The following is a 72089-nucleotide window of genomic DNA, read 5'->3' as shown; positions in this document are numbered from 1 at the left end:
GAGTGATGTTGAGCATCTTTCATGTGTGTGTTGGCCATCTGTATGTCTTCTTTGGAAAAATGTCTATTCAGGTCCTCTGCCCATTTTTGCTTTCAGTTGAACTATTTGGGTGTTTGGTGTTGATTTGTATGCATTCTTTATGTGTTTGGGATAGTAACACCTTTTTGAATATACTATTTGCAAATATCTTCTCTGATTCAGCAGGTTGCCTTTTCCTTTTAGGAATGGTTGCCTTCACCAAGCAAAAGCTTTTCTGTTTGATGTAGTTTGTTTATTTTGGCTTTTGTTTCCTTTGCCTGGGCAGATGTATCCATAAAAATATTGCTAGGGCTGATGTCCAAGAGATTACTGCCTCTGTTTTTGTTTAGAGGTTTTAAGGTTTCAGATGTTACATGTAGGTCCTTAATCCATTTTGAATTTGATTTTATATATGGTGTAAGAAAGCCACCCAGTTCCATCCTTTTGCATGTAGCTGTCCAGTTTAGCCATCACCATGTGTTGAAGATACTGTCTTTTCCCCATTGTGTATTCTTGCCTGCTGTGTCAGAGATTAATTGACCATATAAGCGTGGGTTTATCTGGGCTCTCTGTTCTGTTCCACTGAACTATGATCTATTTTTGTGCTAATGCCATACTGTTTTGATCACTGTAGATTTGTCAGATAGCTTGAGTTCCAGGATTGTGATTCCTCAAGCTTTGTCCTCATTTGAGAAGATGGCTTTGGCTGTTTAGAGTCTGTTTTAGCTCCATACACATTTCAGGGTTCTTTTGTCTTCTTTCTCTGAAAAATGCCATTGGAATTTGGAAAGGGATTGCATTGAATCTGGTTATTACTTTGGGTAGTATGGACTTTTTAACATTATTAATTCCTCTAATCCATGAGCATGGCATATCTTTTATTTGTGTTATCTTCAGTTTCTTTCAGCAATGTCCTATTTTTCAGAGTACAAATTTTTCACTTCCTTAGTTAAATTTATTCCTAGGTATTTTATTATGTTTGGTGTAATTTTCATTGGGATTGTTGTCTTAATTTCCCTTTATGATAGTTTGTCATTAGTGTATGAATACACAACAGATTTCTGTATATTGATTTTTGTGTCCTGTGACTTCACTGGATTTATTTATTCTAATAGGTTTTTGGTGGGGTCTTTAGGATTTTCTATATGTATTATAATGTCAAGTGCAAATAAGACAGTTTTACTTCTTCCTTATCCATTTGGATGCCTTTTATTTCTTTTTGTTGTCTGATTGCTGTGGCTAGGACTTCCAGTACTATGTTGAATAAAAGCGGCGACAGTAGCCATTCCTGTCTTGTTCCTGATTTTTTTTTTTTAAGATTTTATTTATTTATTTGACAGAGAGAGACACAGTGAGAGAGGGAACACAAGCGGGGAGTGGGAGAGGGAGAAGCAGGCTTCCCGCAGAGCAGGGAGCCCGATGTGAGGAGCCCGATGCAGGGAGCCTGATGCCAGGACCCTGGGATCATGACGTGAGCCGAAGGCAGATGCTTAACGACTGAGCTACCCAGGCACCCCTCTTGTTCCTGATCTTAAAGGAAAAACTTTTAGCTTTTCACCATTGACTATGATATTTGTTGTGGGTTTGTTTCTATGGCCTTTGTTATGTAGAAGTATGTTTCCTCTATACCCACTTTTCTGAGAATTTTTATCATGAATGGATATTAAATTTTGTCAGATACTTTTTCTGTATCTATTGAGATGATCACAATAATTTTTATCCTTCATTTTGTTAATGTGTACTACCTTGATTGATTTGTGGATAATAAAACACACTTGCATCCCTGGAATAATGATTGAGGTGAATTATTTTTTAATGTATTTTTAAATTCAGTTTGCTAATATTTTGTCAACAATTTTTGCATCTATGTCCATCTATTCATCAGGGATATTGGTCTGTAATTTTGTTTTTTACTTTCTTTTTTTTTTTTTTTGTAGTGTCTTTATCTGGTTTTAGAGTCAGACTAATGCTGACCTCGTAGAATAAATTTGAAAGTATAACTGTCTTCTCTATTTTTTTGGAATAGTTTGAGAAGGATAGATATTAACTATTCTTTAAATGTTTGGTAAAATTTATCTGTGAAGCCATCTGGTTCTAGATTTTGTTTGTTGGGATTTTTTTGATTACTGATTCAATTTCATTACTAGTAATTGGTCAATTCAGATTTTCTCTTTCTTCTTAATTCAATCCTGGAAGATTGTCTGTATTTATTACTTTATAGAGTCTGTATTTATAGAGTTTATTTCTGCAAGGTGGTTTAATTTGTTGGTATATAATTTTTCAGTCATCCCTTGTAATCCTTTGTATTTCTAGAGTGTTGTAATTTCTCTTTCATTTCTGCTTTTGAGTTCTTTTTCTTGATGAGTCTAATGGTTTATTTTATTAATTATTATTTGAAATTATTAATTTCAAAAAACCAGCACTTAGTTTTATTGATCTTTTTTACAGTTTGGGTTTTTATTTATTTATTTTTATTTTTTTGGTTTCTATTTCATTTACTTCCTTTCTGATCTTTATTATCTCCTTCATTCTACTAACTTTGGCCTTTGTTTTTTACTAGTTTAAGTGTAAGGTAATATTGTTCATTTCAGATTTTTCTTGTTTCTCAAGGTAGGCCTCTATACTTCCCTCTTTGGCTTTCATTGCATCCCAAAATTTGGAACCATTGTGTTTCCATTTTCATTTGTTTCTGGATATTATTTATTCTCTGATTTCTCCATTGATCCATCGGTTGTTTAGTAGTATGTTGTCTAGCCTCCATATGTTTGTGATTTTTTTCCAATTTTTTTTCTTGTAATTGATTTCTAAAGTCATAGCATTATGGTCAGAAAAGATGCTTGATATGATTTCAATCTTCTTAAATTTATTGAGACTTAATTTGTGGCCTAACATGTGATCTATCCTGAAAAATGTTCCATATGCACTTGAAAAGAAAGTATATACTGCTCTTTTTGGATAGAATGTTCTGTATATATCTGTGAAGTCCATCTGGTCTAATGTCTTACAAAGCCACTGTCTCCTTATTAATTTTCTGTCTGCATGATCTATCCATTGATGTAAGGGCGTATTAAGTCCCTGCTAGTATTCTTATTACTGTCAATCTCTTCCTATAGGTCTGTTATTATTTGCTTTATATATTTCAGTGCCCCAAGCGCATAGATATTTATAATTGTTATGTACCCGTTGGATTGAACCTGTTATCATTATAGAATGGCCTTCTTTGTCTCTCATTACAGTCTTTGTCTTAAGGCCTATTTTGTCTGATATAAGTTATACCCCAGCTTTTTTTTTTTTTTTTTTTGCTTCCTTTTGCAACATTTATTTTTTCCATCCCTTCACTTTTAGTGTGTATGTGTCCTTAGGTGTGAAGTGAGTCTCTTGGAGGAAGCATGTAGATGAATCTTGTTTTTCTATCCATTCAGTTACCCTATGTCTTTTGATGGGAGCATTTAGTCCATTTATGTTTGAAGTAATTATTGATAGGTATGAGCTTATTGTTGTTTTGTTGATTTCTGGCTGCTTTTATAGTTGTTCTCTGTTCTTTTCTCCTCTTGCTTTCCTCCCTTGGGACCTGATGACTTTTTTTAGTGTTATGCTTTGATTTATTTCTCTTAATTTTTTGTGTATCCATTACAAGTTTTTGGTTTGTGGTTATCATGAAGGGTACATGTTGGGGGAGTAGGCAGGAGCTGTGGCTGCATAGTCCATGGGAAAATCAGCTGGATAACCAATTCCTTTGGCATTTGCATAGGGAACTCCAGAAGAACCAGGGCTATAAACAGGATTCATGATTTCAAGAACAGGCCATGTTGGAGGTGGTCTGGGGCTCAGTGACCAGCATATGCCAGCCCAGAGTGGGCTCAGGAAGGGGAAAATGCCTTGGAGGCTTACTCCAATGGGCAGCTGAGCTGCGAGACCCCCTGTCTCTGCCACCACCTCCCCCTACTGTGCTTCCAGTCACTCCATTCTGCCCAGCCCACCTCTCCTGGCCTACAACGTTCCTGCTGAAAAATCATTTGATGACCTTACAGTGTTTTCTCTCTTTTTTTTTTTTTTTTAAAGATTTTATTTATTTATTTGACAGAGAGAGAGAGAGCACAAGCAGGGGTGTGGCAGGCAGAGGCAGAGGGAGAAGCAGGCTCCCCGCAGAGCAGGGGGAGCCTGATGTGGGATTCGATCCCAGGACCCTGGGATCATGACCTGAGCTGAAGGCAGTCGCTTAACCAACTGAGCCACCCAGGCGCCCCAGTGTTTTCTCTTGAATGTAACAGTTTGCTTTTCTTTTGCTTGCTGCTCTTAATGATTCTCTTTACTTTTTGCCATTTTAATTATTATGAGTATTGGTGTGGACATCCTTGGGTTCATCTTGTTTGGGGCTGCATTTTGGCAGAAATTTTAGGGTCCTCTGTGTGTAGAGTGTATTATCTCCTGTGAATAGTGACGGTTTTCTTCTCCCTACTACTGTTCCTTCTTTTACTCACCTAAACGCTATGGCTAGGACTTCCATCATTACGTTGAATAAAAGTGGCAAGAATGTGGGCATCATGGTCCTGTTCCTTCTCTTACAGGAAAAACATTCCACTTTGTACTTTTGAGTATGATGTAATCACTGGCATTGTGAGGTGTGGCCTTTATTGGAGTACATTCCCTCTCCCAATTGGTTGAGAGATTTGGCTATAACCAGATGTGGAGGTTTGCTTTCAAATGTTTTTTTCTGAATCTGTTGAGAGGAACATATGATTTTTATGCTTTGTTTTATTAATGTGGTGTATCACATTTGCTGATTTATGGATGTTCAACCATCCCTGCATCACAGAAGAAATCCCCATGGATCATGGTGTACAACTATTGTATGTATTGTTGAATTCGCTTTGCCAATATTTTGTTGATGATTGTTACAGCTCTGTTTGCTGGGGACCTTGGCCTCTATTTTTCTCTCTAGGGGTGCCCCGGTTTCGCTATCAGTGTGATGCTGGCCTTGTAAAGTAAGTTTAAAAGTGTCCTCACATCTTCTCTGTTTGGCGACAAGTGTGAGAAGTTGTTTTCTTCAGTAGAATTGGCCAGTGAAGCTGTCTGGTCCTGGATTTTTGTTGGGGGTCTTCTGATTACTGACTCAAGCTGGTACTGGTACTCTGTCTATTCTCATTTTCTATTTCTTGAGGATTTGGTCTTGGGAGGTTATAAATTTCCAGGAACTCATCCATTTCCATGGTGTTCCCTATTTTCTGAATTATAGGAGTCTCTTGTGATCCCTTGTGTTTCTGTGATACAGTTGGAATGTCTTCCCTTTCATTTCTGAGTTTCAGGCCCCTCTCTTTTTTTTTCTTGGTGGGTCTAGCTAAAGGATGTGTCAATTTTGTTTCTGTTTTCAAAGAACCAGCTTTTAGTTTTATTGATCTTTCCTATTGCCTTGTTAGACTCCGTTTCATTTATTTCCATGGGGATTTTTGTTATTTCCTTCCTTTGCCTGACTTTGGGATTCATTTTTGTTCTCTTTCTGGTTCCTTGAGGTGTTGTAAACTTTGGATGTTTATTTGAGATCTTCCTGGTTTCCTATGGTAGGCACATATTGCTATGAACTTCCCTCCTAGAACTGCCTCATCTACACCCCATCAGTTTCAGTATGATGCCAATCCATTCTCACTTGTCTCAGGGTTTGTATTGCTTTGTTTAGTTTTTCCTCTTGATTTCTTCCTTGATCCATTGGTTACTCAGGATCATGCAGTTTAATCTCTACGTAGTTGTGAATTTCCCAGTTTCCTTCTTGCACTTCATTTTGAGTGTCCTGGGATCGTGGTTGGAAAACATGCTTGACATGATTTCAGTCTTCTTAAGTGTATTGAGGATTGTGGTGTGAGCCAACATAGGTCTATATTGGAGGATATTCATTGTGCTTATGAGCAAAAGTGTACTCAGCTGCTTTGAGATGGGGTGGTCTGCACATATCCACAGAGTCCATCTGACTTATGTGTCATTTAAGGCCGATGTGTTTCCCTATTGATTTTCTGATGGATGACCTATCCCTTGATGTAGGTGGGGTACTAGTGTCCCCTGTGGCTGTTCTATCACTCTGTTTCTCCCTTTGGCCCTTTTAATATTGACTTAACATATGTAGGTGCCCCTTTATTGGGTGCACGAATATTTATAAACATCATCATGTCTTCTTGTGGGATTGACCCCTTTATTTTTATATAATGCGCTTTGTTGTTTCTTGTTACAGCCTTCCCTTTCAGGTCTATTTTGTCTGATAGAAGTATAGCTCCTTCAGGTTTCTTTTGGTTTCCATTTGCATGGAATATATTTCTGCATACATTCACATTCAGTCTGTGTGTGTCCTTATATCTGATGTGAGTCTCTTTTAGGCCACAGACAGATGGGTCTAATTTTGCCAATCATTCAGCCACTCTGTCTTGTCATTGGAGCATTTGGTCCATTTACATTTCAAGGAATTATCAAGAGGTATGTGCTTATTGTCATTTTGTTATTGACTATTTTCTGGCTGTTTCTGTAATGCCTCTCTGTTCCTTTCTTTCTCCCTTGCTCTGTTCCTTTGTGGTTTGATGACTTTCTTTAGTGTTGTGCTGATACAGTGGATCCTTAACACAAGTTTGAACTGTGTGGGTTTACTTATACTTGGATTTTTGTGTTTTTTTTTGTGAATACAGTACTCTGTATTTTCTCCTCCTGATGATTTCCTTTTTTTAAATTAAAGTACAGTTAATGTACAGTGTTATATTTTTTGCAGATGTGCAATGTGATAATCGAACAGTCCTACACATTTTACTGTGCTCCTCAAGATAAGTGTACTCTTAATCCTTTTCATCTCTTTCACCCATCCTCTCTCCCTCACCCCCACCCCCCATCCCTGCCACCTCCATCTGGCAACTATCAGTCCATTCTCTGTATTTAAGAGTCTGTGTTTTTGTGTTTTGTGTGTTTGTCTCTTTTTTCTTTGTATGTTCCTCTATTTTGTCTTAAATGCCACATTTGAGTGAAATATGGTATTTGTCTTTCTCTGGTTAACTATTTCATTTGGCCTTATACCCTCTAGGTCCATCCATGTCGTTGCAAATGGCAAGATTTCATTCCTTTTTGTGGCTGCACACTATTCTATTGTCCATAGATACCACATCTTCTCTATCCATTCATCTGTGATTGGACATTTGGGTTGCTGCCATATCTGGGCTGTTGTAAATAATCCTGCAAGAAACATATGGGTACCTATATCTCTTGGTGTTAGTATTTTCATTTCATCTCCTTTGGGTCAATACCCAGCAGTTGAGTTACTGGAGCCTACAATAATTACATTTTTAAGTTTCTGAGAAACCTCCACAGCATTTCCTGCAGTGGCTCCCCCACTTGGCATTGCCACCAACAGTGCATGAAACTTCATCTCCACATCCCAACACTTGTTATTTCCTGTGCTTTTTAAGTTTAGCCATTCTGACAGGTATGAAGTTGACATGTCTTGTGGTTTTAATTGGCATTTCCCGGGCGCCTGGGTGGCTCAGTTGGTTAAGTGACTGCCTTCGGCTCAGGTCATGATCCTGGAGTTCCAGGATCGAGTCCCACATCAGGCTCCCTGCTCAGCAGGGAGTCTGCTTCTCCCTCTGACTATCCTCCCTCTCATGCTCTCTCTCATTCTCTCTCTCGCAAATAAATAAAATCTTAAAAAAAATTAAAAAAAAAAATAATTGGCATTTCCCTGATGATTAGTGATGTTGAGCATCTTTTCATGTGTCTGTTGGCCATCTGGATGTCTTCTTTGGAAAAATGCCTATTCAGGTCCCCTGCCCATTTTTGTTTTCATTTGAGCTATTCGGGTGTTTGGTGTTGAGTTGTATGCTTTCTTTATCTATTTTGAATTTTAACCTCCTTGGCCTTCAGAATCAGGTGACAAATAGCATATTCTGGTCTTAGCCATAAAAACTGATGCCCTCATCAGGTTTGTGCAAATCTCTCCCTCAGGATATACTGACTGTGTTGATAGTGGCAGAAGCAGATCATGAAGATGACACTTCCTAAGATAAAAAGATAAAAAATAAACTGGCTCTTACTAGTTCCTTTGTTCTCAGAGTATCTCAACACGTCTCTGCCCCTACCAATTATGCTTTAAGATTAGCCAATAAATCTTTTTCACATAATAATGTCTGAGGACCCTTCAAATGGCTGCTTTTGTGCTGAGCTTTGGGATGAGTAATTCATGTGTTAGCCCTTTCAAAGGCATTTCTCTGCTGTCTCCTTTGGGTCTCATCAACATACGTGCTGTTGGTTTTTAAAGCCAGATATTTTGAGGGGTCATCCTCATGTGTAGGTGATGAAAGTTTGGATGCCTGATGTAGGGTACAAATTCTTCACTCCTCAGGGAGATGTTCCTCATTTGTGCTTTTCCTCCCAGTTGCGGGATGCTGCACCAGGGTTGGGGTTATGGTGAGACCACGTCTCAGCCTCTAATACCCACCTTGATGTGGTCCCCTCTTCTTGTTTGCCAATGTGAATGAGGTGCTCAGCTAGCTTTCCAGTCTTTTTCAGAGCAAATTTTTTCATATGTAGGTGTAGATTCAATGTGTATATGGGAGGAGGTGGGTGTAAGACCTTCCTTCATTGCCGTCTTGGACCACCCTCTCTCTTTTTTAAGTAATAGCATTCATTACCTTTTCTTGCTTTGTTTCATTTTTTTTTTTTTTAAAAACCTCCAAGACAATGCTATATTATAATGTTGTTAATTTAGTACCTGGCTCTAGCTCAAATTTGTTTTAATGTTTCACCATTTAGGATACTATTTGTTATCATTTCTGATAACTACTCCATAGCTCCATAGTTTTACCATTTTAGTTTTCTAGTATCATGATTTATGCTTATATAGTTTAAATATTGAATCATCCTAGCAGTCTCAAAATTTGCTGTAAAATGTTCTCAAAGTGCATCCCTCCCACCCCCTTTGGAAAAGCTCAACTAGTTGGCAATGGGAGTAATTTAAGGAAAATCCATAAGTGAACTATATTAAGCTCCTATAGCCGTTCATTTATGAACAAATGTAATTTTCAAAATATATTTGAGTGCTAAATATGTACTATAGTCTATGGTGTGGGTGGGTGTGTATGTGTGTGTGTTAACCTTCTTAACAATCTTTTGAGGCTGGTCTATATAACTCTATTTTACTGATGAAGAAACAGACCTAAGGACATTAATAATTTGGCCAAAGTCCCACAACTAAGTAGTGGTAGAATCAGATTTGAACTCAGGTTTACAGCCTGAGCTTTTAACAACTGTTATAATGTTTCTCATTAATGCATTAGAAAAGAACAAGAAATAATAGAAGCTGCAAGATGGCAGACAAATGTCATATAGTATTTAATCAGTTTCAGAATTCTACTGAAATGACAGCAAACATTTGTAAAATATAAATCCAAACAATATAGAGAGCAAAAGAGAACGTCCAAGTATTTCAGCAACTCTGGCAAATTTCTAGAAGACAGAAAGCAGGGGGCATCAGAATAAAGGAAGTCACAAACCAGACAAAACAGGAATCCTTTTAGGCCAGCCAAGCCCCAGAGAGGACTCCAAGCTGTGAGACATTAGGTGGAGTGGGCCGGAGAAACTGGCAGTATTCAGTTTTACATAAAGGCCTATCTGCGAACAGTTGTTTCAGTCGGCTCTTCCCTTTACCCTCCCCTACTCAGCAATCATAGGCATTGGCACAAGGAATAGCAGTACTCTGTGTCAACAGGTGCTTTTTAAAGAAACTGGACTATATTACATGTATAAAAATGGGACAGGCTCCAAACATGGGAGTTGGCCCCTAGATTATGCCCTCCTTGTCACTTGGCAGGAAGGAAAACATCCTGGAGTCCTTGACTCAACCTACAAGATAGCATCCAGCCATATAAAGGGAAGAAAAAAACCAAGATATTCCAGTCAAAGGCATATTTTAAACCTGAGCAAAGGTATGAAGGTAAGGAACAACATGGTGGCTCAGGAAAATATTTCTTGCTGGAGATAAAGTTCAGTCCTAGATGTGACAGATACTAACGCTAGAGGGGCAGACAGTGGCCAGATCTGGAGATTGTACTTGCCCTGGAGGCAAAAGGGAACAACTGAAGGATGTACCGCAAGGAAGCGAAATGGTCAAGACCATTGTTTTGGCAACTGTGTAGAAAAAGGGAGTTGGGAATGAAGGCTTTCTGGGTATCTTAATATAGTCATTCCCAAAGTGTGGCCTGGGAACTTATGAGAAATACAAATTATTGGGCCCACACCCACCTACTGGACCTGAACCTCTGGAGGCAAGGCCCAGCAATCAGTTTTAATAAGCCCTCCCGGTGACTGTGATTCATCCTCATTTGAAACCACTCTTCTAAGGAACACCTCTTGAGGTAAGAGGTGTTCCTTACTTCATCTTGTCCATGAAACTTTTCCACCCCACCCATGTAGAATGGATCATACCCATCGTTATCATCCCCTCTGTCTCCTACACCTACTTCTGCAGTAGAATTTTATGGTGATGCTTTAGGTCAGTTTTGTTGTGGTAACCAGCACACTTCTTTATATCAGGTACTATCTCTCGCCTGCCTTTGCAGGTCAGCAGGACCTAGCAAAGCACTTAATAAATTAGTTTGCTGAATGAATGAACAGAAAATACTTATTAGGAGGTATTTGCAGTAGTCCAATCAATAGACAAGGAGGAAATGAGGTCTTGAGTCAAAAGTAGTTGGGATGGACCTGAGAAATATTTAGGAAATAAAATGGGCAGGATGCTAATAAGAGCTAACAATTATATAGCACTTACTGTGTAGCAGGCAGTTTTAAGTGCTTTACAAGTATTTCTATTTAATCCTCACAATAATCTTATGAGCTAGCTACTATTTTTATCACCATGTTATAAATGAGGAAACTGAGGCTAAGTAATTTACCCAAGTCAAACTAATATTCAGCTGACATTCAAACCCAGGCGATGTTTGGCAGCAGAATCCTCATTCTTTGCATTATTCTGCCTCCAAACTTGTGCTGAGATTTTGAGTGATTGGGTTGGGTAAATGGAGTGCTTTCAGCAAAGACATAAAGACAGGAAAAACCAGGGGAAAATGCTAAGTTCAGCTTTAGATATGCTGTGTTTGAGATACCTTTACAAGGTGTCTAGCAATGGTTTGATGTAATAGTTTGAAATATAGGGGCATGGACTGGGCTAGGTATACGGATTTTTTAAGATTTTATTTATTTGAGAGCGTGAGCGAGAGAGAGAGCGCACGCGCCCGCTAGCGCGCACAGGTGAGGGGGTAGGAGCAGAGGGAGGAGAAGCAGACTCCCTGCTGAGCAGGGAGCTCAAGGGAGGCTCCATCCCAAGACTCTGGGATTTTGACGTGAGCTGGAGGCAGATGCTTAACCAACCGACTGAGCCACCCAAGTGCCCCTAAGGTATGCGGATTTTAAAATCAACATGCAAACAATGAAAAATGGATGGGATGACCTAGGAGGTATTTGTTACAAGTATCCCTACTTTTCAAAAGTTCATGTTACCCCACTGCGCTTTTAGGAAAGACCTACATTAGTACCTGTTTTCACTAACCAAAAGAAACCCTAAGAGGATTTTTGCATTTGCGGAAAAGCAAAAATAGCCTCTGTGGTCGTTTGGCAGCAAGCCGTTATAGGGGCAGTGAGCACTGCCAGTGGTGAGCCGCGCTGACTCCATTCCTGTAACCACACTCAGCATCTGTGTCAGGCTGCCACAGCTTCGAACAGTCTGTGGGCATCTGTGCTTTCTCTCCATTTGTTTTGTGTAACTGTTAGCAAGATGCGTCCTAAGGTGTTAGAAAAGCCTAAGAGGTTATTTTTGGGTCTGGGGATGCTCACAAATGTTTCCATACAAATTCACGAGAGTTGCATCTTCATTTTACCCCGTTCTGACTTATGAAAGGTTTCATAGGAAGCTCTACTTTCAGATAGCAGGGGAAACCTGTGTATATGAGACCTGTGGGCTGAAAGCCCTGGTGAATGATACTTGAGGGAATCTACGATGCAATGGCCTCAAGAGGTATAAGGAGATTCCAGGAGACAGTAGAGTCCCAGAAGCCAAGGTAACAGGTAGCCTCATGAAGGGAGTGATGAACAGTACTAGTATCAATTAATTCAAGTAAGAAAAAGACTGAAGGCCATTTTGGCAACTAAGACGTCACTAAAATTGGCTTGCTATGATCACCAACAGAGGGATGAAAGCCAGGTTAGAATATGGTAAGTGAAAAGACAGCAAGAAATGGGGAAAGCAAATCTCTGTCCCTGTAGATACAGGACATCTTGTGGAAGATGCAATAAAAATAAGTTTTTTAGATGAGACCTCAGTGTACTTTTGAGTGGAGCAGATGGAACCACTGGAAGTGGTATTGAGAATAAAGGGAAGAAATGAAGAACCAACTTAACGAACCAAAAACCTGGGAGAGGTTTGTCCTGAGCTATAGGGTGGCAACTCAATCTCTGAGATGAGGACATGAGTGAAGACAGGAATGGATGTGAGAATTTTAGGTGGAGGGACAACCTTAATTTTACTGATAAAATGAGATTAATGGCAGTCCACTGGGTATGGAAAAGAAAGCTAAGTGTAAAACTTAAAGGAAGATTTAGGGAATGGAAGAGTAAGCATCCTTCAATGCAGTAAGAGGACAAGTAATTTTATAAATAAGCCCTTTCTAAAACCAACCAGGAGGTCAATGCTAGGTGGAAAACTGAAGGCTAGGATGGACTGAGAAAATGTGGTGGGAAATACAGACTGCAGGACTCTATGAAGTCAAAGATCAGGTTAGGGCCAGTGAGCACAGAATTTGGACAGGAAGTTGTAGTTAGAGTAGGTTGTTACCAAAGGTTAAGTTCAAGTAGCTCTGAATTGAAACAGCTAAGTTGTAGCCCTCAGAGTGGTTGGTTGAAATAAACTTGATAAAAGCAAGAATCATAGGGTTGGAATATTGAGTAAGAGTAGCTACGAATATATGTTAGAAGACACCAACATAGCTGGCACTTTTAGGGTGTAGTTTTGTTTGCAAAAATACACTTGAAATGGCGGAGTGGGGGTAGGGACTTGAGGTAGGTGATCTATTTCTCATTGGCCTGGGTGCCAGTGTTAAAAGTGGGTAACAAAATCTGTTACTCTGGAAAGGGTGAGGGTAGTTATGGAGGATAAAGAAAAGATGAGAGCAGTCAGGCACTGGCACTGAGCAAAGGAAAAGCTTGAGAGAAATTCAGTGGCAGGGTGATTGAAAACAACTTGTAATAGAGGTAGGGACATCTAATTTTGAGTTGTTTGTGGTGGGGCATGCAAGATGACATACCTCCTCTACCTCCCTTGCCTCTTAAAAAAAAAAATCACAGCTCAGCTGAGCTTACTATTTTCACAAATGCCTTGTGAGTGAATGTTCAGCTATTATTTATGGCCGTGACTTCTTGCCCACCAAAATGTGATCCTTAGTGATGTGTCATTGTCGGGCACAGGCAAGAGGAGAGACTGATTCGTTCACTTTCCCTTTGCCACGGCAATGGACAGCATTCCAAATGGTATCTTGGTCCTGCTGGGTCCCAGTGAGATGGGAAGCCACCTACAATAGACATGTTAACTAATTAACAAGTTGTCCTAAACCCACTTTGGAGAATGTTCATATTGCGGTTTTAGTTGTATATACTTCCGATATCCAATCAATGGCTCTCCTGTCAATTTTATTTCAAACATCTTGACTTCCTCTCCAAACTATAGTTGTTTGGCATAACCTTCCTTCCTACCTGCATTATCCCAATAATGTCCCAATTCATCAACAAATGTCTTACCTTCCTTTTAATCCATTCTCTAAACTGTAGCTAATTTTTCAAAAATACAAATCCGATTACATGACTGCCAAGCTTTTCAATCTATGGATTTAATTTCAGGGATGATGACAAGCCGAACTATTTACAAGGCCCCATGTAATCTGCTCTCCCTAGCCTCTCATTACTCTCTCGCGAACTACAGCCACTCATTTCTAAATACACCATGACCTCTTGTCTGTATGCTTTCGCCAGTTCTGTTCCCACTGGAGTACACAGCTTTCTTGGCTTAGGCTTGTTCTGAACCCCAGACGAAGAACCTCTCTGGTGCAAATCATACAGAACCCTGTATTTCCCCTATTACAACATTATTTCATAGTACTTATGCAGTGTGTCTTCCCCAATATCAATCACATAGTACTGAAGAGTAGGAGGTACTAAGGGAAGGAGGGAAAAAAAAAGGTAATTAGCTTTGCCTTGGATCCATTTACAGAAATGGAAGCATGGTAATAGATAAATCTTGCCTGCAGAACATGTGAGCAGGGGCTACAGATCAGCAGCGGGGCCTCTTATCTGGGCAGCGGCACATGGCCATCTGGTTAAAGCCTGACTGTACTTTAGAGGGCAATCGATGCTGAAACAAATTTCTAAATATTTTAAATGTAAATTTTAAGGACTGAATGATTTTCAAGGTTATTTTGGACTTAAACTGTGAGCCAACCAACCTCATTAGTATTTCAATAATCATGTAAAAAGAAAAGAAACTTTTTTTTTTTTTTTATGTCTGTCAGTTCTCCCAAGTGGTACTGAAATGGTCAAGAAGCTTGACAGACTAGTCGCTCAATGGTCTGCTTTTAGTTTTGTGGTAGTTTTTCTGTCACATGCCTACCATCATCAGTCTTTAAAATCCCATGTGTGGGTATCAAGATTCATACAGAAGCATTTTATTGTCTCCATACACCAACTAATCCTAGAAAAATAGCAAAAATCTGCTATAGTCAGCTTAAGTTTAATAATGGCTTTCAAAGTTCAAATATATAGTTTTGGAATTATACAAAATAGCACTATTTGGCAGGACTTCACATATTATAGCTAAACAGGAAATTACCTGTACTGGGAAACAAGTCAATTGACTACTCTCTTGCAGAGAATATGAGCAATTTTGAAAACCTACATTTTAAGAATTCAAGAAAAATGTACTAGTTGCGCATGGCTACTGTGCCTACATTTTTTATACAGTGCATCGATCCCAAAGCACTCCAACTGCTTCATACTCCCCTACACGGTAGCAGCCCCTTTATACTATTTCTGCCAAGCATGCAGAAAACATTTTATAACCAGAGAAAAACAGTACGTTAAGGGATTTAAGACCATCCATTTCCATCAGAGGAGGTTATACAGTAGAAACCTATTTCCACTAAATCAAGAGTTGTACTTAATGATTAAGAAAATAGGTTCATTAGAAGTGGTACTTAAGATAAATGGACACAAGAATGTCTGAAGTTTTGTCTGTTGGTTATAGCTGCTAGAAAGAAATCTCTGAAAGAGTGGTTCTTAATTGGGGGCCATTTTGCATTAACCTACCACCGACCTCCACTGGGGACATTTGGCAATATCTGAAGACAATTTTGGTTGTTAAAACTGGGGTTGGTGATGGTTCTACTGGTAGTATCTAAGTGGAGAGAGGTGAGGGAATATCTTAACATGCACGGGGCAGCCCTCATGACACAGAATTATCTAGTCCAAAATATCAACTGTGCCAAGGGTAAGAAATCCTGATCTAAAGATGTATTTTTCCACTGAAGTCTAAATTCTGGAGGAAAGATTGGATTTTTATATCTAGAATAAGGAGCCAGTTTTTTCCAGCCCTTTTAGGAAAGCCTTAGTTCACAGACGATAATGATTCCAAACAAAATACACATTTGCATGTCTTCTAAAAATACACTAGGATTATAGTAAGCTACTACCATCATAGTAAGGTAGCTACCCTTACCTAAGGAAGTTCCTAAGTTGGATTTATACTAAACGTGAAATGTCTGTGGAACAAGTAAAATACCTCTTCAGAGTAACAGGGTTAGTACAGGCTATTATAAACATGAGGTTATTATGGTACCATACATCACCCAGTTCTGGAGTATAATTCTTTAGATTTATGTCGGGGAGAGAGAGAGCATTCTAGAAAAAAATCACTCAATGTGCATCAACCATTAGTTATTGATAATGGCTAAATACACACAAATTCCAATATTTCCTAGTCTGGAAAATTTTCAGTTCACAGAATGTAAGCTTTTTCTCCAAGACCTAAGTAAAACAATTTGCCAAAATCATCACTGATAATCATTTAAGATCAGAATTAAAAGGTATGAAGAGGTCAGGATATTAAGATTCCCTCTACTAAAAATTTTATTCTGAAACCTGACACGCATTGACATCACAGGGTCTAACAAGGTAAAATTACTTGCAATATTCCCTCCAGTAGTTTTAATTCCCTCCAGTTGGTTTTTATGATATCCAAAGAAAAACAGATCACAATTTGAATTTAGAACTAACTTTCTAAGAGCACAAACACGTTGCTCATAAATCTTGCCCTAACTTGCAGTAGAGGTGTTCACAAAAATCGTATTTTTCTAGTAATAGGAAAAGCAGTAATTTTCACTGTTTATCTCTTAAGAAAATGGCCTTATGCCACCAAATACTTCTGTGTTCCATTTTTACCACCAAAGGTATCAAAGGAGTTTTATATTTAATTAACTGGAAAAGTCAGTTAAAACCAGAATATCCTTTTTCCAAACAGTAATATGAAGTGTTACTATATTGTCCATTTTCCACTCTACAAAGGATTAAATAAGATTTTAAAAAGATATGAATCTGGGGTGGCAGTGATTTGAAAAATAAGATTCAAGATACAGCTAGAATCCAAAATTTGCTAAAAATTTAAAGCTCCTTAACATCAAAACATTTACTAACCATAATATATGTAGAGAATGGCAGTTAATTTTAACAATTTAAATTTTTGGTAAAATTTAATGTGGGCAGAAAATGTTACTTCAACTTTTTAATTGTGAAGTATTGCCATATACTTTGTCATGTGGCTAAATAAAGCTTACATGGCTTATTAACTGTTTCAATGACCAGGGATTTTGAACATTATTAATGAACTTCGATCATGCCTATGTAACTGTATTATTTGCTGTCCAAGAGTGAGCTATAAAGTATCAAAACATCCCTTAGAACTGGTTAAATTAGATATGCCCCTATTATTTACCATTTGGTTAATTATGGTTACATAAATTTTTTGGTAAATATTCAAACATTTGATGAAGTCATTATACTCCTACCTTTTAAGCATTCTAATTCCCAATGGTTAGGAAGCTTTAGACCTCACTAACGTGAAGACCTGACTATTTTTAAGAATTATCATTCAGTGCTATTGATTTTATATGTAAGTTTTTACATTAGGCCTTGCCATACCAAATTTCCTTTCCGCTTTAGTTTCATAAAATAACCTCAAAATGCAACTCCCCATATTGAACTTTAGAACTACCTGGCTTTTTTTTTTTCCTTAATAGTTGATGTGTCCTCAAGAAAATCAGCAAACAGTTTTTCTATGAACTTGTAGCTCTCCTGAGAAACCCACATATGGAGAACTGCTAAGCAGAACTTCCTAATAATATGTAAGACTGATAAGAGTAGTGTGAGTGGCAGACTATGACTGGACTCCACATCTTGCAACCTCCATTCTAGTATTGACCTGACCACTACAAGTACACAGTTAATCAGTAGGACTCAGCGTTTAAAATTTGCATTTTCTTCTCCGTTACCTAATTTTGTCATGTACATAAATATATATATATGTAAATATATATATATTTTAAAAAGCACTAAAATCATATCTACTACTAGAAAAAAGTGTGATCTATTTTTGTATTAAAAGATAGACTTTCAGCTATGTTAGAAAAATTAGCCATCTTCCAAGACTTAAAAAACCATGCCCTCTTGGAAGTTTAAAAAAAAAAAAAATCCAATACATGAAAAGTATTTGGATTTAACTTTAGACAATTAACTAAGACATTCACACAACATATGCATGTCAGTCTCCTATATGGTCCTAGAGCCTGCAGTATTTTAATTTATTGTGAAACCATGTAACCAAATACTTAAATATATCCACAACATCTATACCACGGTAATGCATAGTACATAATATACTGACATCTCAAAATAAATTTCTATTACAGTTTTATGCAAATTATGGTATAAGATTATCACCTGCCACATTTTTGAAATGGCACCAACTTCATGTAACGTTCTATATTAATGTACTAAAATCCTTACTGGTAATGATGTCTTATGCATTATCATCTGAACATTTGAAATCAAGCTGTTAATCTAATAACCACAGTATGTTATCAATTAAAATCACTGCATATTCAGATGTTAAAGCAGGAAGTTATACAGCAGGAAAAGTATTTCTAATTCACAGTTTCAAAAATAAAGGGTGCAGTTTTCAAATATGATTGCTTAAATTGGTCAATTTAACAACTGCCTCCTTCAATACATGTAAACTATGTTTGCACAGCATTAGGAGATGTCTTTTATTTCAGAAATTAGTTCTTACTGTTACAGGAGCACCACAAATTTGAAGGAAGAGGCTACAGTGTGAAATGAGCTCACTGAAGGGTATGGTAAATAAAATTTTAACTACAATATAAGGTACTGCAAAGCTTTGTTTCCCCCCAGCACAGACCCCTTAATGAGGAAAAGTAGCCAACACTTACCAAATACAATATGTAAATTAGCTCTACAAGAAGGGAGGGGGAAATCTAACCCAACCAAAAGAAAATATTATATTAGCTAACAAACCTGTGATAGTCAGCTTCAGAATTTTCCTAAAAATAAAATTCAAAAGCATACACAGTATTTGTATCCTTCGATAAGGATTGCAGGGATCCAAAGGGAATGAAAGAAACATCTGGTTTTAAAAATTTCTAAGTGGAAACACACACACACAAATGGGTAACTGAGAAAAACTGAGTACTTAAATATTCAAATTTTAAATGTGTAAGAAAATTTATAATAGAAAAAGTGGCAAATTGTTATTGTGACTTGATTTGCTGAAAACATCTGCAAATTCACACTGGCATTAAGAAAACCAAAGTTTCAAAAATTTACTCCTCTCTCTCTCTCTCTCTCTCCAGATATGTTTTCTGTGCAAAAATAAATATCTGAAAATTGCACTAATACAATAATACTTATTTTAACTTTTGTTATTATGAATAATCTGCACATGCTGCTTTACAGACAATACATATTTGTAAACTTGCTCATGCAAAATTAGTGTGCGCAACAGGGATATCATTAATCCCCATACTTAAAAAATGATACCTTATCTTTTTAAACTGCCAAACCCTTTGAAATGTAACAAATCTTACACAGATATTGTCTGCCAGCTAAAAATCAATTTATGTTGCTGAAACAAAAAGTTATACAAGAAAAACATGGTTTTCATCTTGCAGAATTTTTGATTTTTAAAAGAAAATTTATAAAAGAAAGAAATTCATGGTCACAAAATTTTAACATTTTAATCCTAAACATTACAGGGCAAATAGATACTGGACCCTATCTCCATAAATCCTAACTTTTAGTTTCCATTTTTTAAATGTTGCCCTAACCACTAAGACATTAGTGGTTTTACAACCTCTGGAGATTGTGGAAATACATGTTTCTGAAAGAAATGCTACAAAAACAACAATGGAAGAAAGCCAAACTGTCTCTGTGAAGGAAAAAAAAAAAATGGAACATTTTGAAGCCTTAAATACTTCTCTTTCCATGTTTTCTGATTAACCTGTCAATTCAGTGCATCATATGGTCAATATAATGGTCCCCATGTTGAACAAACATCTAACTAGTGTCCATTGATTCCAAGTTAGTAGATGATGAATCTTTTTGGATACTTTCAAAGATGGCCGCCAGCTCAGGGTTAGAACTGATCTGTGACTGGAATTCACTCATCAGTGGACTCTTCTCTGCTTCTGGAATGGTTAGCAGTGCTGCTACTGCTCTCATGGCAGATCGCTTTAGTTCATCTTGCTTTTCAAACTCCTGCTTTACTGAGTTTGCCTTCACCTGTAACATTGAGTAAATTTATACTGTGTGTTACAAAGACAACTCTTGAACAAAATTTAAGCATGTAGAAATTTCTGGTAAATAAAGCAAAGCTATTGTTTTATACGTCCAAAAGGTACATTCTACTCTAAAGTTATTTTAAAACATTTTAGCAGTAACTGTTCTTCCTTTGAGGAAACATTTTATACCAACCCCCTTATAAAACAGAAAATCCAGAGCCATCATGGTTGAAACAAAAAATGGGACCCAGAGCCTTATCTTACCTGGTCATCAAGTCCTACTCCAGCCCCCAAGAACTACTCCTCTAGCTACCCTGTTTAGTCCTTATTCTTTAAGAACATCATGTACTGACCTCTCTGTGCCTTAATATGTATAATCATTTTTACATGAAAAGTCCTGTTTCACCTTCTGAATCTAAAAATAATTCGGACTTTCATTTTCAAGGTCCATTTTAAAAGTCATCATGCTCATAGAAAGCTTTCTCTGACTCCTTCCCCTACCCACCTCCACCAGAATTCATCATTTCCTCTTTTGTGTTCCTATCACACTTTATCCTGTATCAGCACTTCATCATATGTATCATATTATTATAACATTAAATAAAACCTTTTAGGAGTAGCATTTAACAGTGCTAGTAAGTGTTTTTGTTTTTTTGCTAGTAAGTTTTCTAATAGGTTAACTTTTAAAACCAACTGCTACATAGGGTACTAGCATGGTTAAATTTGGAAAACTAGAGTACAGAATCAACTAGGAATCTTGAATATACCCAGTCTGGCCTCAGGTGATGTCAATCAATGATTACCTTAGTTGTACATGTGGCACGTAATGGCTCAACAAGTCGGTCCAACCTCTGTAGTACTGCACTTGGACAAAGGGTGGAGAGTCTCACCAACATTAAAAATGTTAGCATCTATTAGAAATTAAAACAAAAAATTTAGACTTTGCATGATTTTCTAAAGACAGTATTCCAAATTCTGACAAAGTTCTTAAGAGGAATGACTAGTTTCAAACCTTAGCTGAGGAATATTAGTTACAAGCATTAGACAGACCTAACCTATAACGTGGTCCTAGAGTAGAGAACAGTGGTTCTCAAACTTGGCTGCACATTAGCACTGCAGAGCTTTAGAAATATGCCCAATTCCTCAGCCCCTTTCCCAGAGATTTTTACCTAACCTGTCAGGATAGGGCCATAGATGCAGTAAAAAGCTTGTGTGCACCAGAATGGAAAATCACTGAACAAGAAAATAACTGAACTAGGAGAAAATCTTCAAAATAAGTTTCTACTGTCTTAGCAGGTATCAAAAAGACTGGTTATTCAGATTAATCCAGTACCCATAGTCTTTTTTTTCTCTTTAGACTATAAACTGTGGAATGAAACAGGAGGATTCTATTATTTCTTTTGGGGATTTGTTCATTGAATTCTGAGAGGATCAGGTTACTACCACATATGGAAACAGAAGTTGGGATTCTGATAGTATGCTCAATTACTGTTCAGCTGCCACTTTGGCCCTGCTTGACTAAAGGAAGGCCCCGAAGAGCAGAATAGAGACAATGCACTTTTTTTTTTTTTAAATCACCCTTTTATAGTTCATATTTAAAACAGACGTGAGCAAATAAAACAAAGAGCAATTATGAGTAAAGTTCCTGCTCTAAACCTAAAAAGCAGTGTGATTTCTCTCTAGTTGCTTCTACAGATTGCTTTCTATAGAAAACAGTCCTTTTGTGTAAAGGATTATCCTTTAACAAAACTCCTGACATTAAGCCTATAATATCATATTGGAAAGTAAAAATCCCTCATTCCAATAAATAAAATGGTTATCATGTAGAACAGCTCTAAAGACAGTCCAAAGAATTAGCTAAGACAATGATGGAAGACTACTATCCAATATTAAGACAGGACAAAAATATCATACTCTAAACAGCAAAATTTGTCTGGACTCTTAAGTAAGGGAAAGCTGTAGAAACTATGCACTAAAGCAAGCTGGCACAGGGAATTTCTTAGAATTTTCCATCCATAACGTAGACTTGACTTCCTCCTCCAATGAGGTTTCTGGATTTTTCCTGTATGTCAACTGATGTTACATTGCATCACTATTACTTTTGCATATTATAGTTTATAACGCACTTACTAAAATCATGACAAGCAAACCAGTTTTTCTTAATAAGCAAGAGTAAATTACAAGGGTGAAAGTGACTATAGGAAAGTCTTCTTCTAAAACAATCTATAAATAGGCACAAACATCTTACCTTAATATCGTAATGGTCCTTCAAACCATCTTCAACATGATTCAGAAATTCAAAGATATCTAGTCTATCAAGACAACTGTCTAAAAGTGTGTACATACACTCAAAAGCTGCCTTTCTAATATCCAGTCCATCATCAACTGTATGCTTAAATGGACCCATTTCTACCTGTTGAAACAAAACAGAATGTGTGGATATACTTAAAAATAAAAGACAAGCTTAGATAAACAGTAATGTAACTAACTTACCTCTCTTATAAGCTCCTTTCTAACTTTTGTTTCATTATAAAGATGTGGCAGAACAGTATCTAGAAGATCCCTTATTAACGATGGTTTATTATGTGCTGCTGAATTGAATGTGACCAAGGCTACTCTTCTTACATTCAAATCTGGGTCTTCCAATGTTTTTAGGAAATCACCTGAAAATTTTAAGAGAAGCAACATACAGTCATGGTAGGCTTAAAATAAAATACATATGTTTTTCCTATATGGGTAAGTTTATTGTTGATATTATTTCTTCAATGCAGGTCACGGAAGAATATGATGATATAATAAGTGAACCTTAGAGCTGCTTTTAGCAACAGGTAAACTACTGATTAAACATAATTACATTCAGACATGATAACCGACTCTTATAAGCATTCTGTAACGCAGAGGGCATGGAATGAGAGAGCCCAAAAAATTCCCTAATTACTTCTACTGATATATTTTAAAAAAGTAGGTTGCACAGAGAAGTGATGGAGCCAGCAGCTACAAAAATAACATAAATGATTCTACTCAGAGTTCAAAATTAATATTTTCACAAAAAGCAACAAAAACAGAATTAAAAACATTGAGTTCAAAATAAGATAAATAGGATGAGGACTAGATCCATTACTTGATAAACTGATTACTACTAACAAGTATACAATTTATCAGATGATAAAAGAGAAATAAAACATTTCTATCTTTAATAAGAATATATAAATTGGTAAGAGGGTTAAAAATACAAAAGGAGGTAACTGAAACCTAATATAGGACAAAAAGCAGAAATTAAGTCTGGTCTTGCCAATGTGGGGAAGAAATTATAGTGCAAAGATGTTTGGAGTCACACAGATGGTGATCCAAATCACTTCATTTGCCGATTGTATGACTTTTGGCAAGTTACTTTAGGCAAGAGCCTCAGTTTCTCAGTTTACAAAATGAGAACTATAAACCTTCAGGCTACATGAGTAGAATAAATTGCATGTATACTGTTGAATAGAGTCTGGGACATTGCTGGTATTCACATGGAGTTATTGTTCATCATTATGTAATCACAACCTTACAGTCAGCAATGTTTTGGAATACATAAAGAGGTGCTAAGACTTGAATGTATCACAACAGCAATTTGAAAAAACGGGAAGGAAGTAATACTAATATTTTAGACACCATATACTGGTAAATTCAAGTCTGACCACCCAGGAAATTTCGGATTACAAAAAGCGTTCAGGAGGTACCTTGGAATCAAAAAGAATTTAAATATACCAGACTAAACCTTCTTACCCCTCTGTTTGCTTACAATTACTAACACAGTAAATTAGAATAAAGTATTTGCTTTCAGAAAAGCATCTAAAATACTGCTATTACTATGGACAAATGGTGACATGCACTAGGATTACCTATCCCCAACTCTTTGGTTTAGTTATTACAATTTTTAAAAGGCTTCCTAGGTGGTTCTGATGTTCATACAGTCACAAATAATACTAAACTAGATCATAATTCAATGAGAATGACCATCATCTGCTCAAATAACTATACCAATGATACACAATGGTTGACTTGTCAACCTGGAAGTATGTCTCTAGAGATGTGGCACAGGACTCTTCTCCTTTGTCCTATCTTGTACGACACAAAAAATGTCAAATATATCAAAGCGGGGTGCCTGGGTGTCACAGTCAGTTGGGCAGCCGACTCTTTAGTTTCGGCTTGGGTTGTGATCTCAGGGTTGTGGGGTTGAGCCCTATGTCGGGCTATGTGCCCAGGGCAGAGTCTGCTTGGGATTCCCTCTCCTTCTGCCCCTCCCGCTCATGCTGGCTTGCTCTCTAAATAAGTCAAACCAAAAACAGATGAGGAGAACAAAAGGCAAGAATCCTCCAATTCAGACCTTATGTCTAGGTCCCAACAATAGCATCCATTTATCCCTATGTCTCTCTTATTCTGAACTGATAATCCATTTTTGTAATTCTTTTAAATTGTTTTTTTTCCTTTCTGGCCTACTGCAGAATGACACAAAACTACAAAGCTTCTTTGCCATATCCTTCTATCCTCTCTGCAGCTCTGTCTTCAAGAAAACACCAAACTAAGCTCTGAAGGTCTTTAGTATTACCAACTCTAGGAAAACTGATGATGAAAACAACACAGGGAAGTTGTAAAATCAATAAAATAATCCTAAAAGCTAAATCTTGTCCTTGTCGATGTAGAGACAGCCCTAGTCTCTCCTGGCTATCTCTTAGTTCTACTTTTTTTTTTATTCTTACATTGTCTCCACAGATCTCCTTGGGAGCTGGAGGGCTTATAAGAACAGAAAATTGGGGCAATAACAGATCAAGCAAGATTAATTTATATCTGGTCAGATAGACCAAATATGTAGACAACTCTGAAGCCATCCCAGTGTATTTATTTGCATAATTATCTGATAACTTCAAACTAAAGGATGATAAGTATGTAAGGTCACACACTGTCAATTATCTTTTCAATGAAACAATTACCAGACCCTTACAAGCATTTTATTTTAGTTCCTTGGTAATATTTTTAGTTACTGAAATTATTAATCAGTATGTTTATCTGTTTCCACTTACCTATGCAGTTCTTTAACAGGGGATCAATAGGCTGTGGATGATCAGAAATAGTAAACTTCACAGCTGTAACCACTGAGCTTCGGGCATATGATGAGCCTAATTAAAAAGAAATTTTAAGTCTATTGGTATGTAAATACACTAAAATCCATGGATATCTTTATCATTTTCAAACCACTTCAACTGACACCAGTGTCCTCAACTCCCTAAAATTCTCTTTGGTCAGGAGTACCACTCATTGCTCTCAGGGCAGGCAAAGTTTACTCATAAAACATAATCCCATTAGATTTCAAAAGAAATAGTATCTTCTGGGAAGGAGAAGACCTGGGAGAGCAACAGTGGAGAATCTAACCCTCACAAAAGGGAAGTGTTTAAACCCATAAATAGTTTACAAGACCTTCAAGTGTTTTCTTAAAAAAGCAGTTTCTAAAGAAAGCAATGGCTATTATTACCCACTACTTGGTCTAAAGGACTTGACACTGGTAAATGTGAAAACAAAAGTCTTCTAGGATCCTTCATTTGAACTAAGTTCACTAATATTAGTACTGTAATTAGTACTACCAAGTTCCTTAGTATGTATTAATTCAAGAGACATTTGTCTTTTCCACATTTTAAAAGAGTTAACATTAAAATATAATGAACAATAGGAACTACAACAGATTTAACCATGATCTTATTACTCTATCCTTTTTAAACAACAAAATGTCCTTTGAATATAGCTCCGTATTGCAACACAAGGCAACAGGTTCTGCACGTAACACAATACAAAAAGGCTTTAACTTCTGCATTAGGCATCTTTCAAGGTTACCAACTGCTAATAATTTTTTTTTTTTTTTTTAAGTAAGAAAATCTAGGTACCCACCTGATATCAAATACCCCTTAAGCCGTGGAAGGAGAGTTTCTGGATCAATTAGAGTGAGTTTTCCTAGACATTCAGCAACAACATTTCTGGTTCCTTCTTCTGCACACTCACAGTGCTTTAGCAGTAAGGCCCAGATGTTTTCAACATATGGTTTAAGGCCCACTACTGATGCAGAGCTAATAATTTCCTTCAAGGAATGAAGCAGAAGATACTGCCTTTTGGGCTGACTGGTTATTTCTTGTAAGACAAATGGTAGATACTCAGGAAGGTTGCCCACACTAATGCTGCCTAAAGCATAGGAGGCGGCTGATTTAACTTCTTCACTAGGAGATGAGAAGGCTTCTAATATTACAGATTTTAGTTCCAGCTGCCCACTTAAGTCAATATGATGCCCAACCTCTCCAAGAGAAAGCAGAGCTAAGAGACGAATGGAATCTGTAGACCTTGAGTTCTTGACATCTTGAATAAACTGACCTACTACAGCTGGTCCTTCTTTAGGGCATGCTCGAGTAAGGGCAGCTACACATTTGGCAATAGAATAGTAAGACTGCTTGTGAGTAAGAGCGGTGCTCTGAGAATAAACTGGACCAGTCAGCATGCGCAACAAATCCATGTATCCTAGATTATTTGTTCCAGTGACAACCAGAGCTTGGAAAAAGTCTAGCATGGCGCTAAGAGCTCCCCCCTGTAATAAAGGTGATCTCACAAGTCCAATAAGTTCATTGAGAATAGATCCACTTATCTTTGAAAGGGAGGAGGGATACACTTTTGCCAGTGTGGTAAGGAAACTGATAGCCATCTGTGAAACATGCATATCACTTTCACTGATAAGAGGTGGGAGCTCATCTAGAACTGCATCAATCATGGCAGCTGTCAAGCTGTCACTATAGTTTTTAATTAGAATATCTAGGGCAGAAAGGGTACCCAGTTTCAAAGCTCTCTGGTTTTTCCTGAGAAATGAAGCAAGGATAGGAACCCCTTCTCCCAGGACAGGCCTCAAATCTATCTTCAAAGGCGACCCAGCAATCAGTGTCAACGCCTTCACTGTAGTTAAGCGGGTAATTTCATTCTTTAGTCTCTCCAAGAAAATCTGAAGTGTATTAGGCAAATCAGAACCCAAATTGTCTCCAAGGTTGCAAATAATTTGTCCCATACAAGAAATAGCCCTTTCCTTGACCTCCTGATCAATGTCAGCTGCTTTCAACCTCTTAATGGTACAGGTAAATAGATCTTTGATATAAGGAGTTGCATCAAACGAGGAAGGCTGATCTAAAGGACGAATTACTTTGACAAGCTGCTGGGTAACAAGAAGTGCTTCAGATGTAATCTTGTAAAATGGGTCTCCAACACAAGCCACCACCGGAGGGACCAAAGCCTGAACGTGAGGATGGAAGACTTGAGGAGAGTGGTTACAGAGGATTACATATAGACACGACAAAGCATCAATCTTCAAATTTGATGAGCTTGATTTATCATTCAGTGAGAAAATGATTCCTAAAAAGCCAACAAAAAAAGTCCAATAATTTTTATGTATTTCTAAGAAAGAAAAAATTAAAAACTAATCCCTAAAATTTTATCAAAGTTTCTACTTAATCATACTATATCTCTAAAGTAGTAGAAATTCCACAATCTATGATAAATATTAGAGCCAAAAATTTTAAGCTAAGATTTTAACCTTTTTACTTGAAAATTTCTAACTTTAGGTGTTCAAGATGGTTCTATGTGCAAATTAAGTTGTCACAAATGACCTTTTTGAAGGAAACAACTGTTTAAGCTTATCGAAGACTTAATAAAGTCTATAGTAAGTCGCCAAAGTGATTTACTATTTCTTTCATACCTGGCACAAGTACAGGAATGTGTTGCGTTAGGGCCCCAGGTAGTACATTTACCAGTTCAGTTAACATGTTAAAACAACACTGTCGGGTCTTCACACTTTTTTCTTTCATCTGTTTGTGCAGAGCTTTAACAATGTTGGGAACCTGTAATTATCACACACACATTAGTTGGTTCAGCTAGTGGTATTTCCTCAGTACACTTAACACAAATTATCAGGGATGGGAAGAGAGGGAAGAATTTAACAAGATTGTTAGACACAAATTTTGTCGCACCTATTAGATAAGGTCTCTTGGAACTCTATTTGCTCTATACTGATAAGACTATACTTTCAGGGATCATTTCTACAGTTTGTATCATTAGCTCTCTACAGAGCAAGAAAGTCTTCCTTGATTAATTTTAATTATGAAATGCACAAGACTAAATAGAAATCAAACCAAATTTTCAAACAAAATTTTAGGAACATAATTTATAAATGGCTTTTTGAACAAAAATAGCACAGATCTGCATTAAAAGAAAAGGGACAAATTACGGAGAAGAAACCATTAAATGGGTCTTTGACTTTGCTCTCACAATGAAATAGACCTCACTTAAAAATGTAGCTACAAGCAGCAAGGTTATGATTCAAAGACATCTGCTTCTAAACTTTCTAACGTTTTGTTAGTTGGTAAAACCTAAACAAAGTATTTACTAATCTTACAGATATGAGGATACATACAGACACATGCCATATCGAACAGTGATCTGAAAGCTAGAGACAAAAGAAAACCACCTAGTTCATTACATCATCAGAATGTCCCATGTTTTTATCTGACTTCTATACACTTTTTCTCATTTCCTTCTACAATTAATCTTCAGTGTTCACCTTTAAGTTCACCATGATTTTTTTGTTAATTTGTACTACTTGAAAGCAAGACAGATATGTACATCCCCCCTGGGTTATGTGTTCAGTACCTCTCAACATCTGTTTTTGTAATTTATAAAAATGAACAAATATGTATGCCATTGGGCTGCTGTAGGGATTATATATAAGACAGAAAAATGCCTAGCATGCATTAAATATTCAGTAAGTAGGAGCTATATAGTTCTAATCTTTAGATTCTTAGAAAAGATGTCCTACAGTGAAAAATATCTATGCCAGCTGTTATTAGTAAAATAATATGGACTAGGCACCAGACTGTTTACATAAATCACCTCATTTCTCACTACCGTGGGTAGACCATTCTAAGTAAATAAACTGTTCTTACAAATGAGAAAAGTGAGGTTTAATAAAATGACTAACTTGTCCAGGATCACACAGCTAAATGAGGAGTGAAACGAGGTATGAACACAAGTAGTGTGACTCCATAGCTCTAAGATTTCTCTGTTAATATCAAAGATAATTTTACTGAACCTTAAAATTATTTTAATATTATCTAGTAAAATCAAGAATACCTCAAATCAGAATAAACTATTTACAGGTAACATAATATGAATATACATAAACTACTACATAAACATATCCCAGAAGTATGCTTTTCTGAAGATGTTCTGGGACTCAGATTTCCATATAAAAAAAACAATTTTAAAATTTCATATTTAGAAGCATGACTTTCAACCATACTTTTAAACTGACCTGACTCTGAAGCATTGTTAAAGGTGTTTCTCCCTGCTCCATTGCATCAGGGTCACATAGCCAACTTTGGACAGGACGAGTTTGCTTCAAAAGAGAAAGGTATGCATGAAAAACATCTGCCTTTACATTCTCTTCACGCTCTTTAAATCTGGATATCAGTGCAGGAGAGACAGTCTTGTAGAATTCTGGAAGCATTTCATGCCTTGTGCTAACTACAGCATCCAAACACTTAGCAGCTGCACGTCTCACTTTCCAACTCATGTCATCGTCGTCACTGTATTCATCATCGCTCCCTAAAGAGAAGTTTTAATGTGAACAGGCTATTAATCGTAAGAAAAGTTTATCATTTAATACAGAAAGTGAACTGATACTCAAACCCAGTTTTATAACTTTTCACTAACACACAGCAATAGAGAAGTTTTATTTTTTCTTTTTTTTAATAGAGAAGTTTTAAAAGATTAAGTACTTAGACTCTATAAATTTACACATAAATTAACCTCTAAAGAAAATAATCATAACTGTTTTTAACTTGTTAATCATCTTCTCACTTACTGTGGGTAAATGAACAGCTTATCAATCTTTATAATGATTAACACGTGAAACTTCTTTGCAACATAAATATTTGTAAAATCAGCCTTTTAAAACAGTATGAAAAGAAGTTCAAAGGACTCATTTGACACTATAGGAAAATCAATCAATCAATCAAGGAGTTAATAAGATAAACCAGGAAATAAGATTGATGACTATAGATGAGGTGTTAAAAAAAAGCACGGTTACCAATCCCAGGACATGGGGAGAAACAAGAATCCTGACATCAGCTTTCTTTGTGGCTGTAAGGCTTTTTACTAAATTTGTTGATGGGCTATTAGGAAATAATATGTATATTTTCAACCTTTCAACATATTCTCTTAAGGTAGTTTAAAGAAACCGTACTTCCTCAATTACAAGAAAATTCTGGTAACAACAAAGCACCATGTAAAAACAGAACACCATCTTCTCCAAATTCCTGTTACACCTTAAAACAATAGTCCAATGCTATTAACTCCATTTCACTCATGTATACTTCACTGACTTTCATGTGTGTGAAATCTCTGAAAATTATTTCCTTCTAATACTATAAGGCTGAATCAGTTGGGTAACAAAGTCAGGAGGATGGCACAAATACTAGCAGTTCTCAGGACAGTCTAAAATTATCTAACAATAATTTTGTTATTCTTAGATAAGATTATAGCCCTGAAATGCTGATTCCTCACTGGGGGAAAAAGATGTCTCTTCATTGGCTTCTATTCCAATTAGCTTAGTGACAGCTAAATGTAGCTAGCTATGCCTTAGAAAATCCTAGGATTATATAATAAAATCTTCCAATCTCCAGAAGGTTTAATTTCATCATAGCACATTATAGGAAAACCCAACAAAATACTACTAAACCCAAGGCATTTGACTTATTCACCAATACATATGTGAATAAAAATTACAAGGTACTGTATCAAAATGGACTATTTAAAAGCAAATAAATAAATGAAGTTTTTCCCACGGCAACCCAACTATGGGAATTATTTTGCAGAAATACACTTTGTTGAAAAAAGGGTTATTAAAACATTAAATAACCTAATCACTGAAATTATGTTGCTTTTATGTTAAATAACACTATGGTAGAAAGGTAGTTATTAGGTATGATCCATGCAAACAGATAAAACAGCTGAAGGACTTGGTTAGTTATTCAACATAAGTACTTAGCACACTAAAAACCAACAATCAAAAACAGGAGCATATACTGCTACTGCTTTTTTCAAAGGATACTCTCCTGTTACAATCCCCTCAATACAGCACATTTACTGAGTGTCTTCTGTGTGTCAAGCACTATCCTAGGCACTAGAATAAAACAGTCAATAAAGAGGATGAAAAATCTGTCTTCATGAAACTTACATCCTAGTGGGTGGAAATTATTACAATATGTCAAAAGGGATTAGTTATAATAAAGAAAATAAAAACGCTGAGAAGGAAGACTATAAGTAAGGGGAAAGCCCTGAGATGTGAGACTGAATGAAGAGGGTGTGTGAGAGGAAGTAATTAAGTACAACCCCAAAGTTTTTGGCCTGAGAAACTAAGACGAAGGTACCATTCTGAGATAGAAAAGGCTAAATAAACAGGTTAGGCAGGAGATGGGGGAAAGGGAGGGGTAGGGGAGAAGATACTTTAGACACCTAAGCAGTAAATCAATTAAGCAGATGAATATAGAAACTTGAAATTCACAGGAAAAATGTGGAATGCAGGAAAAAATTTGAGTTTTCAGCATATTGTGATATTAAACTCAGTAGACTAGATGAGATTAACAAGAATTAAAGAGTATCACAGAGAAGTCCAAGGCCTAGAATACTCCAAAGTTTAGTGTTCAGGATTATGAAGAGCAACCAGCATAGAGACTGAGAGGGAGTAATCACAAAAATAGGACTAATATCAGTAGAGTGTGGTATCCTGGAAATTAAATAAAGAAATGCTGCGGATCTGAGTAACAGACAAACATCTGAGGTCACTGGTGATCCTGTCCTGAAAGACTGGATTCATGAGAGATGGAGAAAAAGGAACTGGAGAGCATTCTTTTTGAGTTCTGTTGTAAGAGAAACTGGCAATAGCTGCCAGAGTGTAATATCAGGTTAAGAGGGATTTTTTTGTAATTGTTTCTGTTTTCTTTTTAAAAGATAAATGAAATTATAGACTTTGGAGGAACGTAAATTCATTCAAAGAATCAAATTTAAAAGTATGAAAAATATCAGGAAATCCACCAACCCACATACCTTGTAACTTACCCATTTAATTATCTCCATTATGATCTTTTTTTTTTAAGATTTTATTTATTTGACAGAGAGAGACACAGCGAGAGAGGGAACACAAGCAGGGCAAGTGGGAGAGGGAGAAGCAGGCCTCCCGCCGGGCAGGGAGCCCGATGTGGGGCTCGATCCCAGAACCCTGGGATCATGACCCGAGCCGAAGACAGACGCTCAATGACTGAGCCACCCAGGCACCCCTCCACTATGTTTCTTTTAATACTAGCAGAAACAACTAAACATGAGCAACCTCTATGTCCTTGAAAGTGCTATTCCTTTCCAAAGTAAATACTACAAATCATAGCACGATCAATCTTAGGAGCCTCAGAAATGTTTAGATGAAGCAAAAATGAACTTTTGGAACTTCATCTAGATAAAAAGCTTCTGCACAGCAAAGGAAACAGTCAGCAAAACAGAGGCAACCCACAGAATGGGAGAAGATATTGGCAAATGACACTACAGATAAAGGGCTGGTATCCAAGAGCTATAAAGAACTTCTCAAACTCAACACCCAAAAAACAAATAATCAAGTCAAAAAGTGGGCAGAAGACATGAACAGACACTTCTCCAAAGAAGACATACAAATAGCTAATAGACACATGAAAAAATGTTCATCATCATTAGCCATCAGGGAAATTCAAATCAAAACCACATTGAGATACCACCTTACACCAGTGAGAATGGCAAAAACTGACAAGGCAAGAAACAACAAATGTTGGAGAGGCTGTGGAGAAAGGGGAACCCTCTTACACTGTTGGTGGGAATGCAAGTTGGTACAGCCACTTTGGAAAACAGTATGGAGGTGCCTCAAAAAAATTAAAAATAGAGCAACCCAATGACCCGGCAATTGCACTACTGGGTATTTACCCCAAAGACACAGATGCAGTGAAAAGGGCCATATGCACCCCAATGTTCATAGCAACAATGTCCGCAATAGCCAAATTGTGGAAAGAGCCGAGATGCCCTTCAACAGATGAATGGATAAAGAAGATGTAGTCCACACAGACAATGGAATATTACTCAGCCATCAGGAAAGGATGAACACCCAACTTTTACATCAACATGGATGGGACTGGAGAAGATTATGCTAAGTGAAATAAGTCAAGCAGAGAAAGTCAATTATCATACGGTTTCACTTATTTGTGGAACATAAGGAATAGCAAGGAGGATATTAGGACAAGGAAGGGAAAAATGAAGGGGGGGAAATCGGAGGGAGAGATGAATCATGAGAGACTATGGACTCTGAGAAACAAACTGAGGGTGGAGGGGAGGGGGGTGGGCGGATGGGTTAGCCTGGTGATGGGTATTAAGGAGGGCACGTACCCATGGAGTCTACCCATGGAGTACTGGGTGTTATACAAAAACAATGAAGTGTGGATCACTACATCAAAAACTAATGATGTATTGTACGGTGACTAACATTATAAAATAAAATTAAAAAAAATGTTTAGATGATTCATGAAAGTTAAATGGAGCCTCAAACAATATCTAGGATTTTTCATGAAAGTATGTATAAAACCAACCATACTGCTGAATATGTATATCTACCATACAGTTTTAAAATAACATTCATTTCCCTCCTTACAAAAACCCTTTGCAGAAAATCTGAATAAAGAACAAAATTCTCTTGGCTAGCAATTATAAATGTACTAGTAACATTTTTTTGTGTGTATTAAAAACAATAAAACTGGGACATAATTTTTGTTACCCACTTTTTCACTCAACTTATTAATAACTGCTTTAATATTTTTCTAGATTCTGAAAGTGCTGCATAGCAGTTCAACACATGAATGCCCCATAATTTATTTAATCAATTTTCTATTGTTGAATATTGAGGTCATTTCCCTTTCACTAGGTAAGGATCATCTCCATCTATAACACTGGGCCTTTCATGAAAATTTAACAAACTCCTTCTGTTTAATTTGAAATACCTTGGTCATCATCGTCACCACCATCTGCATCCATGGCATTTTCATCTTCATCTTCATCATCATAATTGTAATTTGGATCATAGGTAAGATATTTAAGACAAATATTTATAATGGTAGAAACATGAGGATATACTTCCTTAGGACATCTGAAGAAAAAAATAAAAGCTGCCTTGAATAACTGTACTTTTCTTGATTCACTATCTGACACATTTTATTACCAGATTTTTTTCTTCCCTTTAACACAGCATAGGAAAACTGATCCCCAGCCTTTCAATACCAATGACTCTGCATATTTTAAAATATTTACTTTTCAAATTACACTTAATTTTAAGATGAACTTTTCCCATTTTAACCCCTCTGAAGTCAGGATGATTCTTACAATAACTGATTTATCATGGTTAATGTGGGATAGTATAGAGAGAAATCTGTATATGCTCTAACTTCTCAACATAAGATTAGAAGACCAAGCCCAAGTGAATGTGCTCTTCAGCAACTAGGACTGTCTGTGAAAATGCCAATGCACATACTTCTACGCTTGGTCTTCTAGCTATATGCTGAGAGAGAGAACATAGAAATCCCCCACAAGAAAGGAATAATTTATATTTCTCAATTAAAAGAACAGAAACGAATCACACAACTTCTGATTTTAAGAATTTGGTATGACCATAAAGCTACTTCTTAAAACCATGAGTGGGGCAAGGGATTACTACAGATAACAACCAGTCAAGTCTCAAGACACTATGCTATACCAAACTGGCAATTTTAGCCAAAGGCAAAAAAATCTGCTCCTCAGCCAATTATGGCCTTCTAGTACATAAATGAAGATTTTATTATTAGAACCAAGGTTTCCAAATTGAGACTCACTGCCCTAGCAAAATGGATGTGACAAACTTCAAAAAATGTTAGAAAGATATAAAATTCACTATATAGTTTGGCCAGGTAATTAATTTACCCTGCTGCTCTTTAAGACAGTAACTACATTATTAAATTAAACCAAAAGACAACCATAAATACCTTTACAAATTCTTTCAAGTCCTAGCAATGAAAAGGAAACATTTCAAAATAAATCTAAGGACCGTATTTTGAAATATAAGATCACATCCACTTCAAATACTGCACTGATTTATCAGTTACTGTTTAATGAGAATTTAATCAAACACATCCGAAACCAAAATTCATCCTGGCTGTCAGTAAAATAACCCATTTCTCCTCACCCACCTACTCTAGATCTTAATTATTACTCTATTCTTAAGGGAAACTTTTATTTGAATATAGAGATCCTGAAAACTTACCTTCTCACAAATGACTCAAAGGCTTGAATGCAGTACTCTCTTAATTCATCGTCATCTACATTACAAAATTTTACCACCAAAGGAATTATCTTCTCAAGGTATTCACCTAAGAAAAGCATATTGGTTCTTAAAAACATTCATTTTTTTTTTTAATTAAAGAAAATTTTAAAGTATTTAAACATTTCTTACCTATTCTATGACCAGCTTGCCTACTAATTGCAGCAATACATTGTATGTAGGTTCTTGTTGTTGACATGGAATCATTTTTGGATAATTCTGACAACAGATGTTCAATAAGATCTACAAAAACTATATTTCCACAGCTCATAACCAGATGGCCAAGAGCAATAATGGTTCGTTTCCTCACTGCAAGTCTAGGGCTGGTCAACTGGGGGAGCAGACAGGTCAGAATTGAAGGATGGAAATTAACAAGAAGTCCTCCTTGCCTTAAAATAAGAAAGAAAACCATAAATAAATTCAAGATTTCTGAGCACTGAAATCTCTGGCCTCTGACCTCAATGTATTCAAACAGTAAAAATTTAGATGACATTAATCCAAATTCAGAATTAAAGTAAAACTAAATTCTTACTTTCTCTAGCAACCCAACTGAAAAGTTAAGTAAATGCAGTTTTGAAATCTGTATCCCAAAATTCACTTCTAGAATCTAGAACCATATCCCCATCTATAAGATATCCAACCAAGCTTGAGAATACATCAAAAAAACAATGGTCTTGTCACTTTTCCCTTCCAGATCTCTAAAGTGTTTTCCCTATTAATAGCTTTTTCTCTATGATAGCTTTCTGGGAGTTCTTAACACTCAAAATCTCAGAACCTCTTGACTATCCCCTCTCCCTATGGTCTTTCCTCAACATACCTATGTACTAAGTTGCATTGACCCTGTTGGTCCAATCCTCTCTTCCAAATCATTTCACATGTGCAGTTCAGGGAGTCAATAGCAGTTAAACATCTATGTGCCAGGACCCTGCAACTGATCCAGTAACACAGGACAAAAAGTCTAACTGAGTATTTACTACCTACGAAATTAAGTATAAATTCCTCACCCTCTTCAACATGACCACAACCTATGAAAATGATTTCCTACCACTTTTCTATTCATTCCATATATTCTGGAAAATGAGAATACAATGTTTCCCAACTCTAAGACTACTTATGCTGATATATTCTAAGCCTGGGCACAGGCACCTATGCCCTACCCATTCTTCAAAACTAAATTCAAATGCCATTCTTTCCATAACAAACTTTCTTGGAATCCTCCATTTTAAACCCCAAAACACACCAACAGTCTCAGTATTTAGTTCCATATTTGTTCTTATCTCCTACAGTAACATATAAGTTCTTGTGTGTGCCAGAATGACAGCTCTTACCTTCTACTATAACTATGTACCATATGAAGGCACTTGATTATTTTCGAGCTGCAATGAATCAGGCACAAGTAATACACAAACAATGAAGACATACAATGATTTTGAGAATTAGGGATAAACTGAAACTGACAGGTCTTCTAAGGTATTTTCCCCCTTGGAGTTAATTAGATCTTCCTATCTTCCCAAGTTTGACTTCCAGAGGAAAGCAAACAAGGAACAAATGTATAAAGCCAAGCTCCCTCCTCCCCAAACATGCAGTATAATTATGGTTGCTGAAATTTATGCCATTATTTTAACTGGAAAATTTGCTACTCCTACCAGTGTATCTCTTTTAATAGAGAAATCACTGTAATCAAAATATATGAGTAAAACAAAACATAAAAACTGTGCTGAAATATTCAAATCACAAATTTTATTACTTTTCAAAACTACAAAAAATGCCTGCTATGCAGTATTACATGATAAATATTAGCTTACTTCTCCCCTTACCCCTACCCACATATTTTAAAACAGCCACAATTTAAACATGGACAATTTTAGACCAAACTATATTTATCAAAAGGTGTTTTTAATAAATGCACATAGTTTTTGTATTACAAATAATACAAATGATAGGCATGTTTACCTGCTCAACATATCAGCCATAATATCCAAGGCTTCTAGCTGAACAGAGACATCTTCCTGCTTCGCTATTGCACTGGTAAGACGTCCAGTAATCTTTTTACATACATTAGCAGCTAATGCAGAGCCTACATGAATAATCCAAGAATAATTTTAAGGCAATTATACTGACTCTACCTTATATTCATGGTGGTTACCAGATACTCAACAACTCTAAACTTGATTATAATTGAGACTGACTTAAGAGATCCATGTCAGAAAAATATTTCAAAACAGGTTGCTTTCCAATAAAATAATTTATTAGATATAAACAAGAATAAGAGTAATAACTGTAGAAGGAGTATATGACCCAGGCAAAACAATAATGATTCAACAGTCTGTTGAATGAACTATTTCTACATACTGACGTGACGGCCGACTACGGAGCCAGCGGCAGCTACAGTGTCTGCGCCTCTAGACTGGAAAACAGAAATGAATTTTCTTCTACTTGAATACTCTTTACTAGCAACCTAGACTTTTTAAAATTTCAGTGAATTAAAAACCAAATATATTCTGAGCTCTAACAACATGATCTCTTAAAAGAGAGAGCTGTAAACCTGTAAGAGCCTTCCTATTCCAATCCAAAGATTCCAAAACTTCATTATGATGAACTAGAAATGCTGTTCCAGAGAACTCATAAATCAAGGTTACTACTATTCTGAAGTAGATCTGTCTTATTACTGGCAAGTGGGGGAAAAAAAAGGAACATGAAACTAATCTAAATGGTTAATAAAATTCTTGTTTGAACCAGAAATCGGCTAAAAACAAACGTGTTTCAATGAAAAGAAATGAGAAAAATATCAATATAATACAATTATAAGAAATATTTTATTGAAATAATTAATAAGACCAAAGTAACATTGGTAAGAAACAGTTGAAAAAGCATCAGCTTTGGATTAAAAAATAATGGAGGACTTGAATCTTCACACAAATAGGTAATCACAATTTTGGGTGCATCAACCTAATCTCTCTGCATTTCAATTCCCTCATCAATAAACTATGAATATTAAGACCTCCCATATGGCTGACGTTTAGACTAACTGAAATAATACACACAGATCATCTAGCATGATAGCTAGCATAGCAAAAGATTAATATATCTTTATTAAGTAAATGAGTAAAAACTACATACTTAGACTACACTATTACAAGTCTACATCTTTCCATGAAATAGATAATAATTTCACTCTATCTGGAGATAAGACCATCAATAACTTTAGCCTGCTGATTTTAGCAGACAGCTTAGTAGTTAAGATCAATTCTAAAACTTGCATTACCTAAATCCCTGTGTCAGAGACCAAAATCTAATTGACAAATGCACTGTCGTTTTAAATTGTTTAAATTACCAAAGTAGCTATAGAGTCAGCCTTAATAAAGATACTAGTAAACTGAACTATTTCACAACTGTTTTAAAACAGTATTAAGTTTCGGGGCGCCTGGGTGGCTCAGTCGGTCAAGCGGCTGCCTTCGGCTCAGGTCATGATCCCAGGGTCCTGGGATCGAGCCCCACGTCGGGCTCCCTGCTCAGTGGAGAGTCTGTTTCTCCCTCTCCCTCTGCCTGCCTCTCTGCCTACTTGTGCGCTCTCTCTCTCTGTCAAATAAATAAATAAAATCTTTAAAAAAAAAAAAAAACAGTATTAAGTTTCATACATCATAAATTCTGATGCAAAGCAAAACTAATACTGAAAATAGAGAGCTAATCAGAAATAACTCAAAATGTTGGTTATCTTTTCCCTTAGTGCACAGGTTGGCATTAACTCTATTCTGTAGTCATGGTACATACAACAATAAAAAATCTTGCTATTCCTACGAGATACTTAAATTCAATCAATATAATATTCTTTAAAACTGGAAACTGAATTTATTTTTAAGCAAAAATAAGACTCTGGACTTTTTTCCCCTTATTTGTTCTAAGAGATGCTTACAAAGATCCTTTGATAGACACTGCTCTCCCTCCCTGGCCAGGAGGAAAAACAAATGGAGGAAAAAGAGCTCCATGTAGAAAGGAACTAGGAAGAAAAAGTGCTCTTGCTTACCACTTGAAGCTGGAGGAAGTTCTCCAATTACTGTTTTAAGGCCAATACTTGAAATATCTCGAAGTTGTTCCTTATCAGAAAGCATGTTAGTGCAGAGGGTATCTACAATTGTCTCTACTTGGTATTCTTTCACTTTACTCACTAAGGGGCCAAGACTGTAATATAAAATAGAAAAAAAAATTTTAATTTACATTAAATACAAAAACAGAAAAACAGACAAAAGCATTATTTTTTTCTGCCTAGCAACTGTCAACACAAAATAAATACACTATGCCTGTTTCATAGATAGTATATGAATATGGGTTTAAAACAAATTTGGATAAGCTCCTTGCAGTTGGTTTCCAGTGTTTTTCCACTGATTTCCACCATGGTATCATGAAACTTAAGATGCTCCCAATCCTTCATATATACAAAACATTTTTTAGTACTAAAAAGGCTAATTAGGGGTCTGCTCCTAACAAGGATCCTATGGTTTACCTGAAATAGCAATTCTACCCAATATATCACTTTGCCAACTCTGACCCTGCCTTCCTTCTATCATCTGTCACCAACACCACCTTGTGAACCGAAAGAACAGGACAGAAGACTGCACTAAGGGACAGATTTTTAGGTACTGGGCTAATGGGATATTGTTAGAAAAGAAGAGCATTTCAAATGGAAAGATCAGAGACCAGAATGAGTGGAATGTGTATTTTAAAAAATGAGGAATGGGAAACAAAAGCAAAAATGAACTACTGGGACTTCATCAAGATAAAAAGCTTTTGCACAACAAAGGAAACAGTCAACAAAACCGAAAGACAACCTATGGAATGGGAGAAGATATCTGCAAATGACTTATCAGATAAAGGGCTAGTAGCCAAGATCTATAAAGAACTTACCATACTCAACACCCAAACAACCCAAATAATCCAGTCAAGAAATGGGCAGAAGACATGAACAGACATTTCTCCAAAGAAGACATACAAATGGCCAACAGACACATGAAAAAGTGCTCAACATCACTCGGCATCAGGGAAATACAAATCAAAACCACAATGAGATACCACCTCACACCAGTCAGCATGGCTAAAATTAACAAGTCAGGAAATGACAGATGTTGGCGAGGATGCAGAGAAAGGGGAACAGTCCTACACGGTTGGTGGGAATGCAAGCTGGTGCAGCCACTCTGGAAAACAGTATGGAGGTTCTTCAAGAAGTTAAAAATAGAGCTACACTATGATCCAGCAATTGCACTCCTAGGTATTTACCCAAAGGATATAAACATTGTGATCCGAAGGGGCTTCTGCACCCCAATGTTTATAGCAACAATGTCCACAACAGCCAAACTATGGAAAGAGCCCAGATGTCCATCAACAGATGAACGGATAAAGAATATTCCACACACAATGGAATATTACTCAGCCATGAAAAAGGATGAAATCTTACCATTAACATCGACGTGGATGGAACTGGAGGGTATTATGCTGAGTGAAATAAGTCAATCAGAGAAAGACAATTATCATATGGGTTTTACGCATATGTGGAATTTAAGAAACAAAAGAGAGGATCATAGGGGAAGGGAGGGAAAAATAAGACAAAATCAGAGAGGGAGACAAACCATAAGATTCCTAACTATAAGAAACAAACAGGGTTGCTGGAGGGAAGCAGGTGGGGGGATGGGGTAACTGGGTGATGGGCATTAAGGAGGATCTGAGATATAATGAGCACTGGGTGTTATATACAAATGATGAATTACTGAACCCTACATCTGAAACTAATGATACACTATATGTTAAGTAATTTAATTTAAATAAAATAAGATTTAAAAAAAATGAGGAATGAAAAGAACTGTTTGATACAAAAGGCACATAAAAGACAACAGGAAAGGTAGGCCCCTGGGACATTATGGAGAACCTTTAAAGTTAGGCCGGCAAATTTAAATGTGATGTGGTAAAACTGGGAGCCAATGCATTTTGTCAAGCATAAGTGACATGAGAAAAATAGTTTAATTTGATAAATGTCATATCAGCATTTATCAAATACAGATGTTCAATAAATTGCTAACTGCTTGATTGGAGAAGCCACAGGCAGCGCAATTTGGGGAATTAAGAGAAGGAAAAAAAATAAACAGAAAGGTTGGAGAAATCCAAGAACAATCTAATCCAAAATGATGGCAGTGACAAAGAGACATGGCATATGTGTAAAGACCTAACATGAAACAATGAAAAAATGTGGAGTGAAAATAAAAGGGATTCCAAAAATGAATTTAAAGCGTTTTAGCTTCTGGTAATGGCAAAATAGCTTTGTTGGACCAAAAGACTGTAAACTCTCTAAATCTGTATTTTAGAAAAACAACAATCTGAATGCCAGATAATGATGTAACTAAAAACAGAAAGGTCTACCTAGAATTCCAAATCCACTGAAATTATCTCTTAAAAATGAAAATAAAGACAATTTATGATAAAAACTGAAACTATATCACTACCAAACCTATACTGCAAGAATTGCCAAAGAAAGTTCTTTAGGCTAAAGAAAAATTAAACCAGATGGTTACTCGGGATTTACAAAGATCACCAGAAATGTAAATGTGTGTATACATAAAAGGCTATATTTATCTTAAATACTAGATTGGAGTATCTTAATTACTACACTGGGGTACCAGGCTGAATCAACGGTAGAGCATGCAACTCTTGATCTCAGGGTTGTTGAATTGATGACCCATGTTGGGTTTAGAAATTACTAATAAATAAGTAAATAAGTAAACTAAAAAAAAAATAAAAGACTATATAGTTTTTCTTCAAACTATAAATAATACTGTATTATGGATACACATACATGCAAATATATAAAAAAACAGTAGCATAAAGACAGGAAGAAAGTAAACAGAAAAATGTTACAAGATTTATATACCTTATATCAAGTGGTACAATATTAACTTTTAATAGATTACCATAAATTTAAAATGCAATTTATAATCCCTAGCCTAGAGTGACAATTCAGAAAACACTAAGAGACATATCTAAAAAGTCAACAGAGTAAATCAAAATTAAATATAAAACAGATTCCCAACCTTTTGGTTTCAGGAACCCTTTTAACGCTTTAAAAATCAATGAAGACCCCAAAAACTTGTCTTTATGTAGGTTGTGTCTGTCAATACTTACATATTAAAAATTAAAAGTAACAAAAATAAACCTATCACATGATAACATAAATATTTTTAAAAAATTAACTATATTCTCAAAAAAGCGAGAAAAATAGCACTGATTTATATGTTTGCACTTAAAAAAAACTGTATTCTCATATCTGATTTTGCATTCGGTCTGTTGTGATGATCACATTATGTGGCCTCTGGAAAATTACATTGTGCACTTACAAGAAAACTAGAGTCAAAGGGAAAATAATTATTCACATGATAAATTCTGATACTTTCAGAGGGTCACAGGATGTTCCAGGGTCCGTCCCCCCGAATCAAACTTTGAGAACTGTTGCTATAAAAGATTTGCTTAACCCAAAAGAAGGCAGGTGGGGAAAAAAAAAACCCAGACCAATAACAACAACAAAAGCAAAAAGAAAATAAGAAGAATGACACACCTAAATCCAACCATATCAAATATTTATAATAAACAGCAAGGGACTATATAAGCACTCCTATTTAAGGGCAAAAATTATGAAACTGAATCAAAGCAAGAATTAACTATTTGCTGTCTAGAAGACATCATTTAAAAAGATTAAACTGAAAAATAAAAAAGGTACACTATGCAAACACTAATCTTAGAAAAGTTGGGGTGACTTTTCCATAGTAACATAATAGAAAACATATTTGAAGATAAGGTATATTTAAAAAGAAACATTTCATATTCATAAAAAGGTCAAACATCAGGAGGACATAAAAATGTGTATGCATTTAGTCATTAGGTTTTAAAATACATGAGCAAAAACTGACATTTATCAAAGAGAAAAACAGATAATTTGACAATCATAGTTGAAAATTTTAAACACTTGTCTCTTTGGGGTATTTAATACCAAAAACAAAAACAAAAAAATCACAAAGAATATAAAATCTAAACTTGATATATCAACTACCTTGACCTGACATTTCTACAACATTATGCCCATCTACCACAGAATATGCTTTCTTCCAAGTATACACTGGACATTCATTCACCAAGATGCACCATATGCTGAACTATAAAACAAATCCAAGTAGACAAAACAAACATCCTGAAATTTTAAATATGGTTCTCTGACCAAAATGGAATTAAATTAGCAATAAAAATAAACATCTAGGTAACCTCCAAATATTTGAAAATTGCTTCTAAATAACCCATGGATCAAAGGAAAATCACAATAGAATTAAAAATATTTCAAACTAGGGGCACCTGGCAGGCTCGCTTAGTCGGTGGAGCATGCAACTCCTGATCTTCGGGTTGTGAGTTTGAGCCCCACGTTGGGTGTAGAGATTACCTAAAAATAAAATCTTTAAAGAAGTATTTCAAACTGAATGATACTACCAGAATTTGTAGAATGTAGCTCAAGAAGTAATTAGAGAAAAATACATACCTTTAATTGTTTAAGAATTTGAAAGGAAGAAAGTGAGCATTATAATAAAAGAAGAAATCAATGAAATAAGGCAACAAACAATAGAGAAAATTAACAAACCTAAGTCAGTTCTTTGATAAGTAAAGTTGGTAAATCCCTAATTAGATGAATTGAGGGAAAAAAGAGAAAAAACACAAATTACCAAAATCAGGACTGAAAGAGGGAGCTATTCACTGATGACCCCTATTTAGGCAGAAAATCCCAAGGAATCAACAAAAACTACTGTGACTAGTAAGTAAGTATGAGATACTATGGTTCACTGTTAAAAAACAGTATTGTTAAGATGTTGATTCTCTTCAAAAATCTCTACAGCTTCAGCACAATCCCAATCAAAATTTGAGCAAGCTTATTTTTTTTAAATTGAAACTGACAAACTGATTCTAAAATTCACAATGGAAATACAAAAAAAAAAAAAACCTAAAAAATCAAAATCCTCTTGGAAAAGGAAGAATGAAGCTAAGAACTTAAACTACCCTACATCAGACTTCCATAGATCTTCTATACCTTTGTTTTCAACAAAGGGCAATTTTTACCCTCCAATAGATAGCTGGCAATGTCTGGAGACATTTTTGGTTGTCACTCCTGGGAAAAGAAGGAATGCTACTAGCAAATAGTAGCTAAAGGCCAAAATGCTGCTAAACATCCTACATACACAGAATACACAGGATAGCTCCTCACAACAAAGACCTGTCCAAAAAGTCAATAGTGGCAAGGTTGTCTAATATACTACATTACACTAATACAACAGTTTTGTACTGGCATAAAAATACACAAAAACACCAATGGAACACAAGAGAGTCGAGAAATAAACCCACACTTTCAGTCAACTGATCTTTGATATGAATGCAATTCAATAGGGAAAAGATGTTTTCAATAAATGGTCCTTCAACAACTAGATGTTCACATGAAAAAACTGAACTCAATTCCTAATTCAGAAAAATTAATTCAAGACAGATCACAGGACTAAAAGTAAAAGCTGAAACTATAAGGCTTTTAGGAAAAAAACAGGAGAAAATTGTTGCAACATAAGGTAAACAAAGGTTTCTTAGGACATGGAAAGCAATTACCATAAAAGAAAAGTTGAAATTAACTTATAATCAAATGAAACTAAATTTAAAAAAAAACTAAAGTTAAAAACTTAAGCTCATCAACTTGGGAGAAAATATTTATAAAATATATGTATCAAAGGGCCTATCTAGAATATATGAAGAACTCATACGATTTGATAATAAAAAAAACCACCTCAATTTCAAAAATTGGGAAAAGTCCAGGAAAAAAAAAAAGTCCAACAAACACACAAAACAGCACTGGACTATATTAGTCATCAGGGACATGTAAATTAAAACTACACCTATACACTTACTGGAATGGCTAAAATTAAAGGGTGACAAAACCAAGTGTTGGTGAGAGTGTGCAGACAACTGGTACTTTCATGTAAAATGATACAAATACTTTGGGAAACAATTTGGCAGTTTCTTTTTTTTTTTTTTTAACATTTTATTTCTTTGACAGAGAGAGACACAGTGAGAGAGGGAACACAAGCAGGGGGAGTGGGAGAGGGAGAAGCAGGCTTCCTGCCAAGCAGGCAGCCCGATGCAGGGCTCGATCCCAGGATCCCGAGATCATGACCTGAGCTGAAAGCAGACACTTAACGACTGAGCCACCCAGGTGCCCCAATTTGGCAGTTTCTTAAAAATCTAATTGGAGAACAACAATTCCATTCTTAGGTATTTACCCATAAAAAAGACCCATATCCTAAAAAGAACTCATACAAGAATGTTCATTGTATCTCTATTCACAATAGCCAAACTCTACAAAGAAACCAAATGTATAAACAGACTGGTATTTATTACTGGCTACTAATCAGTAATAAAAAGTCAAGAAATACTAATACACCCAACATGGATGAATCTCACAGATATGAGTACGACAGCTAGACACAAAAGAGCACATACTGTATTAACTCTATTTATATGAAGCTCTGAAACAGGCAAAACTAATTTAAAGTGAAAACAACCGTGACCTTCAGTAGGGATGTTGTATGTGAGGTAAGGATACAATTTTATCTTTTTCAAATGGTTATCCAGTCCTTAAAAAAAAGGGGGGGGTCCAACTTTCTATCATGTACTTTCTATTTTACTCTGTTTGTCCATTAATGCCTCACTACTGCACTGCTTTGATTACAGAAACACAATAGTCTCTTTTCCTATCTAGTAGGGCTAAGCAACAACTCCAACTTCAGCAACTGTTAACACTTTTTCAGAGTTTTCTTGGCTATCTTGAGCAAACACCTGCCCCCTCTCCCTCCCACCAAAATATACTTTAAAGTCAACTTGTCTAGCTTGTGAAATAATTTTTACAATTAAGTTAGCATTAAATTAGCTTGAAGAAAACCAACAACTTTGTTGAGTTATCCTATCCAAGGACATGGAATGTCTTTCCATTTGTTCCAAGTACATTTTTGTTAGGGGTCAAGAATATTTTAAAGTTTTCCTTAAGTTTTGAAAAAGATAAAATTGTAACCATACAATACCCTCACTCAAGGTCACCATTGTTACATTTCTTGTTACATTTAATTCTTAGGCATTTTGTCTTTCTGTTGCTGTAATAAACGGACATTTGATTCCATGAGATCTTCCAATTGGTTGTTTATATGAAAACTACAGATTTTTGTTCATTACTTTCACATCCTGTTACTTCACTGAATTCTTACTGTCCACATTAAATTTTTTTCTTGATTGACTTGGATTATTCTCATGTACCTTTTCCAATGCTCATGCATATAATTTTATTCTTCCTTGTCCTACAGTGGCTAATACCTTTAAAAAGAATGTAGTGGAGACAGAAACCCATCTTTTCCTTGTTATCGACATTAGTGTAAAGGTATCTGGTAATTTACTGGCTTTTGGGGAGAGGTATGTGTATGTGTGTGTATTTCTAACGTTAAAAAAGGTCTTATCTTGGGGCGCCTGGGTGGCTCAGTCGTTAAGCGTCTGCCTTCAGCTCAGGTCATGATCCCAGAGTCCTGGGATCGAGCCCTGCGTCAGGCTCCCTGCTCGGCGGGAAGCCTGCTTCTCCCTCTCCCACTCCCCCTTGCTTGTGTTCCCTCTCTCACTGTGTCTCTGTCAAATAAGTAAATAAAATCTTAAAAAAAAATAAAAATAAAAATAAAATGATCTCTCTCTCATTTAATAAAATGTTTCCCTTGAAACAGTTAGTGAATTCTCCCTAGTGAGATAAAGCATCCCTGACCTGTTCTTCACTCCAGGGACGTATTAAGTACGATGATGGTCCCTGGAAGGTGTTTCACTCCTCTAATTACACTAAGTAGCCTAAATAAGTGTTGTGCTTTGGCGTTTTTTTTTTTTTTTTTTTTAATCAAGCACCAGGGCGCCTGGGTGGCTCAGTTGGTTGAGCAACTGCCTTCTGCTCAGGTCATGATCCCAAAGTTCTGGGATCAAGTCCCACATCAGGCTCTCACCTCAGCGGGGAGCCTGCTTCCTTCTCATTCTCTCTCTCAATTAAAAAAAAAAAAAAATCTTTTTTAAATCAAGCATCAATGTTGAATCTTATCAGTGCCTAGACAACTGTTTTTTTCCCTCTTATCTACTAACATAATGAAATATATTAACAAAGCACATAATATTGAACCGCCCTCATGTTCTTGGGATCAATCTCACTTGGTCATGGTATGTTACACTTACTGTATTGTTGGATTATATTTTGAACATTTAAATGGTCTGTAGTTTTCTTTTTCAGTGTTATCTTCAGTCACAATGTATTATCAGTAATTGGTTTAAATAAAAGACTGGGAAGTTTTCATACTTTATGTTCTGGAATAGTACTAGAACTCTCCGTACTGGAGTTATCTGTTCTTTGAGGTTTCAAAGACGTGTGTGAAAGATTTCTGAGCCTGAGTTTCTTTTGGGTGATGAGTTCTTTGACAATTTTCCCTATTTCCTGATAAGGCTAGTTAGTAATTTATCTATTGTGATTTTCCCTCCTCCAAGAATCAGTTCTTGGGTTTTATCTCCTACTGTATTACTTTTGTTTATATCTTAATTCCTTTATTTTTTTCTTGAGTATATGCCATTTCTGCCCCCAACCTGTTAAGTTTTAAGAATAAAAGGTCTTCAAAAGACCAAAAGCTCAGGTCCCTAATGAGTAAAGATTCCTATGCAAGTGAATAAGACCTATGTTCCTCTCAACTCTCAATTTCGGACAAAGACTACTTTTTATTACCACTTTTAAAAGCTGGTAAATGTTCATCATATATTTTGAACAATGTTTAATTTTATTAAGCACAGGCCAAAAAAAATAAATAAAAGATGAAAAATAAAGTAAATTATACTCATTGCATTATTCTGCAACCTATCTTTTTAAGACCCATTTTATTTTAAACTTGCAAATGTCCCAAGTTAAAGAAATTGTACTGCATTGTCTAAAAACTCTATGCTGACCAATGATTTCTCACATTTTTGCCTGTTTTTACAGCAGGTATGTAAAAGCTAAGCCTAAAACGCAATATTGGGCGCCAGGGTGGCTCAGTCAGTTAAGCATCTGCCTTTGGTTCAGGTCATGATCAGCATGGAGTCTGCTTCTCCTTCTCCCTCTGCCCTTCTCCCCCACCCCCCTCTTGTGCACTCTCGCTCTCTCTTAAATAAATAAAATCTTTTAAAAAATTTTTTTTAATGCAATAAAGGAATCATAATGAGACAACGTTTTAAATTGATGCCTAATTATTACAGGACATACAAAATGGCATAAAATTCCATAGCTTCTTACATGAAACTAAAGGTTACACTAACTATGTAAATTGTTAAGTTTTCTAGTATTTGATACATATAAATGAAACAATTTGTCAATAGAATTTACTGAGAACTCAAATTCTGTACCCTATTACTAAAAATAGTTAAACTGTCAATAACATGTCTAATAAGATGCTCCTACTACACTGTACACAAAGACAATTGGAATTCCCACAATTTTTAGGAAAAATTCTTCGTAGCTGCTGTACCCATCAGTCTTAATTTGTGTTAACTATGGTTTTAAATGCTGCTGTTCTTTATAAAGTCTTATTATTTTTTACTTCCCTTGATCATTGGTTCTTAGATTTTCATACAGAGATGAACAGAGGCTAGTAGGCCTTTTTTTTTTTTTTTTTTTAAAGATTTTATTTATTTGACAGCGAGAGAGGGAACACAAGCAGCAAGAGTGGGAGAGGGAGAAGCAGGCCTCCCATGGAGCAGGGAGCCCGATGCGGGGCTCTATCCCAGGACCCTGGGATCATGACCCGAGCTGAAGGCAGACGCTTAACGACTGAGCCACCCAGGCGCCCCGAGGCAAGTAGGCCTTTTAACCTGGCTAAATAAATCAGGTCAAACAAGTGAGAGAATCACTCTTTCTGGAGTTTCCATTACGTATTTCATACAAATCAAAATACCATAAAAGGCTTTAAGAAGTAATATGGAGCGCCTGGATGGCTCATATGGTTAAGCATCTGCCTTTAGCTCAGGTCATGATCCCAGGGGCCTGGGACTGAGCACCGCATTGGGCCCCCTGCTTGGCAGGGAGCCTGCTTCTCTCTCTCGCTCTACTGTTCCCCCTCCTTGTGTTCTCTCGCTCTGTCAAATAAATAAATAAAATCTTTAAAAGAAAAAAAAAGAAGAAAAAGAAACTTTAAGAAGTGTATCATATGTACCACATACAAACATTAAACATTCACCACTCACCTGCAAATTCTAAAGAAAATTCCAGAAAGACATAGTACAAGACTAAGATAATTTACCAACTATTACACTGAGTCTTTTAATGGGGCTGACAGGGGTGGGAAGCAAGTAAAAAACACTTACCATTTGACAGCTAAATTCTGTACCTCTCCATTTTTATCTTCCAGTAACTTCAAAATCATTTTCACTACTTTCCTTTCACTGTCATCATCCAACTTGATGGAATCTTTCTGCAGTTCTGTCATCAAATCATTTGTAGCCATAAACCTATCAAAAAATTAAATTTGTTGATTATTTCAATTTTTAAGCACAAAGATGTCTTTCAAACACAATGCTATCATCCTTATCTAACTAAGTCCTAACAAACTCTCTTAAATAAGGAACCCATCACTTTAAATTATCTTCCCCAGGTCAGTCCTGTTTTAAGTTACAGATAGGATCTACTGTGAGTGTTCTTTCATTCTAATTAACTGTATCATTGCTTTTAGGAGGAGAAAAGCTCCTCTTTACTTTTTCTTTGCATGTGATTTGAATTTTATCTAGGAAGCCTTTAACTACGAACATTAAGAATACCTTCCTATATAATATTCTGTGTTGGGATCAAGGGGCAAGGGTCACATATTAAAAAATTACTGGGAAATTTCCGGGCGCTTGGGTGGCTCAGTTGGTTAAGTGACTGCCTTCGGCTCAGGTCATGATCCTGGAGTCCCGGGATCGAGTCCCACATCAGGCTCCCTGCTCAGCAGGGAGTCTGCTTCTCTCTCTGACCCTCCTCCCTCTCATGCTCTCTGTCTCTCATTCTCTCTCTCGCAAATAAATAAAAAACTTTAAAAAAAAATTACTGGGAAATTTCCAAAATACAAATTCTCAGCTCTACCCCAACTCCCATCACAAGGTTATCAGATGTATTTTCAAAATGGTGAAGAGGCTATTCTAGAACGTATTTTCATCTGACATCCAGCCCCCTCCCCTTAAGAACTACTGCCAAAGACAAGTTTAATACTTAATAGTCTTAACAAAAAACCCAGAGTGATCGTCTAATCTCAGCTTTACATGAAAGGGTTGAATAGGAGACAAAGATGAGGTAAACAGACTCTCAGATTTTTTTCTCATATACCTCACCAGACGATTCATTGTTTTAAAAGTATTTTCTCAAGAGTAACAGATAATCACACTATGAAATAAAGCCCCCTGTTTGAAGGCCAAATGAATTCTTCCCCTAATTCTGGCTCTTCTCTACCTACTGAAATAACCTAACTGCAGTAACAACTACTTAAATGCCTTCTTCTTGTATCTGAACCAGATCAAGTTTGAGTAAAAGTGTACTATTTATATTATATACAGAAATATCAAAATCTGTGTTTAAATCAATTAAAAACCACTAACTATTGGAGCTGAAATGATAAATAGCTATGCAGACAGTCTGGCAATACAGGCGATAAACTATGTGGTAAGGATTGGCAAAACAACTTACTAATTTACGAATTATTTGTTATCTAAGGAGTTGATATGTTCATTTAATGCTAATTTGGCAAAGTTTTAAACTACAATGCAAGCACAATTCTTACCAAGTTTTGTGAAACTGCTTATAAAGTTGGTGTTCAAATTGGGATTATACAAGGTAAAGCATGTACTTTTTTTAAATGAACATACTTGTAATTGATAGCCCCTCCCCATTTTATATGACAAATGAAATTAAAACCACACAATATTCTAGAAAATAAAAAACAAAAAACTGAGTAATAGCGCACTAATGCAGGAATTCTACACACAAAGCATTAAAATATCTTAACCATTTTACTTCCATAAAATCATGAAATAAAACCACAGTAGTTAGGACTTCTAAAGACCCCTGAAATGCTCATCACCTGGTTGAAGAGAACATGGCCATTAATTTAGGTAAAAAAGCAAATAATCCCAATGCAAAAAGTTGTTTTAGGGTTGTGAAGGTAGTCTACTGGTACAGAGATTCTTTCCTTTATTTACCACTTATTTATTCATTGCCTATTATGCTACAAAGGCTGGACTATGAGCAAAGGATAGATAAAAAGTAAATAAACGTTGGCTCCTGACCTCAGAGAAGTCTACTGATTTTCAAAAATCTATGATCAATGCAAAACCACAAGATATTACCTCACACCAGTCAGATAGGCTAGTATCAAAAATACAAGAAATAACAAGCATTTGCAAGGATGTGGAAAAAAGGGAACCTTCGTTCCCTGTTGGTAGGATGCAAAATGGTGCAGCCACTATGGAAAATGGTATGGACGTTCCTCAAAAAATTAAAAATACAAATACCATATGATCAGTAATTCCACAACTGGGTATCTGCCAAAAACAAAAACAAAACACTAATTAAAAAAGATACATGCACCCCTATGTTCACTACACCATTATTTACAATAGCCAAGATATGGAAGCAACCCAAGTGTCCTCTGACAAATAAATGGATTAAAGAACAATGGGATATTTTATGGAATAGCCACAAAAAAAGAATGAAATCTTGCCATTCTCAACAACATGCATGGACCTGGAGGGTATTAAAGGGGATTAAGAGGCACAAACTTCCAGTAATAAAATAAATGGCAGGGATTTTGTATGGTGACTATATTTAGCATGGTGAGCACTGTGTAATGTACAGAATTAGAACTGTCAAATCACTTTGTTGTACACTTGAAACTAATGTAACACTGTATATGTCAACTATACTTCAATAAAAGTTTTTAATTTTAAAAAATCTATGACCAATGGTTAAACATTTTTTAAAGCTGAAATGAGCCCCAGTAAAATTAGCAATAGGTTATTATTTTTAAAAATGAGAAAAAATGGATTGAGACAGTATTAAGTTATACTAAGAGTTACTTTTTAATGGTGACCCCCAAACAGAAAGTTCTAAGAATTTCTTCTGTTAATTTGATACAAAAATTTGCACTATAAAATCATCCTGTAAGAAAAGTTGTTTAACCAGCTAAAAAGCTGTCCATGCCAGATTCAAAAGCCAATTTGTAAAATGTCTCTTAAGCATGTAATGTTCTATGCATGGTGCTAAGACATAAGCTGATAAAACAGACTCAGTCCCTTCCTCCTAACCTTTTCATCTAATATGGCAGACAGACAGGTAAATGGACAAATCTCAATCTTACAGATTTTTAAAAATACTCAAGGATATTGGACACTGATCACACCAAGAACCGACAGTTTGAATCTCAAAGGATTAACAGCGGTGTGCATGGGGAAAGCTGGTTTGGAATTTTAAATTTTTATTTTTGTCTATGTCGGGGTGGGGGCGGTGGCGGCAGCAGCAAAAATGCTGAGGGACATAACCCTTTTGAGTGAAGGGCTAAGAAGCAGTTAAGTGTGGCTGGGACATAGGTAGGTAGAAAGAAGCCTAACAGGAAGAAGATGGAAATGTAGGCTGACGTCAAGATAAGAAAGATCTGACTCTGTAGTGAGAACCTAGTATGTATGTATCAGGTACTGTGCTCAACTCTATACAAACAAGAGATGGCAAAAGCAAACAGTTCCTGCTGTCTAGGAGCTTACAATACAATCAAAGAGAGACATATTAGTTTTAAAAACTACATATATGGGTTAATTGTATATGTAATTATGAACAGAGATAAATGCTAGGAAGGGAAGGAAAGGGATAGGGCACAAAGAAAACCCAATGGTGTAATAAAGTAACCTGATGCAGACTGCACTGGGGTTTGAGCATCAGGAAAGACTGAACTCTGAAGCATGGACAGGAATTTTTTTGGGGGGGGGGGAGAGCAAGTAAGCAAGGGCCAAGAGATTGAAGAGATTTGGGGGTCTTATTGGGATTTTAGTCTTTTTTCTAAGAGCAATGGGAAGTTACTGAAAGGCATCTGGGTCAGAGATGGGCAGTACACTAAAATGATCAAATGTGCATTTCAGAAACGTTACTCCAGCTACACTATGGTCAGAGTGTAGAAAGAACCAATCTTCATTTAGCCAAAATGAATGGAGAAAGTTAGGAGAGTTACTGTTGCAGTCTAAGTGCGAAATGATGGTAGCTACAATTAGGGTTATGACCATCTATGGCGGAAGAAAAATGGACACAGAAGCAATTCTCATTATTATCAAAGTTAATGCCTTCTTGTTTCAACTCACATACTGTAAAAAGTATCCTCTTCTCTATCTAGAGCCACATCATTTGCATGTTTGTGTTTTTTGTTGGTAATGTTGCTGTTAAAATGACCCCCAAGCATAGCGTAGTGCTTCTAGTATTCCTACGTACAAGAAAGCTGTGTCTTCCAGAAAAAAATACATATATTAGATAAGCTTTTCTCAGGCATGAAGTGATAGTGCTGTTGGCCATGAGCACAATGTGAACGAATCAACAACATGTATTAAATAAGGTTGTCTTTAAACAGAAATAAAAACAAGGTTATGAACCGATCAAATATGAAAATGCTATGACTAGAGGCTCACAGGAACCTACCACCGTATTTCCCCTATTAGTAATGGCTCAGTATTCAATGTTCATGGTAACTTGATAGTACTACCTACTGAGAATAATAAGAACCAACTATTTGAGATTTAAAAGGTTAAAATAAGTCTTTGAAATGGATTAGATATGGGGATGGTAAGGGATGAGTTAGCAAACGGACAAAGCAGTAGGAGGAAAACCACAGGACTTGGGTGTTACAGTCAGGTATGTACCCCTTCCAGAGTCTTACTGTTATTTAGCATCCACTGTCATATCAGATGGTTCAAACACTCACCTTACAACTGGAGAAAGGATTAATAAACCTGGCTCAACCACAGACTACACAGAATGGCCATTCCTTCTGATCCTAATCAACAAAATCTCAGCAATAGTCAAGATGTTAACATCATAAATCAATGATGCCCTGCAGCCCAATTTCATCTGCCCTTGGTCAGAAGGGAGGACTAAGAAAGAGAAAAAACAGAAACACAAAATAACAGTAGCCCTGCAGTCCAGGAACTGATCTAAGGCTCATACCTATATCTGAATGTTACTCCAAACTGATCTGATGCTTACAATGAAAGCGTATTGTTTTCCTAGACATAAACCACCTCACAGAACATCAATTTCAGACAAGTTCACTTAACACAAAATACCACACACACCTTCCACTCTAACTCATTGACTGCTACTTCTTCACCAATTACAGCTTTTCCTCTGCTTTAGTTTCCCCCTCCTCGTATTAAGATGTCAAACAATGGAACTGCCCCACTTTCCAACAATCCAGTGTGAAACTCCACTTCCTTAGACCCTTCCCAAAACTACCCAAATGAATAGGTCCTACCACTCTTTAACTGAGACTTCCCATAGTGTGTCTTCTCTCTCCCTCACTATAATGGTAATAAATCCAACTTGTGTCAAGGATGCCTATGTAAGAGAATTTCAAGAAGGAAAAAGTAATAACAGTGCTTGCATATCAAATAGATAAGCAAACAAAATATCCACTGAATTAGTTACATAGAGCTTGTCAGAAACTTGGGGAAGAGTAATTTCAGTGATCCTTACGTGGGCAACAGCTAAGTTTAGAGTTTATCTTGTAGTCAATGGGAATTAGTGGGGAAGGCAATGATCAGCTGTGATATTTAGAAAGAAAATTCTAACGGAAGAGTTACCAAAGACTGGATTAAAAAGAGGCCAGAGACAGGAAGACTAAACTTTAAGAAATACCCATCAGGGAATTAAATGAGAGAGAAAAAGGTAGAAGGGTGACATCAAGGTTTTCCAACTGGGACATTTGGTACATGGTAACGCAATGGGACAAAATAAAAAAGGCTTAAGGTGGGAGAGAGAAAAGTTAAAATGTTAACTTTCAAATTCCTACAGCAGTCCCAGGTGGACAGAACCTACTGGCAGTGCCATCTCATGTATTCAACATATATTCTGGGAGTACCATCATTAGGAAGTGTGCCAGGCTCTGCAAACACAGTTATGAACAAGACAGTCATACGACAGAACTTACACACCTGGCTTATTCTACTGGACTGAAAGTTCCTTGAGGGGAGAACTTATTCATCATAAATCCAATTTAGAGACGTGCAGAAACAGTGGTAGAAATAGATACCTTGTATTGCACAATGAGCAGTCTCACAACCCTTCCTCTCATACACAAGCACAATTTTACCCTTGTTACTAACAGACATCTAAGTGATACGGGCCAACTGTACCATCTAATGAGCTAATTATCTTTCAAAAAACTCATACACACACCACCACCATCTCATTTTTTCTCATTTATTCCCTTGGAGTATGAATTTAGGATGGTCTCAATATTGTTCATGTAAGTAAAACTAATTTTTAGCCCTCTTTCTTCTTCCCAATTTCCTCAATGAGGTCTTTCTTCAGTGGTGAGCCTTAATCATTGCTGATAATCAGTGTTAGCAGTACACCTTTATCACGTAAGTGAAATCCAGTAACTTACGGCCATCAACCTGCAAAGTACTTAAAAGGTGCCCAGAAATCACCTTCCTAAGCTCTACAAATCTATCTCCTCTGATTAAACTTACTTTTCTTCAAGCACAAGTAGTACAGAGAACTTCACCAGTATTTACTGTTACATTATTATAAATGCCCATAGGGTACTTTCAGGTATGTTATAGGCTCTCTAAGGTCCCTTCCAGCTCTGAAAGTGCAGAACTCCGATTTTTAGTAGCATTTTAAAGTTTCCAAGAAAAAAGTAACTGCTAATATCCAAAACACATACATACATACATAAATTTGGTAACATAAACTGTTATCAAGCTAGGAAATTCTGCAATGCAGTAAATTATTTTAAGATTGTATCAAATGGTATTTAAAAAAAATAGACTGGTAGGTTTTTACCATGGTTTCTGGAAGAAATTTCCCAAAATCCTTACACGCTTTTCTAACTCTGTAATTAAAATCCAACTAAAACTAGCAGCACCTGGGAACCCACAAAGCCAAAACAGTGGAAGATTCAGTTCAGTAAAACAAGGTCCCTACCCTCAAGCAGTTCCCTAAACAATACCCCCAGCTCCAGTCAAGATTATCTACTTGTATAGTGAGCTTTCCCGCTTGCACTAGTTTTCTCTACCTACAAGTTCAAGACCTAGCTCAGGTGACTCCACAAACATGAATCTCCTTGCTTCCATCTTCTCTGCCATTTAAGGCTAACAACTACATATTGCTCTGGGTTCTTCATCTTTTTATAAAAGTGTCTTCACTATTCAACAAGCATGTAAATACTACTGAGGGCAAGCACTAGATCGTGACCATTCTGTAGTCCCTTCTCAGGGAATTATTACAAGTGTCTTCTAGCACAAAATATTCCGTAAGCCTAAGAGGGAACTGAAATTTAAGTTCTTAGTCTTAATGTCCCCTAGTCAAAACCCTGGAGAAGTAACATAACATGGTAGTTAAGAGTTCATGCTCTGTGGTTGGGGTTGGGGGTGGTCTGGAAATCCCAGATCTAATGTCTAACTCACCTTGGGTAAGTACTTAATTACCACCACCACACCTCAGTTTCCTGGACTGGAATACAGATTGTTAGTATCCACTTTATACTAGAGTTATGAGGATAAACAGGATCAAGTATATAAAGTTGACAGTAAGCATTAATGTTAACTACTATGTAGATAAAGACAGAACAGTGGTAAATTTTCTTCAGCTCTTTATTCCTTGGAAGACTAAAGTATTCAGTTGGTGGTGAAGCATATGAAAATAAAAGGAAAACTTCAGTTACCTCAACCCACTCAATTTTCAATGTTAATATTCATAAATAGAGCATTCACCTGGTTCATGCACATTAAAGTTTTCATTCTGCTATCTACAGAATGACCTATGTACTAGTAGTAAACCTTAAAATACCACCTTCAAAGAGTACAGAATACTAAAACATGAAAGAAAAAGGACGTTAGATGTCCCCCCACCAATAAATTGAACCCATGATTTAAATCCTACAAAATGATTCTTTAAACATGCTGACATCTGAAAAATTTGAAGCCTGTACCCACTTCTTTACTTTACTTTATATGAATGGACTATGTAGTTATCCAGAGACCTAAAATTTCAGCCTATAACGGACCTTTTGTAATCACCCATGTACAAGTCTCTCAAAGTAAAAATTTAATCCCAAATTAAGTAGCCTGTCCAAGATCTCACAGACAGTTCACAAGAAAGAATCCTACTAGACTAGAACACATGACTAGAGCCCATATTTTGTGACCAGTAAGTAGGTCATATTCTCTTTGGATTCTACCATGAGAGGAATACTTTTTTTTCCTTTTAAATATATTATTGTTTTCATCTCCCCTTAGCACAAGTACAGTGGTTTGCACTATTCTATAATATTAACTCTGTCCTCAAGATCTTTGTTAGTAGGTATTTGAAATCACGTAGCAACAAACTGTGATATTTACACCAAAATAAACAAATTTGAAATGAGAAAGTAGAAGGCATAATTTTAAAATAGAACACATATATTCAAATAAATGCCTACACTGAAATTATACAGAAAAATGTTCAAAATACTTGACTTCAAATACTATTTTAGTTAATCTCTTAAATATCTGTAATTTAATATACACAGTACTTTAGTTCCAAAGACTTGTCTGTTAACTGGATGGCTTCAGCATACTACAAGTCTTTAAAACATAGTTAATAAAAATATCTTAACAATGCCAGATAACTGAAAGTCACTGTTTCTACAGTTATCTTCTTCATCAACTATTAGAAATATATCAATATTACACTTTTGGAAGAACAATCCTCCAAGCAATGTTTTGATTTACTCTAGCTGAAACTGGTAGATAATTCTTACCAAGTTCAACACTGACTACAGCTTAACATCAAAGCATTATATCTTTCATATAGTTTATTTAAAAAAGAAAACACAAAATCATGTATATATTATCTTTACAAGAAATTTAAATAGCTTGAGTCAAAAATCACATATGCAGTATTAACACGACTTGATTTGTTTATTCTAAGCGTATTACCCATACACAAGTCTACCTAGTTGAACAAAATCATGCTATTATAGTATTATAGCAAAGTGCTATCTTTAGTGTGAAATTGTTAGTACTTTTACAGAATGAACCAAATTGACAGAAATGGGAAGTGGGGGGCAATCACACCACACACTCTACATAGCTGAAAGGTTACATATATAACCTTTATATATGTATATATCCCACTCAAATGTGTATTTAAATTTCAGTGTCTTGCATTGAGAGCAAGCAAAGTTCCCAAAGGGAAGTAAACAGCATTCTAATCCTTAAAAAACACGCACACACACAAAAACAAAAGCAAAACTTTTATTTCCTCCAATAAATCTTGATTTTGATCTACACAAATCTGAAATACCAAAATAACCAAAACAAACATGTCTCTTCCAAAAAGTCACAACACTAAAATCTTTGGTATTAGCAAACTGCATTTTTAAAAGTTTCAAATGCAATACCCAACAACTCCCTAGGTAGCAAAACTTTGTAAAACTCATTTCTGGCTTTGAAGTCACAGAACCAAAACTGTATTTCACTGACCATTTTAATACACCAGCACATCAATTTTAATGAGGAAGACAATCATTACATTTTTCATGCTTCTCCTTTCACAAACAGGAAAATCTCTTCCTAGTAGACGAGGTCTGAACATGTTTTCAGGTGTTAAAGGGTACTGCTCATACATACATAAATAAAACAAAACAAAATAAAATAGACTTCAGCCTCAATTTTCATTGAAGATATCTGTTCTTTCATTTAAAATGCTCACAAAATACAACCACCAAGCCTTAGAGAACAAAAGAAGTATCAAAGAAATAAAAAAGCTTTTTTTAGATTGGGAGCTTATTTATTTGTGATGGGATAGGAGGTGGGAAGGAAGGAATGTAGCCACCACTGTAGTACAAAAAAAGGGGGGGTGGGGGACCCAGATAATCCGTGAAAATATAACAATTCTTCAAAATGCATGTTACCAAGGTTTGGAACGGACAGTACAAGTCTGCTGGAACAGAACTGCTATAATAAAGCCTCATATTCACCACCCTCATTTTTGAAAACTTCCATCAGTAAGATCCATTTGCTTCCTTTACTTTTTAGTTTAAGGTTCAGGAATTCACCTTTCTGGCAGTAATTTTGAATATAAGGAAATGAGAATGAAACCCTGAATTTCTGCTTAGTTTTCACCTGACAAGGAAAAATGACAGAGATGCTGGCGGGAAAACCCTGCGAGTCAAGTTTCCTCATCCTGGCTCCCTCCCCACCCCACCCCCTTCTTCCCACCTTCACGAAAGGAATTGTCCAAAGAAAAAGTTTATAACCCAATCCGTGGAAAGCTCAAATAAAGCAAATCATTCAAGCTGAATGCACCTAGGCCCACTCCCATCTGCGGGAAAAAAGGCGGCAGCTGGGGCCCGGAGTGGGCAGCAGCCTCAGCCCTAGCAAGCAGGGCGGCCTAGCGCTTAAGGCGGGCTGGCCGGTAGGCCCGGGCCTCCTGGTCTCCAAGCCTAGAGCAACCCCCTTCCCCACAATGGTGGGTGATTTTGCCCCTTCACACTACCTGGGACACGAAAATCACGTCTCGGGATTGGGGGTGGGGAGCAGGGAATGCAGTGGAGGCGTCTGGGGACGCAGAAGGGGCCTCGGACCCGCGGCGGGCAACGGCCTAGAGGAAAGAATGGGGGGAGGGGGTTGGAAGGTGGGAGAAAAAGGATCTTGCGGGATCAGGGAACGGAGTGGTGGGCCGGAGAGCTCGGGAAAGCACACAAACCGGCTAAGGCCAAAGGGGTGGGGCAAGGCCTGTGTGAGGGCCAGGGCCGTGGATGGGGGACCCCAAGGTGGGTTTACGGTCGGATTTCGGCCTCACCTGAAGTCCTTGTCGCTGGATGTCATTTTTTCCAGCAAATTGGAAATGTGGTACGAGGCGCTCGCCATGTTGACGGCCTCGATCCCGCCCGCTGGCGTTGCTGGCGCCGCTGCCCGCTGCCGCCGCCGCTGTTGCTGGGGCTCCTCCTCTCGCTCGCGGCGGCTCCCGCTTCCAGGGTCGCAGCGCGACGCCGACGCTGACTAGGGAGGTGCCTCGACGGGCTGCCCCCTCCTCGGAAAGGCGTGGGCCTGACCTGGAGGAAGCAGAGACTGCGGGGTCGGCCTAACGACGGCGCTGCTCGCTGGAAAAGGAGCTCATGGGCAGCGAGGAGTACAGCAGGGCCTCTCCGGGGAGCCAGACACCTCCACTCGGGTCGGTCTCGCTCCCACTCTCTCCGCACTCGCTCCCTAGGGCAAGAGGCCAAAACCCGCCTCCTTCACTCCGGGGGCGGGGGCGGCAAACGCGGGACGCCACGGAAAGCCGAGGTCAGGGTTCACGGAGGTCTCCCCACGCACGCGATAGAGACGCTAGGTAAAAGGCAATCGTGTTGGCTGAGGCCTCCGTCAGTCTTCGCGTGAACCGCCTTTCAGGAGGCATGACAACGACCGAAAGGCGCTGTTCTCGCGAGACTTGAAAGCGACGGTTAAAGGACGGGGGGGTGAGGGGGACAAGCGTGCTGTAATCTGAGAATAACTTGCTTTTTTTCCGTATGACAATAAAGGAAAGGTTTACGATTTTTAAGGAGTAGAAGGCCAGGGAGTAATGCTAGCTAAGGGGTAGCGTGGGGACCAACATAAGAATTATTAGAAGGAGCTTTCATTCGAATAGGACGCGTGGCCTACTTTGCCTTCACCACCGTGAAATAATGTTGCCACGTGAAAACCACAAATCCCAGAATTCAGTCGGGGTGTTTCACTGGGTCAGGATGTGATTGGCTGAAGGAACTTGTAGCGTCTTCATTGGCTCCCGTGAGAGGAGTGAATGCTGGGATTTGTAGTCTAGAGAGTCAGTTGTGGTGGATAAAACCTTTAGCTCCCCGCGCATTTGGTTTATGCCGCGTATTCGGATTTCCTCTTACAGACGGTTTTGCTGTTGTGGGATGTCTGCAGAGCTAGGCTGCTGCGGTTTGGGCAGGCGCAATGCGGATCAGTTAGTGTTTTTGGCAGAGGATGTAGTAGAGACTTCTAGCGCTAATCCTGGAGAGTGATGGTAGCCTCATCCTCAAGGCAGCTGAGTCTCTGCTGGGCACAGTCCCTCCGTGCATTAAAGAGCTCCCTAAAGCAAGGACGGCCACGACTAATGATTGTATTCGGACCTTCTCGTTTTATTCAGAGTAGCTAAAGGACTACCCTCTGCAGTTAGCGCTTGTGGATCTGTTAATCCTGCAGCTGTATTTGATTGTTCCCGGAGACATACACACACAGCAGTGCGAAATCAGATACCAAATCATTTGTTTTAATGCCCACTTTTTTATCTGTTTGATTGGAATTGGAGCTAGCTAATAGGCCTTCCTAAAAGAAGAAAGAGAAAGCCCAGTCAAGAGAGAAGGAAAATTCTGTCCCAATCTGTTACTGCTCCTGTTAAACAAACAAACAGAACACTTAGAGAGCTCCTTTCTTCCAAATACTAAATCTGACGTTTCTCTACTGTTCGTTCCTATAGTTCCCAAATGTTACTGAGTGTCTTCTAAAAGCCAGGCACTGTTATAATTAATAACAGTTAAAACAGATGAAATGTGATCCGGCCTCATGATTCATACCTAAATTTCCCCTCATTACCCTTGTTCGCCCCCATGTATCCTTTTACTTTAATACTGTTTCTCCCCAGTAATACCATACCTCTTCACTCATTTTACCCAAGTCAGCCATCGTTGGGTTCCCAGAGAGCTTCATCCATAATTAACTCCCTTCTGCTCTGAACAACCTTTCCACAATATTTAATATAAACTATGCACATGTATGTGACACACAAACAAGCTGGTCACTTATCTTGTGTGGACCCCAAGACTTAAAGTCTTAGTCATCTGGTGATAACCCCTTTTTTTTTAAGCCTGAATCCAGTCAGACGCCAAGTCATGTTTTTTTGTTTTTTGTTTTTTTTCCATTTGTGTTAAATCCTTTCATTTATCAGTTTTCAACTGAACTATAATATCTGTAGTCAGGCAGCTTGAATATAAATCCTGTTTACTGGCACTTATTAGCTGTCTTAGGCAATTCACTTCAACGTCTCTGAGCCTTTATGGATAACACTATGATCATCATTATCAGTATTACCCCATCTGGCTGTTTTAAGAGTCAAATGAGCTATTGTCTGAGTCTGCTAGTGTTGCTATAACTAAATTCCCTTGACTGGGTGGCTCAAACAACAAGAATTTGATTTCTCATAGTCCTGGAGGCTGGAAATCCAAGATCAATATAGCAGCAAGGTGGCCTTTTCATTGTGTCTTCATGTAGTCTTTCCTGTGTGCACCCACACTCCTAGTATCTCTTTTTCTTCTAAGGATACCAGTCCTATTAGATTAGGGTGCCATCCTTTTAACCTCATTCAACCTTAATTGTGTCCTCATTTCACCTTGCATATCTCTTTAGATGCCCTATCTTCAAATATTGTCATATTGGAGGTTAGGGCTTCAACATGTGACTTTTGGGGGAGACACAGTTCAGTCCATAACAATACCCCATATAAAGTGTTCAGCATATTACCTGAAATGTAATAATCTTTATAAATAATATTTCTGGCAGTTACAAAGGTCATGGAAAGCATCTAACAAAAGTCAGCTATTAGTAATAGTATATTCTCTCAGTCTTTCATTTGTCCCCATCCCAAACCACTCTGCATAGCCAGTTTAGAGTTTTTTAAAGCATTGTTTTTATAGTGCTACTCAGCAATTTAAAAAGTTCAGTGGCTCTCTACCACTGAATGAAGTCCAAATGTTTTGGCAATCAATGGCCCCCTTCATCTGTCCCTAGCCCTTTTTTTCTGACCTTTCTCCCACTATTCTAATATAGGAATTGCTCCGTCTGTACTGCCATTTCTCTCCAGTTCTTTTCTCTCCTCAAAAGGGCATAAATCAGTAGATGGCCAACCCAGGGATGAAAAATCTGAAGTTTTGGGGGTACCAGTGTGAAATTTTTTTCTATTGTTTTGTTTTTTCATCACCACTTTCAAACACAGTCTATCAGATATTTTCCTTCACCCTTAATAACATCTTTAGACCTCAACTCTCTCCAGAACTTTCCCTTCCTGCAGGGATTCCCATTTTTTTCTGTGTGGTGGGGATTTTTTTATTTGTGTGTCGGTTTTTGTTTGTTTGTTTGTTGGAATGGGAAGGGGAGGAAAGACCCAGCACCCAGCATTTTCTGCCAACTGATAATTCCCACATTTCTCTTAGAATTCTCTCTTCCCATGGCAGTCATCTTATATAGGCCTGGAGGGTGTTGACAGGATGATGGTAACAAAATCACCTCTAAAAGGGGTGACTGGCCCCCCTTAGTGGGTTTCTTTAAAAATAGGACATTTTAGGGGCGCCTGGGTGTCTCAGTTGGCTAGCCGTCTGCCTTGGGCTCAGGTCATGATCCCAGGGTCCTGGGATAGAGCCCCGCATCGGGCTGCCTGCTCAGCAGGGGAGTCTGCTTCTCCCTCTCCCTCGGCCCCTCCCTCACCACTAGTGTGCTCTCTCTCTCTGTCTCAAATAAATAAAATCTTTTTAAAAATAAAAATAGGATATTTTATGCCTAATGTTTTCAACTTGGGAGCTTCTAAGACAATAGAAATGTCTCATTTAATAGGTATGTGGAGGGAATGTGTGGAAAGCGACTTCTAAGAATGTGGAAGGGCAACAAAGACAAGTTTAAAATGACAATGACTCTTGTACAGGAAAGTGAAAGGTCTGGAGTGACAAAGAATGAAGTTTTCTTTGTCTGTTTTATAGCTATTAAAGCCTACATAAGTAACATACAATTTCCCAGTGATTTGAGAGGAATGCTATTCGGTTCAAGTTATTTTTCCAAAAGATGCTTGAGGGCCTGATCTCAATTTCCATCCTTCTCTCCATTATTACAAGGAGGCTATTCCATAACATTTCCCAAACTGTGTACTGGTCCCAAACACTAACAAACACTTTCCATAAGATGTCAATAGAAGCAGATACTATAGGGGTGTGTGTGATGGAGGATAGAGTTTTAGTTTAAAAAACGTTTAGAAACAGTTTTTCTTAACTCCAGAAAATCTCAGGGCTTTTCTTATGCTAATATGCTGTGTATACCCAAGAGGAATATATAGAATCCCTATGGCCTGACCAATGTGTTTCATTCCCTCTTTACCTTACAAGGATAACAGATTCATATGTTGAAGAGCCAACTTCCAATGGTATGGTATTTGGAGATAGGGCCTTTGGGAAGGATTTTGGTTTAGACAAGGTCACAAGGATGGGGCCCTCATGATGGAATTAGTGCCCTTATAAAAAGAAACCCCAGTGAGTTCTTTCAAATCTCTGGGCCATGTGTTTACACAGAAAGAAGGCAGCCATCTGCAAGCCAGGAAGAGAGCTCTCACCAGCACCCAATCATGCTGGCACCCTAATCTGGGACCTCCTGCCTTCACCACTGGGAAAATAAGTTTCTGTTTTTTTAAGCCACCCCAGTCTATGGCATTTTCTTATGGCAGTCCGAGCTAACTTATAAAAGGATGCAGGTACTTGACATATTTGAGTGTAGAGTTTTTTAAAGTCCTGCCTATTACCATCTCAAGGAATGAGAGTACCATGAGACACTGGAAATCATTGTTCCGTGGGTGATTTTTTTTTTCCTGAATTGAATGCTGAATGGGTGATGGGGAGGAAGAGAGTCTTGGCAGAAAATAAGTTCATTTGACATTCATTTTAAAACAGCTTTCTGCCAAGTAAATGTGGATTGTGCTTAATTCATAGATTTTGCTATAAACTGAGTTAAAGGAAATAAAGAAAATAGAGCTATATTTATTCAACCAGTTACTAATTTCTGAAATATAATTCTTTGTCAAATGTCAAAGCTGCTATGTTAATAGTGGAGGAAAAGGGCAGCTGTGATTTGTGTTTCAGCATAGACAGCTTTGCACACAAATAAACACAAAATGCGCCTCTTACAGATCATTTGTTAATAATGAATTCATCTTAGATGCAAAAGGAAGTAAATGCTGTATAAGATTGATCTTAAGAAGATTTATTTCCAATTGTTTGGAAACAATCCAACAGCTAGAGTTTTTCCTATGATCTACTCTCTTCTAAACAACTGCGAGAAGCTCTTGGTTAATTTTTAGTGGCACTCTAAATCAAACTTAATTGTTATTCCATGAAGGAATTATTCTTTTAGAGTTAGAAATACATTTGCAGCATATTAGAGAAAATTACAAAGATTATTTATATCACGAAGGTGCTTCCTTTGGAACAACTACCATTTCATTCTTTCTTTTGACTTTTATAATAATATTAACCATCCTGTGGCATTTTAATATAACATCTTCTGATATACATTTTTAGGAGGACTGTCTAGGATTTTCAGACAACTAAAAATATAACTTTATAACTATAAAGCTGGTTATCAGTTTTTACAGAAGAATGCAGAAGAAAATGCTAGAATTAAGCAAATGCTGCCTTTTGCTTTAAATAGAGATGTCGTGCCAATGGGGTCTTATCCTATTGCTTAAAAAAGGTATTCTGCTCACTACCAGGTGCAAGTTTTGACTTTTGAGAAATGGTGTGAAAGAGTAATTAAAGGGAAATCATGAGCCCACAGGTCCAGAGATTGAAAAAGAAAGTACAGTAAAATGAAGCTGGAAAATAATAATTTTAATGAAAATAAATTGAATGAAAGAGTCCTGGGATTCTTTCTGCAATGGATATTTATACAGTGAAATTAGTCCATCATTATTATTTATATTAATAGGTAAAGTGGTAGAAATATCACATTCTAGAAAAAACAACTGCTGATTTTATAAAATACCTGTTTTTTATTTTTTTATATCATTTTGGAAAATACAAACTTTTCTGTATGATCCAAGTAAAAAAATTCAAACTCTCTTTACATTTCATGGAAAATGCCGTAAAAAATTTGAATCATTTCCTAACAAGTGTGAGAGTTTTGTTATAATGGATGTAGTTGTTAACACTTAAGATGTGTCACAATCTAGAATTGGTTTAAAGGAAAATGTTTATTGATTGGGGCAAACTTTTTGCTCTTAATAGTGCAACAGAGGCTTAAAACAGGAGAAAATACTTGCAGAGATATATTTGACAAAAGACTTGTATTCAGAACTCATACAACTCAATAAGAAGACAGAAATTCCTATTTAAAAATGGACAAAGATTTGACCAGACTCTTCACAAAAGAAGCTACAGGATGACAAACACATGACTATGTGCTCAATATCATTAACGTCAAAGAAGGACAAATTAAAGCTACAAAGAGACACTGCTACATAGTTTTTAGAATATTAAAATCAAAGAGGTTGATCATACTCAGTATTGGTAAGGATATGACATGCTCATATACTGCTGTTGGAAATCAATTTGGCAGTTTCTCAAAAAGCTAAACACACATCTTCCATACATCCCAGCCACTCCATTCCTAGATATCTACGCAAAAGAGAAAGATCATAAATGTTCATATTAGAGTGATTCGTGGTAATGCCACACTGGAAGCAACCCAAATGTCTGCCAACAGGTCACCAGATAAACAATTTGTAATATGTGTATACAATGAAATACTTCTTAGCAATAAAGTGGAATGAACTATTAATAAACACACCAGCATGGATGAATCTCAAAAGCATCATTGTGAGTGAAAGAAGTCAGGGAAAAAAAGAGTACAGAATCTGAGTCTATTTATATATAATTTTAGAAATTGCAAACTAATCTGTAAAGACACAAAGCAGATCAGGGATGAGGGTGGAGGACAGATTAAGGCTCCAGCACAGTTTTGGAATTGATGGAAATGTTTGTTATTTTCATTGTGATAACGACTTCACAAGTGTATACTATGTCAAAATTCATTAACCTGTACATTTTAAATGTGTGCTGTTTATTGGATATCAATTATACCTCAATAAAGATGCCAAAATAATGATAAAAATAGAAGCAAAGTTACCTAAAAATAGACCACTTTCAAAAAATACAAGAGTCAGGATAACTTTAGTTTCTTTCATGGATTTTCCCCCAAAGAGAGCATTTGATTTAAGACATAAGAAATATCAGGACGCCTGGGTGGCTCAGTTGGTTAAGCGTCTGCCTTCAGCTCAGGTCATGATCTCAGGATCTTGGGATCATTCCACATTGGACTCCTTGCTCAGCGGGGAGCCTGCTTCTCCCTCTGGCCCTCCCCCTTCTCATGCTCTCTCTATTTCATTCTCTCTCTCAAATAAACAAATAAAAAAAATCAAAAAAAATAAATAAATAAAATAAAAAAGAAGAAGAAGAACTCAGTATTGTCACCACTGGAGAGCAAGAGATATTTACTACAAAGGATTTGTATTAAAAAAGAGTATATATTGACCATATACATATTTACAGCCTTGATAGGAATTTTTAGAAAGTAGTGATACTATATTTATGACACTTAAAAAGGTTGACATGCTAATGCTTCATTTGAACTAACTTAGCATATGTATTTATAAACTATTAACTACTTAAACAGAAATCCAATCATTTTGCCTGTGCTCTAGTCCCGTATGTCCAACTGTTCTGGTCCATTTCTGCTCAGATACTGCACAGCCACCTTAAACCCAATTTGCCATATCATATAGCTGGGTGATTCAGAGTGCAGCCTCTAACTCAGAGACCTGGTTCAAACCCTGGCTATAACCACTTATTCTGGGATCTTGGGCAACTTCTCTAAAATGAGAATACTACTAATAGTACCCAGGGTTGTATGAGGCTTAAATTAGATGAATAGAAAATGCCTGATACAGGTACTTTATAAATATTACCTATTATTATTTAAAAACAAAATTTGTTTTCTCCAAAAATTTAACCCTCTTCCCTATCACCATATTTCTTTTTTAAAATTATTTATTTGAGAGAGAGAGAGAGAGAGCATGAGCGGGAGGGACAGAGTGAGGGAGAAAGAATCTCAAGAAGACTCTGCACCAAGCTCAGAGCCCGACATGGGGCTCAATCCCACGACCCTGAGATCGGGACCTGAACTGAAACCAAGAGTCGGATCCTTAACCAAATCATTTGTAAAGATTAGAGAATAAGACAGTAACATTCTCCTGGAGAATTTGCCATACCTTGGCATCAATTCATTAATCCGCACTCTGGGGAATATCATTAATCAAGTACTCCAATTATGAACCTGCATAACTGCGCTGATAATACTTCTTGATCTGCAAACATCATTCCTTCTAAATCTTTTACTTCTAAGGATATTATAAGAGAGCCTGTCAAAGGACTCTCTAAAATCAAGATATATATTATGATCCTATCTAAAAATGGTATGAGGTTTATCTAGCCTGATTTTTCTAGTAAACCTGTTCCTCCCTGATCACAAATTTCCTTTCTCGGTTCTTAATGACTCAAAAATTCATCCTAGGGTCTCACTGGAAGTCATAGCAAGCTCTCAATCTGACAGCTTGCAGCATCTTCTATTTTCTTTTTAATTGGAGGCTTTATTTTTCTAACTCTATATTTTAAGCACCTTTTGGTTCTCTCCAAATTCCTGAAGATTATCAATAGCCACTTAGTAATCATCTACAGCTTTTTGATAGATTGAGATGATAGTATCTTTTTAGTATCATGAGATATTGTTCACCCAGGCGTGGAGATGAACTAGACCTGATGGGTATTTCTTTGCTATTTTACTCTCTTGATCTCCCTTTCTTCTTATTACTATTTATTTTGTTCTTTCCAAGTGATGATAAATCTTCACAGGAAAAAAAAAACAATAGAAACATACTTAAGGAGTTAGTGAAGACAGTTAAATAACTCAATTTAATTTTTTCTATTCAGTAGCATTGTGCCATTCACCCCAAGTGGTGGCCTTGGGAACATTCTTGTTTCCCTGACAACATCTTTTTTTTTTTTTTTTGCTATTACTAATTTTTACAAGCCTCAGCATCTTGTGAACTTTTAGCCTCACTGACATCATTCCCATATATTCCCTACTACTTCTCCAAATTATTTCTCCTTCTTCCCCCCTCCTCCCTCTACCTCCACCTCTTCTTCCTTCTCCTCCTTCTCTCATTTTTATTGTTGTTGTTGCTGTTCTTCTTCTTCCTGCCTTTCCATCATATTTCTTTTTCATTTTTTCAAGAATCCTTTAAATATGAACTTGCTGGAGATTGCTCCATGCATTCATATCCATCACTTTACATTTCTCCCTTTTTTTCCCCCATCAATGTAGATCAGAGGCAGAAAACTTTTTCTATAAAGAAGCGCAGAGTAAATATTTGAGGCTTTGTTTGCCTGCAATCTGTATTGTAGCTGCTCAACTCTGACATGGAAACACAGTAATGAGTGTGACAGGGATAAAACTCTGTCTATGGACATCTGTGTACCTGTGGGTTCTACATATATTTCACATGTTATAAAATATTCTTCTTTTGATTTATTTAAAACCACTTAAAAATGTAAAATCTATTTTTTAGCTGCTAAGCCTTAGAACAGGTAGTTGTGTAGAATTCACATGTAGGCTGGAGTTTGTCAGCTCCCGCCAGAGAGGGGTCAAAACATACGATACACACTACAACCAACAGGGAAAAGATGAGAATAAAAGTAATCACATATGTAAACCCAACTAGCTCTTAAGCCCACATTCCCGTTGGGAACTGCTGTGGGTTGAGTTGTGTCCCCTCAGAAGATTCATTCAAGTACTCATCTCTGGTACTTATGAAATATGACGACTAGACTGGGCAGACAGGGTATTGTAGCATGCACTATGGCACCTTATACAAAATGGGGAATCACAAACATTTGGTAATTTGAATCAATAAATGCAAAACAGCTACTTTGAATATATGCATCCAAATCATATATATTCATGGGGTACCTGGGTGGCTCAGTCAGTTGAGCCTCCGGCTCTTGATCTCAGCTCAGGTCTTGATCCCAGGGTCGTTGGTTTGCGCCCTGCATTGGACTCTGTGCTGGGCATGGAGCCTGCTTTAAGAAAATTATACATACTCATACAATTTAATAAGTCCTTTCACTGGCACTTAAAATTCATATTGTTCTTTAATATATTTGTGTAATATTTTGAAGGAAAAGAATATGGAAAGAAATATAGGAAGAATATCAATGGACTACAATAATGTACCGTTCTAAAGAAAAATACTAGAAAACAAGAGAATACAATTTAAGTGGGAAAATACTTGAAAGAAAATAAATTCATTGCTTGAGGGGCACCTGGGCGGCTCAGTCAGTTAAGCGTCAGACTCTTAGTTTTGGCTCAGGTCATGATCTCATGGGTTGTGAGATGGAGCCCCGAATCAGGCGCCAGGCTCCACATTCCTTGGGGAGTCGGCTTGAGATTCTCTCCCTCTGCCCCTCCCCTCATTTAGATAAATAAATCTTAAAAAAAAAGAAAAGAAATTCATGGCTTGAGAAAATGGGCTCGTTCTGTGATGTACGTTGAAAACTTTTGTTCTTCTTTGACTTTTCCTAATTCACAGTAGACAGTTAATGATGCACATGAAAAATATAGAAGAGTCCTACAGAGGAAATTCACTGCCACATAGTGGTATTTCCATTCCCTTCTCAAGAAAGACCAAGGATTACTGGCAGCACTAGAAGCTAAGAGAATGGCATAGAACAGATCCTTCCCCAGAGCCTCAGAGAGAACATGGTACAACTGACAGCTTGATTTTGAACTTCTAGCCAGAACTATGGGAGAATAAATTATTGTTGTTTTGAGCCACCCAGTTAGTTTTACTTTGTTACAGCAGCCCTAGAAAACTAAAACAGAGGCAGATAAAAATTCACGTTGCAAATGATGGTCTCTCAGCCTCAAGGTTTATAAAGGTCTCTTCTGGATATCTGTTTAACTCCTGAGGGATTCTCTCTCTTCTATCCTCTCCTGCTTCCCAAGATGGCAATGGGGAATTGCCATACTGGCCATACAAGAAACATTTATATGTCATGGCTGCATTGGGGAATGAGGGGCTGGTCTTCTATGACCTATGGTTGATGTCAATTGAGATTTCTCAACCCAACTAAGGTTTCTTAAGGGTCTCTGGATCCTGGTGTCCCAATATCACTGCATTCAGTATGGTGCAGCTTGGTCTTCTCATTTCTGGGTGTCTTTTCTCACATTGACTGAGGTATAGGTGGTCCTACCTGGTGTTTTGGAGCATATACCTGCACCGATTGTTGATGAACATGACCTTTCCCCTAACTCTTATTCCTAAGTGCCTATTCCCTATGGCCTGCCCCCACTGAGGCCTGTTTTGTTGTCATGGTCTCTTCTCTATTTACACTATCCCCTTGTAGGCTCAGGACCTCTCAGTTACTTTCTCTGTACTAAGCTGGACTGTGCTAGTCCCTGGGAGGGTGCCTTCAGGC

The 72089-nt window shown here is 37.0% G+C and overlaps 1 protein-coding gene and 1 pseudogene across 1 annotated transcript; one reads left to right on the top strand and one right to left on the bottom strand.

Annotated features, from left to right (window-relative positions):
• Window positions 1-17901: 17901 nt before the first annotated feature.
• Window positions 17902-61023, bottom strand: CAND1 (cullin associated and neddylation dissociated 1). The gene is made up of 15 exons (XM_006731186.3): window positions 60563-61023; window positions 49855-49998; window positions 39425-39579; window positions 37354-37477; window positions 35533-35789; window positions 35344-35449; window positions 34052-34197; window positions 29296-29588; window positions 27685-27826; window positions 25848-27341; window positions 24989-25084; window positions 22419-22588; window positions 22174-22338; window positions 20729-20836; window positions 17902-19926 (listed from the first exon to the last, which is right to left on the bottom strand). The coding sequence occupies exons 1-15, from the start codon at window positions 60628-60630 to the stop codon at window positions 19702-19704; spliced, it is 3693 nt and encodes a 1230-aa protein (XP_006731249.1). The 5' UTR covers window positions 60631-61023; the 3' UTR covers window positions 17902-19701.
• On the top strand, window positions 28000-28112 carry LOC115940206 (small nucleolar RNA U3; annotated as a pseudogene).
• Window positions 61024-72089: the final 11066 nt, after the last annotated feature.

This window comes from Leptonychotes weddellii, chromosome 5, assembly GCF_054177405.1.
Source record: "Leptonychotes weddellii isolate Sample4059 chromosome 5, ASM5417740v2, whole genome shotgun sequence".
In the NCBI taxonomy this organism is placed as follows: Eukaryota; Metazoa; Chordata; class Mammalia; order Carnivora; family Phocidae; genus Leptonychotes; species Leptonychotes weddellii.
The sequence above is the reverse complement of the archived record's forward strand: the minus strand, read 5'-3'. Positions and strand labels throughout refer to the sequence as shown.

Coding starts and splice junctions, on each gene's coding strand:
- CAND1 (XM_006731186.3), bottom strand. CDS start 60,630: ATGGCGAGCGCCTCGTACCACATTTCCAATTTGCTGGAAAAAATGACA. Junction 34,198..35,343: donor TTTGAGTCATTTGTGAGAAG/GTAAGTTTTCAG, acceptor TTTTTTCTTCAG/ATGTCCTAAGGAAGTATATC. Junction 20,837..22,173: donor AGGACCATTACGATATTAAG/GTAAGATGTTTG, acceptor AATTTCTAATAG/ATGCTAACATTTTTAATGTT.